At 42.3% G+C, this 72,089-nt stretch overlaps 2 protein-coding genes across 2 annotated transcripts; one reads left to right on the forward strand and one right to left on the reverse strand.

The window, feature by feature from the left end:
* Window positions 1–1,454: 1,454 nt before the first annotated feature.
* LOC310835435 (uncharacterized protein) lies at window positions 1,455–7,854 on the forward strand (the record flags this gene model as incomplete). Its single annotated transcript, XM_083720067.1, has 3 exons — window positions 1,455–1,472; window positions 2,176–4,021; window positions 7,780–7,854. Exons 2-3 carry the CDS (start codon window positions 2,435–2,437, stop codon window positions 7,852–7,854), a joined length of 1,662 nt encoding a protein of 553 aa, XP_083576193.1. The 5' UTR covers window positions 1,455–1,472; window positions 2,176–2,434.
* An 11,721-nt stretch (window positions 7,855–19,575) lies between these two features.
* UGCG (UDP-glucose ceramide glucosyltransferase) lies at window positions 19,576–51,027 on the reverse strand. The gene is made up of 9 exons (XM_083719475.1): window positions 50,508–51,027; window positions 37,586–37,727; window positions 34,870–34,972; window positions 33,230–33,331; window positions 31,110–31,222; window positions 29,606–29,784; window positions 27,466–27,552; window positions 24,146–24,335; window positions 19,576–22,149 (listed from the first exon to the last, which is right to left on the reverse strand). The coding sequence occupies exons 1-9, from the start codon at window positions 50,603–50,605 to the stop codon at window positions 21,979–21,981; spliced, it is 1,185 nt and encodes a 394-aa protein (XP_083575601.1). The 5' UTR covers window positions 50,606–51,027; the 3' UTR covers window positions 19,576–21,978.
* Window positions 51,028–72,089: the final 21,062 nt, after the last annotated feature.

Consider the following 72,089-nt stretch of genomic DNA (forward strand, 5'->3'; position numbering starts at 1 on the left):
GTTGCACTTATTTTATGTAAAGTGAACCCCAAGAATTCATAATGAACAAATCCACTTCATTGGAACTGGTGGTTGACAAATCTTTGGCATGATAACTTCAGGACTGACATCCACTTACAACATGGGATGGGGGAGAAATATGATTTGGTGCTTTCTTAAAGGCAATTCTACCTAATTTGTACTTTCCAAAACAGTACGTTAACTGAAACGCTGTTATCCCTCAAAATTTGTACTTCCGTACACTAAGTTAAAGTATGAATAGAAATGGGTGTGTTAGCGACGTTAACATGCAGAAATGCAATATATTGTGGGAAATATAAATATTAGAGAACTATGCTTTGTAAAGTATGTATTTATGTATATACATTTTGTATGTGTGTATGTGTGTGTGTGTGTGTGTGTGTGTGTGTGTGTGTGTGTGTGTATATATATGCTTTCGTAGATTTTCACGGGTACAGGAATGCAGGTTTTGGTGTCCTCGGGTGTCTTCCCGTGTAAAAGTTGGGGTGTCTAGGCGACGTTTCGACGAGGTCTCAGCACCAGCCTGAAGATGACGAGTGAGACCTCGTCGAAACGTCGCCTAGACACCCCAACTTTTACACGGGAAGACACCCGAGGACACCAAAACCTGCATATATATATATATATATATAGACACCACACCCCCTCTACAGTATTTATAGGAACTCAAACATTGAGATCCCGCTCTGTTCCAGTAACAAGAAGCCGAAAGCACCAGCCTGAAGATGACGAGTGAGACCTCGTCGAAACGTCGCCTAGACACCCCAACTTTTACACGGGAAGACACCCGAGGACACCAAAACCTGCATATATATATATATATATATATATATATATATGCAGGTTTTGGTGTCCTCGGGTGTCTTCCCGTGTAAAAGTTGGGGTGTCTAGGCGACGTTTCGACGAGGTCTCACTCGTCATCTTCAGGCTGGTGCTTTCGGCTTCTTGTTACTGGAACAGAGCGGGATCTCAATGTTTGAGTTCCTATAAATACTGTAGAGGGGGTGTGGTGTCTAGCCTCCAATGTTCTGGGCAGAGAGGAAGTTCCCAGGCTAGTGTGCCTTTTCTTCTTTTGTTCCTTAATTACTTGAGAGATACCTTGAGTGATTTCTTGAGTGATATCCTGAGTACCACTTAGGTGGGTCATTAGGTGTGGATTAGTTGCTAAAGTCTTTGTGTCTTGACCTCTTGAACTTTGTGAAGAGTTTTCCTGAGAAGATGGCTGTATTGCACTTAGTTGTGCTTTGGCTTGGCTTCGTGTATAGGGGCGAGCTGTGGTTTTGTGGCTTGTGTCAGCCAGATCTGTGTAGGGATTGCAGGGGGGTGCAGCATCCGGAGGTGCCACCATGGATTGGCTACTGGATGGTGTCAGTAATTCATCTGTGGAGAGGGTCTGGGTTTGGGTCTGGTGTGGTTGATTGGTGTTGGCGTTCTGTGTGCCTCTGGATCTGGTGTCAGTTTTTGTGGGGAGGGCTAATTTCCAGATGTCTGGCAAGCGGGATGTGTCGTCACGCTTGTTCATGTTGTGAGGGTGTTTCTCTATCTCGATGGCTTCCATGATTATTCTCTTGTGGTGATGTTCCGTGTTAAAGAGCAATTTGGAATCTGCAAAATTAATTTCGTGTCCTGTTTCTTTCATGTGTTGGAAAAGAGAGGAAGTTTTTTCTTCTTTTTTGACGGCATTCTTGTGTTCTGCGATACGTGCATTTATTCGTCTGTTTGTTTGTCCAATGTACGTGGCTGGGCAGACTTTGCAGGGTATTTCATAGATCCCTTGGTTTTCCAACTGGATTTTATCCTTGGGGTTTCTGAGGATATTGGCTATTTTTTGGTTGGTGCAAAAGGCTGTTTTGATATTGTGTTTATGGAGGATTTTGCTAATTTTATCTGTAGTGCCCTTGATATAAGGAAGGAGGGCCATGCCATTGTTTTCTTCTGTGTCTTGGTTTTTGGGGGGTGTTTCCTTTTGGATTAGCTTCGTAATCCTGTTTTGCTGGTATCCATTGGCAATTAACACATTTGAGAGATTCTGTAACTCAGTTGTCAAGTGGTCTTTGTCAGCCAGGCGTTTGGTTCTGGAGATGAGAGTCTTGGCTACGGAGTTTATTTGTGCTTCCAACTTAAATTCCATTCTAAAACCCCAGCCACCGAAAGGATCCTGAAACGAACTGAACTATCCCTAATCAGAAACGAACTACACAAGAAAAGATACCTACTAGACCAAACCAACAAAGATCTACTCACTCTTCACCTCAAACTCTGTAACAAAATCCACCCTGCACTCTGGGACAAATGCAAACAACTAGCCGTCTGGAGAGCTGAAACGGAGACCTCACATAAGACAGACACACACACCAACAAACTCCACAAACTAGAGAAACGCCAGAAGCCCGGCCACCCTCCACAGCAACCCATGAAACAAACAGTACATAACATATCAGACAGGATCCTCACCACAACTGAAACCAAAGTACTCTCCAAAGGTTTCAACTTTGCAGTCGCCCCGAGACGCATCCCCACGGAAAACATCATATGCGGAGTCGAAGCTAGCCTAACCAAATTCAACCCAGATGAAGCCAATAAAATCAGACTTGAAGTCACCAACATCCTCTGCTCCAGCAAACCACCCAGAAGCAATTTACACAAAGAAGAACAGAAAGCACTCACCAACCTGAGGAAAGACAACAACATAATCATTCTCCCAGCAGACAAAGGTAATGCCACAGTGGTGATGAACACATCGGACTACCAAGCAAAACTATCAAAGCTACTCCAAGATCCTGCCTACAAACCTATAAAAACAGATCCCACCACCTATCTGGAAAAAACCACCAAATCCAAAATAAAAGCCTCTCCTATCAGTGAAGAAATCCAGCTAAGAATCATCCCCAGAGAAAAATCATCCAGATGCCCCAAACTCTACGGCCTCCCCAAGATACACAAAGAAGGAACACCACTCAGACCAATAGTCAGCTCCATAGGCTCACCTCTACAAAATCTCGCTAAATTTCTCGCCAAGCAACTTCAGCCCTATGCAGAATCCATCTCTTCACACGTACCAAACTCCTTCCAGTTCATAGAAACAATAAAGAAGCAAAACCTACATCCTAATGACCTACTTGTGAGCTTCGATGTTGTATCTCTCTTCACACAAGTGCCCATTAATGAAGCCTTGACAGCTATTCAAAACAAATACAATCCCCCCGAATACATCTTGGACCTGACCAACCACTGCCTAACCAACACGTACTTCATCCACAATGGACAAAGATACAAACAGATAGAAGGAGCACCTATGGGATCACCCCTCTCACCGGTCATCGCAAACCTGTACATGGAACACTTTGAAACCAATGCTTTAGACAAGTCAGAACACAAACCCAAACTTTGGCTCAGATATGTTGACGACACCTTTGTAATTTGGCCACACGGGAAGGAAAAACTGGATAGCTTCCTCACACATCTCAACAACTTACACCCCAAAATACAATTCACTATGGAAATAGAAGCCAACAACCAACTTCCCTTCCTTGACGTCCTAATCTACAAAAAACCTGATGGCTCCCTAGGACACACTATCTACCAGAAAAAAACACACACCAACCGCTACTTACATGCACAATCACACCACCACCCTGCACAAATAAACTCCGTAGCCAAGACTCTCATCTCCAGAACCAAACGCCTGGCTGACAAAGACCACTTGACAACTGAGTTACAGAATCTCTCAAATGTGTTAATTGCCAATGGATACCAGCAAAACAGGATTACGAAGCTAATCCAAAAGGAAACACCCCCCAAAAACCAAGACACAGAAGAAAACAATGGCATGGCCCTCCTTCCTTATATCAAGGGCACTACAGATAAAATTAGCAAAATCCTCCATAAACACAATATCAAAACAGCCTTTTGCACCAACCAAAAAATAGCCAATATCCTCAGAAACCCCAAGGATAAAATCCAGTTGGAAAACCAAGGGATCTATGAAATACCCTGCAAAGTCTGCCCAGCCACGTACATTGGACAAACAAACAGACGAATAAATGCACGTATCGCAGAACACAAGAATGCCGTCAAAAAAGAAGAAAAAACTTCCTCTCTTTTCCAACACATGAAAGAAACAGGACACGAAATTAATTTTGCAGATTCCAAATTGCTCTTTAACACGGAACATCACCACAAGAGAATAATCATGGAAGCCATCGAGATAGAGAAACACCCTCACAACATGAACAAGCGTGACGACACATCCCGCTTGCCAGACATCTGGAAATTAGCCCTCCCCACAAAAACTGACACCAGATCCAGAGGCACACAGAACGCCAACACCAATCAACCACACCAGACCCAAACCCAGACCCTCTCCACAGATGAATTACTGACACCATCCAGTAGCCAATCCATGGTGGCACCTCCGGATGCTGCACCCCCCTGCAATCCCTACACAGATCTGGCTGACACAAGCCACAAAACCACAGCTCGCCCCTATACACGAAGCCAAGCCAAAGCACAACTAAGTGCAATACAGCCATCTTCTCAGGAAAACTCTTCACAAAGTTCAAGAGGTCAAGACACAAAGACTTTAGCAACTAATCCACACCTAATGACCCACCTAAGTGGTACTCAGGATATCACTCAAGAAATCACTCAAGGTATCTCTCAAGTAATTAAGGAACAAAAGAAGAAAAGGCACACTAGCCTGGGAACTTCCTCTCTGCCCAGAACATTGGAGGCTAGACACCACACCCCCTCTACAGTATTTATAGGAACTCAAACATTGAGATCCCGCTCTGTTCCAGTAACAAGAAGCCGAAAGCACCAGCCTGAAGATGACGAGTGAGACCTCGTCGAAACGTCGCCTAGACACCCCAACTTTTACACGGGAAGACACCCGAGGACACCAAAACCTGCATTCCTGTACCCGTGAAAATCTACGAAAGCATATATATATATATATATATATATAAACGACAAAGGAAATGTGCATACTAGAATAAATCTGCACTAAAATGCTGGTGAATTTTGCTAAGGACTTTTATATAAGGCCCTCATCTGGAAGTATCTATTCTGACTGTGGCTACTTTTCAAGGGTGCTATCCAGCTAGCTCATTCCATCAGTGCAAAGATTTTCACTTGGGCAGCAGAAAATCCCCCCACTCCTTCTCTTTCCCTGTGCACATCCTTTCCAGTCCCCTAATCTGCTCCAGGGGTGTGTGGAATCCAGAACAAATTTAGGGGGCATTGGATGCAGGAGGGAGAGGGGAGTTTCTGTTGCACAAGCAGAAATCCTTACGCTGGTGGAGCAAGTTAGTTGGCTTCCACCCCATGACTTGAGATGCAGGTCTTCTCAGCCCTTCTTCTACTTGTGATTTGCCTGACATGACATGAATTGAACCTGAGGCTTTCTAAAAGCAAAGCATGCATGATGCTACTGACCTATGACACCTCTGCTGGCAATTAAAGGATCCTTCCATTGCATTTATCTCTTTTTTATGCTGTCATTGAGGAACACAATTTTGTTCTTTACGTCGTTTCCTATGCCAGCCTACCACGTATTGCATGCTTAGCTCGCTGGAGGTATTTCGTGAGACTTTGACGGCCTCCGTGCATAATGAAAGCAGGTCCCATTAGCATATCAATGTTCCCATGCTGCACACTGGAAATAGTGGCTGGGGAAAGCATTGCACTCATGTTCAAAACCAGTGGCGCAAGCAGTTTCACTCATTGCAGTCGTGGATAATAAATGTCAACTGCAATTGCCCAGCTGAGCAATTTGTTGATTTATGGCTCCTGAGATAAAGACAGAGAATTAAAATTCAAAGGACATGCCGCTAGAAAGCTGCACAAATCTGCCAGTGTAGCCAAGCTAACTTTGTTGCGTAAACAAAAAGGCCAGCCTTATATTCTCCTTGCATCCTCCTCCCAGTTTCTTTTCCTACTCAAAGGATAATTTGACTTGGAAGTCAGTTTAGCATATTGTCCTCTGTTCTCCCCTTCTCCTTTTGTCCTCCATCTTTCCCAACATTGGGGTCTTTTCCAGGGAGTCTTCTCTTCTCATGAGGTGGCCAAAGTATTGGAGCCTCAGCTTCAGGATCTGTCCTTACAGTGAGCACTCAGGGCTGATTTCCTTCAGAATGGAGGGGTTTGATCTTCTTGCAATCCATGGGACTCTCAAGAGTCTCCTCCAGCACCATAATGCAAAAGCATCAATTCTTTGGCGATCAACCTTCCAATCTTATCTTTCTTCTGCTTTTGCCAGGCACTGCTTGTTTTAAAGCTCCATCTCTGAGCGCCCTTTTCTTGGCTCTGGAGCTTTCTCCAATATAGGAGTTTTTCAGACAGTAGAAAACAAGACAAACAAATTTGGTCTAACAGAATGCTTCCAGGAGGGCAAAGCAATCAACCCAAATAATAAATCTATTTCCATTCTTAATTCACACTTGAGAATCTTATGTTACCCATACTAAGTAAAATGATTATATGGGGAGTGGCGAGGAAAGGCCTGTAAAGGTCCAATTTTTGAACTGATGGTGTTGCTTTGGCACATTATTATTATTATTATTATTATTAATTTAGATTTTGGCATCCTCGCAAGAAACTATTCATGCACACAATTCTTGACATCAACTGTTTTAGAGACAGTTTTGATCCAACAGCCACCCTTGAAAGAGACAACAGAGCACTGAATTTTCATCTGAGGCAAGGAGTTCATAACATTGTTTCCTAACCTGGAAGTGAGTGTGATGTTTCTCCCCGATTTCAAACCGGAGGCTTGCATCACTCTTCAGACCAAACTCCACTCAGTACGGGAAATCTAATCAGTTGGGTCACTTGACTTGTTTTGAAACTCAAAAGCAGTCACAGACTCCCCACTTTGTATGGCAAGGAGATGTAGCACTGCAGGATAGGCACTTAATCTTTCCCCTTTGCATTGTTTTCCTGGTTGAATTTGCCCCAGAAGCTGCAATTTAGCTCTGCGGGGGTGATGTGTGGGGAGATGCATGCATGGTGCTCAGCTTTGTAGCCCAATGCACAAGGTATCATTTTTATCACTAAGAGCATGCAGGAAAGGGGAAGACCCAGCCTCAATCTGATTCAGGGTTTGGTGTTGTTGTTTTTAATGATAGGAGATTCAAGCCTGGCTCTCACATCTTAAGTTTATTATTATTATTATTATTATTATTATTATTATTATTATTATTTACTATTTATGCCCCTCCCATTCTGCTGGGTTTCCATAGCCACTCTAGGCGGCTCCCAACAGAATATTAAAAACACGCTAAAACATCAAACATTAAAATCTTCCCTAAACAGGGTTGCCTTCAGATGTTTTCTAAAAGTTAGGTGGTTGTTCATTTCCTTGACATCTGCTGGGAGGGCATTCCACAGGGAGGGAGCCACTGCTGAGAAGGCCCTCTGCCTAGTTCCCTGTAACCTCACCTCTCACAGTGTGAATGGGTGAACCTGTCATTTTGTCTTTTCCTTTGCTCACATACAAGTCCCCCAGGTCAAATGCTGGGTCAACCTTGCCCCTTCTTCTATGAGTGATCGCCAAAGAGAGAGATTCTTTCCTCCCTGGGCTTCATACAGAATGTCTGCCCTTTAACACACACACACACACACAGTGGCAGATGCGCATTTGTTCATTTATATGCAAATTCCTCATTATTTCTAAAAAAAAAAGAAGACACAAGGTGCACTTCCAAGACAGTTGCAAAATTGTTCCCGTTATTGCAGGGCTTGTTTGTGACATTTCAGGTGCTTCTCAATGGGCACACGCCACGGTTGCCTTCCAATAAGCTGGAAATGTACAGAACTGTGTTGTCCCTCTAGAAGGCAGCAGATGTACCTCAAAATGGCATTGCTGTCATCATCCACTGCTAAACCAGTTTAAGTCTGTTTATCACACCCTCCAACCAGGATACATGTTTGCTCCACACAGTGACAAAAACAGATAATTGGACATGTAAATGCATGCCTAAATTGTTCCTGGAACTTCTACATCATGTAATGCAAGTAAACTGAGAAGTTATCAAATAACATCATCTAGCAAGCACTTACACCCGAAAGCTGGATAGCCTAAATTTGCATCTCCCCAATGGAAAAAAAAGAGTTATATCCTAACTGCATGCTGTGATTAGCCCAGAGACTTCTTGCAACCTCCTTGACACTCTCCGTTGCATGATAACACACAGCAGCTCACTACCAGTGAGAGCCAGTGTGGTGTAGTGGTTAAGAGCGGTGGACTTGTAATCTGGTGAACTGGGTTCGCATCCCCGCTCCTCCACATGCAGCTCCTCCACATGGGTGACCTTGGGCTAGTCACATTTCTCTGAAGTCTCTTAGCCCCACTCACCTCACAGAGTGTTTATTGTGGGGGAGGAAGGGAAAGGAGAATGTTAGCTGCTTTGAGACTCATTTTTTGACAGAATTACAAGCCTGCTGGATGAAGGGAACGCAGTGGATGTAGCCTACCTTGATTTCAGCAAGGAATTTGACAAGGTGCCCCATGATATTCTTGTAAAGAAGCTGGTAAAATGCGCTCTTGACTATGCTACCACTCAGTGGATTTGTAACTGGCTGACTGACCGAACCCAAAGGGTTCTCATGTGACCGAACCCAAAGGGTTCTCATTCTGACCGAACCCAAAGGGTGCTCATCAATGGTTCCTCTTCATCCTGGAGAAGAGTGACTAGTGGGGTGCCACAGGGTTCTGTCTTGGGCCCGGTCTTATTCAACATCTTTATCAACGACTTGGATGATGGACTCAAGGGCATCCTGATCAAATTTGCAGATGACACCAAACTGGGACGGGTGGCTAACACCCCAGAGGACAGGATCACACTTCAAAACAACCTTGACAGATTGGAGAACTGGGCCAAAACAAACAAGATGAATTTTAACAGGAGAAATGTAAAGTATTGCACTTGGGCAAAAAAAATGAGAGGCACAAATACAAGATGGGTGACACCTGGCTTGAGAGCAGATCCAGGAGTCTTGGTTGACCACAAACTTGACATGAGCCAACAGTGTGACGCGGCAGCTAAAAAAGCCAATGCAATTCTGGGCTGCATCAATAGGAGTATAGCATCTAGATCAAGGGAAGTAATAGTGCCACTGTATTCTGCTCTGGTCAGACCTCACCTGGAGTACTGTGTCCAGTTCTGGGCACCACAGTTCAAGAAGGACACTGACAAACTGGAACATGTCCAGAGGAGGGCAACCAAAATGGTCAATGGCCTGGAAACGATGCCTTATGAAGAACGGCTAAGGGAGCTGGGCATGTTTAGCCTGGAGAAGAGGAGGTTAAGGGGTGATATGATAGCCATGTTCAAATATATAAAAGGATGTCACATAGAGGAGGGAGAAAGGTTGTTTTCTGCTGCTCCAGAGAAGCGGACACGGAGCAATGGATCCAAACTACAAGAAAGAAGATTCCACCTAAACATTAGGAAGAACTTCCTGACAGTAAGAGCTGTTCGACAGTGGAATTTGCTGCCAAGGAGTGTGGTGGAGTCTCCTTATTTGGAGGTCTTTAAGCAGAGGCTTGACAACCATATGTCAGGAGTGCTCTGATGGTGTTTCCTGCTTGGCAGGGGGTTGGACTCAATGGCCCTTGTGGTCTCTTCCAACTCTATGATTCTATGATTCTATTCTATGACTCCTTTGGGTAGTGATAAAGCGGGATATCAAATCCAAACTCTTCTTCTTCTGCCTGCCTTTTATCACTATGACCCTTCTACCCATCCTGAACCAGATCACCCCATTGTTTCTGAGCCCACACTGTTCAAGAACTTGCTCTTCTTTAACTAGAAATTTCACAACCCCTCCATTGCTCAGCTATTTCACCACCAAGGCTGTTCCCACCCAGTCCCTCAAGACTTCTGCCCAGGAGATTGCTCCACACACCTCTTTTCCAAGATGCTTCACAGCCAAAGACAGTTGTGGGAGCTATTCTTGCCCCTCTTCCCTGTCCCTCTACCTCTAAATCATGCCTGTTGTTTACTATTTCTCAGAATCTTTGTGGGAAGCGCAAGCCAGTCTAACTAGAGAATATCACCCCCAACTTAGTCCTAACCGTATTAGGAGGGTGTTTAGAAACCCAAGGAAATTAGGCTTGGCTTGTATAACCCTAAGTGAGCAAGCGAAGTCTGAAGGCTGCCTGGATGTTCTGAGCAGTAAGCAGAGAGATATTAAGCCATCTCTGCTTCAGTGTCAGGAATACCACCTCCCAAAGAAACAGCCAGCCAGCAACCCAACAGTGACAATGCACCTTTAGGTCACGGTGGACACCTAAACTTAACTTCTTGTCTCTGTTCCTCCTTCCTCAGGCCAGATAAAGAGAGAACGCCACCCTCCTCACTTCTGTCTGCCTTACTTCATGAATCTCACCCAACTAGAGCGATCCTGACAACTGCAACTCTGCTATTTGTATCTGAACTTGTTTATGTTATTTCCATTAATAAGTGTGTTTTCTGTTCACTTTCCCCTAATAGGCACATTCCTTGGCAGGAGAAGTGTGCTGCGAAAATCAGAAAAGTGTGAATTTCAAAGCATAACTGTGTTGGGGTGTCTTTTTTTACTCAGTGGTTCTGGAGAACAGATTCTGCTTGTCCATTTCCCTTTCTATCTCTATGGGAGAAAATTTACAAAATGAGACTGAAGTGTCACTGAAGTCGCCTGTCTTGTCCTAGCTATGGCAGCAGCTTTATTTCTGCACATGGCCAGCTAAGCAAAGTTCCACAAAAAGGTAACAACATCTGGCCTATGAGATTGCCAGTGAACTTTTCCGAGAGTCTTTCTTCAAAGCGGACAGCTCCATTTGGTCCTGTGGTCTCCCAGAGGAAATAAGACATTAATAATGCTCCAGCCTACCGATTAAATCCCTTAACTTGCCAGGAGCCTTCACACTTCCGCCTCCAAGAATAAGTAGAGCAGCAGCGGCTGCTGCCGCCGCCACAGGATCCAAAGTTAAATTGTTACAACTCCAGATCTGAAGGGCATCGCCAGAGGCATCAGCTGCAAAGGGGAACGGTGGCATTGGCTCTGCTGCCTGCCTTTTCCCAGCTGCCTCCCCCAGGCAACACAGATTTCACAGCAAAAGCAGATTTCTGCTTCAGCTGCTAGCTCAGCTGTGGAAACCAGGAAAGGAAGGAAATGCAGAATGAGGAGTCAGAATGGGCAAGGCGGGTAAGTGTCTGGAGAAACAAAGAACACGGCAGGGAAAAGGGCTAACACGATGGGTTGGAGTCTTTCAAACCTATGGATGGGCTCACGTATGCCCATCACTTGACTGCAGGTGCATGCACATCTACATGTAATTGTTATAATTAACAAAAGGGATGCGGGTGGCGCTGTGGTCTAAACCACAGAGCCTCTTGGGCTTGCCGATCAGAAGGTCGGCAGTTTGAATCTCCACAACGGGGTGAGCTCCCGTTGCTCTGTCCCAGCTCCTGCCAACCTAGCAGTTTGAAAGCACGCCAGTGCAAGTGGATAAACAGGTACCACTGTGGCAGGAAGGTAATCGGCATTTCCATGTGCTTTTGGTTTCTGTCACAGTGTCCCGTTGGACCAGAAGCGGTTTAGTCATGCTGGCCACATGACCCGGAAAGCTGTCCGTGGACAAACGCCGGCTCCCTCGGCCTCAGATGAGCATTGCAACCCCATAGTTACCTTTGACTGGACTTAACCATCCAGGGGTCCTTTACCTTTTTTACCTATAATTAATATTTGGATCACTAACCTCTGCATGTGTGGACAGATGCAACTGGAAAACCATGCACAATGTGTTTTATTTACTTACTTATTGAGATGTTTCTGGATTGCCTTTCAGGATCACCCCCTCTCAAGGCAGCTCGCATATTTAAACACAGTCTATAACAAACTTTAGATCATAAAAAAAAGCACAGACTTTAAAATATGCACTTATACGGTCCTTTAAAAAAAAAAAAGAAAGCAAAAAGGTGCCCATATTCACTATGAAGTTGTTATGGTAAGTGCCACACTTTTAACATTGGGGGGTGGGGAAGGTGACAATACTACGTACTCTTGAGTACCCCCAGAAAAAAAGCACTGCACTTCTAAAAATGTATATAGTCATAGCAGCAGATTTAAAAAAAAAAAAAGAGTGAGAAGAGTATCAGCAGAATCAAATAGTACCATTAAGAGAACATGAAAGATCTGCTTGCGATGTTATATGGGTGACGGCCTACCCACACATGAGTTTGTCAGGAAATAAAAGAGTGTGCGTGTTTATGGGTCAGGTGATGCTACTAAATTTGGGGCGCAGGCTTCCACACCACACAAATCATCAAGGTATGAGGCAGAAGCCATTTCAGTATTTACATTATAGGAGAGAACATTAGGGGGCTCTTAATGAAAGCCACGGGACGCGGATGGTGCTGTGGTCTAAACCACAGAGCCTAGGACTTACCGATCAGAAGGTCGGCGGTTCGAATCCCCGCGATGGGGTGAGCTCCCATTGCTCGGTCTCTGCTTCTGCCAACCTAGCAGTTCGAAAGCACATCAAAGTGCAAGTTGATAAATAGCTAACGCTCCGGCGGGAAGGTAAACAGCGTTTCTGTGCACTGCTCTGGTTCGCCAGAAGTGGCTTAGTCATGACCCGGAAGCTGTATGCTGGCTCCCTTGGCCAATAAAGCAAGATGAGTGCCGCAACCCCAGAGTCGGCCATGACTGGACCTAATGGTCAGGGGCCTTTTTACCTTTAATGAAAGCCACAAGCCCTACTTACCCAACTCCCCCTCTCCAATTTCAGTCAAATCATACCTTCCCTTGTAGTGTTCTAAAAATGCTGGCTAAGTTGGCCATCCCTGTAGTATCCCGTGGGAATTTCTTACTTTGTGAGGAAAACCTTACAATGGATTTGCCCTAATCTCGGGAAGTTGTATTTATTTATGAACAACGGAAAAGCAACTGAGCCTAGCAGCTACAACTTGCTAACCAGGCAAGACTAAGGTTCCCAGCAGTTCCCCCCTGAGGTATGAAGGGAACCACACTCAAGAGAAGAGAGGGGAGTAATAAATGTATTAACAACAACACATCAGGTATGTCTCCTAAAGAGACTGCAATCACAAAAGTTAAGTCCCCTCTGCTCCACTTGTCTACAGTGGATCTTCCCAGGGAACTCTGACAATTGTAGCTTTGTGAGGGGATGCAAAAAACACGGAATTAGGGGAAGGGATAGGGCCAACCCAGACTTCTTTGCTGCACAGCAAAGGGGCATTTCCCCCTACCTGCCCCCTTAATCTTCTGCACTTGGGTTACAGATGCAGTGCTGGGTGTGCTGCTCTGTCAAGTCTCCCTGCTGCTGGCCAGAGGTTATTATTGCAGCATTAGACTTTTTACAGGGCAAACTGCTGGCAATAAGGCAACCTGCACATCTGTCATCACCACTCAGAAGCCAGTCCCACTCTGTTCAATTGGGCTTTTGCCCAGAAAAGCATGTGCAGGACTCTATAACCTAGGTATGTCATCTAACAGTTAAAACGAACACTCAACATTTTCCCAGGAATGTCAAGCTTTCTAGCTCCATCCTCCCTGCAGCTCAGGCTCCCTTTAGTCAAAGAGCCTATTGTGGCTTGCCATTATGAGCGAGCTCTTTCAGATAGCATCGTTTCTGAAGTCTGTGTTCTCAGTTACCTAAGATTCTTTTTGTGGCTACAACAAAGGCATATTGGAAGTGAACGATTAATATTCAGGCTCTCAATTCCTTTCCGTTTCATGTACTGAAAGCTGGAGCCTTAAGGTGCAGGAGCTGTAAATGCAACTGCTGGTAACCCTTCCCATGGATCACTTTGCTTCACATACTGTACTTGCTAGTTATCAGTCATCTCTAAGGCCTGGCTAGCAGGATTACCTGTATCACAAGGAGAAATGATAAAAAAGGTACATGGAAAAATGATGTGGGGGGGGGATAATGGTGCACATACGATCGTCGTGCTTTTGTAGTTCAATTTGTTCTTTTCTGGCTACAATCAATATACATGTTCTTCACCTTTGGTCCTGCCTCTTCTGTAAAGAAACAGGCATGGAAAGACTGTATAAATGGCCCTTCAGGCATCACAGGTTTAAGAAGATTCTCATCTAACTGGAATGGGTTCAGAGGAGGGCAACAGAGATGGCCAGCAATATGGAAAACAAGGAAAGGCTGGAGGAACTGGGCATGTTCAGCTTTGAGAAGACTGGGCAAGGAGAGGATAGCATTCTTTCAAATACCTGAGAGCCGCCATGTAACAGAGGGCAAAGACTAGCTTGCTGCTGCCTCAAAAGTATGGGGTTAGCTCTCCATGGGTTTAAGTCACTGGAGGTTAGATTCCAGTTAAATAGGAGATGTTTGTGTTTCGCAATGGAACCAATTGCCTAGATGGTTGGTTGCTCTCTTTCACTGGAGACGAAAGAAAGGGGAGCCTATACCCCTCCAGCATCATAGCTAGCATGATCAGAAGCAAGAGTGCACTGGAGAGCCAGTGTGGTGTAGTGGTTAAGAGCGGTAGTCCCGTAATCTGGGGAACCGGGTTCACGTCTCCGCTCCTCCACATGCAGCTGTTGGGTGACCTTGGGCTAGTCACACTTCTTTGAAGTCTCTCAGCCCCACTCACCTCACAGAGTGTTTGTTGTGAGGGAGGGAGGGAAAGGAGAATGTTAGCCGCTTTGAGACTCCCTAGGGTAGTGATAAAACGGGATATCAAATCCAAACTCCTCCTCCTCCTCTTCTTCTTCTTCTTCTTCTGGCTTCCCATAGGCCAGCCACTGTGGACTAGACGAGCCTTTGGTCTGATCAAGCAGAGTTCTTTTAATGGTCTGCATCTTCTGAGGGGTTTTCTCTCTTGATTTATAGCATTAAAAAGAGGCAACGTCGGGGGAAACAACTGTGCAAAGCCAGGAACTTTTAAACAAAATTTTGTTTACACAGTGGTTACTCTCCCTTACAGGGCCCTGCTCACCCAATAGTTTATAGCTTCCTTAGCTCGGGGCAGGGTGGACGGGGAGAGAATGTCACTGAAAGCTTTCAGAGAAAGAAAATAATGCTTCTCAACAGCTAGCAGTCATAAGAGCCAGATGTGATGCATAAACTCACATTCTCTAGAAAGAGGAAAAACCAGGAAGGGTTAAACTTTCCCCAGAAGTCATTTAAGTCCCCTCAGAATTCATTATCATTTAAAAGCCATTAAGAAGAATATTTTAAACACAACTGAAAGCTTCCAGTATCCAGAACAGTATCTTGTTTCCCTTTAAAACTTGAAGGAAAAAATTATCCCGGCAGCTCTTACTGCATGTTTCCAATAAAGCGTAGCTGGCTTGCTGAATGCCCAAAATAATGACAGTCCGACTTCTATAATGCAGCCGTTCACTAGCTAGATCTAAGAACAGACACAAAAGGCCTCATTGTTATAGGCAGAATGTAACTTGGACAGATGTTAGGAGGGGTATTGTGTAAACGAAAAGCCCTACAGTACTTTAAGAGACTAGCAAATTGTATTATGGACTAGAGTCATGAAAAAGCAAGTAAGGTGGGGCAAAGCTTTTAGCAGGGGAATTTTGCAAAGAGACAGACAGCCAATATCCAGAAGAGCTTAAGATTTCTCTTTTTCATGGCACCAGTCATATGATAATAGGTGCACAGGTTCCCTGTTTTTCTTTCACTAACAGGTGCAATGATTTTTGTATGCTTTCAGGCCATAGATGTGGATTTCTCCAAGTTGCTTCCTGCTTTATGGCCATGGTTCTGGTCAGTATTCACCCCATTTCAAATTTAAAGGAAATACCAAAGATATGGCATTTTCTTTACCTATTCCATAAGCCCTCCCAAACAACTATTGTCCTATGTCGGTTTGAATTTTGTTACAGTTCCCTATTGTTTGTAATTTGTTTTATCGCTTTTATACATTATCTGGTTTCATCACTGGTCACCAGCTTTAAGTTGCAAAGCCATCTATGTGCTTCATAGAGATATTGGGCTCAGATCCAAACCGAGAGTGTTCTGCTCTCAGCCTTGACCTGCCAATTTACATTCAAGGCCAGCCAACCCTCTGGAGCAGCCCTGCAAGACGCAAAAAGGACCTCATGAGGAAGCACTTTCCACTCAGGCACATCAAGGTTGCATCCCAACTACCGTATTTTTCGCTCTATAAGACGCACCTAGTTTTTGGAGGAGGAAAACAAGAAAAAAAATATTCTGAATCTCAGAAGCCAGAACAGCAAGAGGGATCGCTGCGCAGTGAAAGCAGCAATCCCTCTTGCTGTTCTGTCTTCTGGGATAGCTGCGCAGCCCCATTCACTCCATAAGATGCACACACATTTCCCCTTACTTTTTAGGAGGGAAAAAGTGAGTCTTATAGAGCAAAAAATATGGTATATTATTGGATCCCAACATTGCCTCTCCTTGGCATCCTTCCAGAAATAAGTGCAAACTTTTAATTAGGTGGGCTTTTGATGCTGGGATAGCATAAAGTTGTCCCAATTGCAGCATGGTTTTTTATGGTGGCAGATTGAAGACAAGGGTCCTTGATGTACCTGGCTTTACAATATATATATACGCAATTCTCCTTTGCAGAGCCTACCAAGAATGAATTATAACCAACTTGACTACTAAATGCATCTCTAAAGACACCTCTCCCCCCCCCCAAAGCATACTGGCTGTTTGAATGTCTGCTTCTAAAATCTCTGTATTAGCAGGAGAAATGCAGACAGTGGGTCTTCTCCAGCACTGTTGCTCATTTAGTAGAGATTTCCACTTACAATGGAGCTTCCCTCTTAAGGTCTTCTGGTGGTTCCCTCACTGCGAGAAGTGAAGCTACAGGGAACCAGGCAGAGGGCCTTCTTGGCAGTGGCGCCCTCCCTCTGGAACGCTCTCCCATCAGATGGCAAGGAGATAAAGAATTACCGTGGAACCTCAGGTTGCAAACATGATCTGTGCAGGAGGCACGTTCACAACCCGCAGCGTTCGCAACCTGCAGTGCCACTTCTGTGCACGTGCGGGTCACGATTCAGCACTTCTGCGCATGCGCAAAGTGCAATTTAGTGCTTCTGCACATGTGTGAGCGCCGAAACCCGGAAGTAACCCATTCCGGTACTTCTGGGTTCAGTGCAGTGCGCAACCCGAAAACCTGAAGTGTTTGTAACCCAAGGTACCACTGTACACAACTTTTGGAAGACATCTGAAGTCAGCCCTGTATGGGGAAGTTTTTAACGTCTGATGTTTTATTATGTTTTTATATGTGCTGAATGAGACCCATAGTGGCTGGGGAAATCCAGCCAGGTGGGAGGGATATTCTTATTCTTATAATCATCATCACCTTTCCCTCTCTTCCTCCCCGGTACTCTCAATTTGCTCCAAAGGGTTAGAGGACTCCAACAGAACAGATTTTGAGGGTGCACAGGGAAGAGAGAGAAAGGGGAAGTCCAGTTGCTTGGGTGCAACTCTTATGACTGCAGTGCTGGGTATAATGCACTTTAATAGATTTGCTTTGCTGCCATGAGTTGCAGCAGGCAAGTTGCAACACCATTTCCAGCATCTGCACCAGAAGCATGTCTATCCAATATGCTGCAACGCGGCATTTGATGTCTTTCACAAACACAATGCTGACTAGTCAGCATGAAGCAGTTGTTAAGGAAGACAAGCCACTTAGCTGAAGGAAAATCCATCCTCTGGGATGTGCGAATGTAAGTCCAGGCTGATGGAACAGAGCATGCCTTTTGTTAAAACTGTGTGTGCCCTTTCAACACGGATCAGGCCTTCTAGGCTCAGCCCCATCAGCCTCTATGAGGAGTTTTAAAATAAACAACCCTGCTCAACTGCAATAGCAATTTCAAATGTTAAAATACAATGGTGTGACTAAAGCCAAAATTGATCTGAGAGTGAAAAGCTACTGAATTATATTTCATTTCTTTTTCAAAAGCTAGTGAACTGTCGTTCATTTTATATCTTTCCCAGTCACCTTTCTCCCTAGCATAGCTCCATAAAAGGAAGATGACTGGATATTCAAATACCAATTCAACCACAGCAGTTATTGAGTGGCTTTAAGCAAGGTGTCATCGTACTTTATTTAGAAATTACCTAACAGGCCTCTAGGTGCTGTGTACAACCAAAAATTAACAAAAACTACAGGACCCTGCCGGCAGGCTTACACTCTTCTCTTTGTGGCAAACCTTAGTAGAATGTTTTGCACCCTCCTCAAACCACCATCCCCCTTTAAAGATAACCATATGTTCTTCAGCCCTTATCTCTGCATCATGGGCTTGTAAAGATAATACATGTTTGCTCCTTTGAAACCTCAGTTATGCTGCTACTTCCTTGAGATGCAACAACATAAAACCCCACAGCATTTCACCTGATGCTTAAATCAGAACGTAGATAAATGCCAAACTATGGAAGGGCACAGAATTAGAACAGGAGCTCACACGAACGCACACAAGCAATTGAAAAAGGTACAATCGTGAAAAATATCTACTATGAATCCCAATTAAGTGCAGATATATATATTTAAATATAACAAATTAAATTAAATAATTGAAGGTGTGCCAATTGAAATACATCTCCCAGACAAGGTATTCAAGTGTTAATATGAAAAAAAAATTCTTCCAGTAGCACCTTAAAGACCAACTAAGTCAGTTCTTGGTATGAGCTTTCGTGTGCATGCACACTTCTTCAGATACCTGGTATCTGAAGAAGTGTGCATGCACACAAAAGCTCATACCAAGAACTGACTTAGTTGGTCTTTAAGGTGCTACTGGAAGGAATTTTTTTTTTTTTGTTTTGACTATGGCAGACCAACACGGCTACCTATCTGTAAGTGTTAATATGGTGTAAGATGATCAAACCTATCCATTCTTAAGGAAATCAGCCCTGAGTGCTCACTGGAAGGACAGATCCTGAAGCTGAGGCTCCAATACTTTGGCCACCTCATGAGAAGAGAAGACTCCCTGGAAAAGACCCTGATGTTGGGAAAGATGGAGGGCACAAGGAGAAGGGGACAACAGAGGACGAGATGGTTGGACAGTGTTCTCAAAACTACCAGCATGAGTTTGACCAAGCTGCGGGAGGCAGTGGAAGACAGGAGTGCCTGGTGTGCTCTGGTCCATGGGGTCACGAAGAGTCGGACACGACTAAACGACTGAACAACATGGTGTAAGAACAATAAATCATGTTTCTGTAGCAAAGCTATAGGGGTCCAACCCATTCTGCAGCTGAGATGGGAAACAAGTGTATTCAGTGAAACTCCCAGAGTGCAAGACGCTTGTAGTGACGTATTTACAGGTTTCCAGCTTGTTGGGCTTCTAAGGAACTTTGAAGTTTTAGAGACAAACTCCTTGTGAATGGATATTAAAAACCCTAATTTGATCAGAAAATGTAATTATCCGGAGTGCATTTTACAGAACAATGTAAATGATACAAGATTGGCGGGGGGGGGGGGGAGAGAGACTAGGTTTTGGTCTTCTAATGAAACAGTCACACACATGTTGTATATGAAATGCATTTAAAAGGATGTAATGGAGAGAGAGAAAGGCGATAAATAGATTTACTTTCTCAAAACATTTGATTGTATTCAAAATTTATTTTTAAACAAAAAACAAGACAATGATTTTAAATAAACATGGTATTCTTAACATGTTGACAGACAGTTTAAATTAGCCATTGTGAACCGTTGCTCTGTTCTGTCACAGTGCCGTACTACAATATTTTCAAAGTATTTCCATTTCATAATCAACCCGGATTTCTTATATAAGAAATCAAGTTGTTCATCTGAGTGAAGCATCAGTTTCCTTTAATTATAAAGGTTTCACTAATGCAAACACACATATACACACACACACCTATTTGACACAATTCTTCATAGTGACAACACACACGCACGCACACACACTGAAGTCTGTCAGGCCTTTTTGGTTTTTCTGTTACACTGCTGACATGGTGATTAGCATCAAGCTAGACCAGCTAAGCTTCACTTTAGCAGTATAATGGATGGCATCAACCAAACTTCACACAAAATAACCCCACACAAACATTATAAGCAAAATTAATCAAGACAACAGTGATAAAACAATGAAGATGACAAAAACGCAACTTGAGTGGGTCATAACCAGACTAGTTTGCTGCGTGCAGCCTTCCTCGGGAATTTCTTCCCAATTCACATGTAAATAATGGAACACACATTAAAAAGCCTCTGTTTGTGGAAATAAGATGCCCTTCAAAACATATTCTGTAATGTCATAAGGCAAATAAAGAGAATGCAGGATGAAAGGTTTTGGTCTAGGGAATGTTTCATAGGATCTGTCTACACACAAACATGTGCGTTCACACACGCACATTATTGTATTACACGGTGTGTGTACAGGACAATTAAATGGATTGGCTCAGTAAACTGGAAAAAATGTACTTCTATAAATGCTCAGAGTTATTGCTAATATGCTACAGAGTAAGCTCTTTGTCACAGAAGTACCAAAACTTAGGATTTAAAGCTGCCATATTGGAATACACATACTTTTATGGTGACAGCATGCCATGCCCATTTGGAGGAAAAAGCAACATAAATACGGTTATAAAAAGAAAACAAAGGCTTATGTTGTGCCCCTCTCCATTTTGCTTTGCAACCAGAGTCTGTTTTAAACAAGTCCAGTTCACCACATTAACAGCTACCCCACAGTGAAAAACAAGCCAACAGGAGGAAACAGGGTAAGAGACAGCATGCATTTACAACTTGCTTATAACCTAGTCTTTTCAGTTGTTACAACTTGAATATAAAAAACCCAATTGAGAGACCAGATTAACTAAAGGAAGAAAAAAAGCCTAGAGCGGACCTAGTTTGATAGTTAAAGCTTACCATTCCATATCAGTAACAGCAAACTCATCTTGCATTTTAATATACTGACAAGTATCTATTGCAATCAGAGATTTAAGGATGACTAGTGTAAGAGAGAGACCTATGCCCACTTAAAAAAAGATACTAAATACCTGCATCATGAAATTACATTCTTAAGAAGACACAGTGTGTAAGAAAATAGCTCGTATGTGAAATGTTTCTGAAATGCATTCCCCCTCTCCCCATAACTATCAAACGTTCACTCACAAAAAAACACAAAAACCCCACCCTTTTAAAAAAGTCAAAATGGGAATGAAGGAGATTAGCTTGGCTAATTACAGCACAGTGATTTAAAATGGTTCAAGACAGAACCGATTAGAGTTGGCCAAAAAATGCCCTCTAGGCATAGCTAACCATTAATTCATCCCACCCACAACATCAAACTCTGTCCACTTTTGGCTCATTGCGGCGAGACCAAAGTTGTTTAATATATATATCTATATACATACACACACATAGATACAAATTTCCAGCTTCAACTTGTAAGGCCTAGTTACCTATTTATACTTGCTCCGCAGCAACTACAAGAGGTAGGCATAGATCATCTAAAAGGCTTCTCTCCTTGTGCCCCGCCACTTGTGCTTCCCAAAGCTAACTGCACTTAAATAAAAATGCTGCTAGCCTTTCAGTGGATAAAATCCAGTGGCCAGAAGGCCCTTGGGGACAGAGTCATAGCTGCGCTCTTGCACAACTCCCTTTCATTTCCAGGGGACTAGTGTAGAACTTATTCCCAGTGGATTATGTCCTTTGATTAACAAAGAGTAGCTTTTACTATACTGAAGGATACTGTCTTTAGAACTTGCTGCAGAACATTCCCAAGAAAAATGAATCCTGAAACCAATTCTCTTGATTTGATTTTGTACATAAAAACAAGATACCATTTGGCCAAGACTACAGATGTACTTTTTCACAGATGCAAGTGCCATGCAAAATAAATTAAAGAACAGATATGAAAACATACAGGTAATAAAACTATTGAAGGTAGATTTTTTAAAAGCATTTTATATAAACATAATTTATAATACTTTCTTTTTTTCTCCTTTTTCTTTTCTCGAAATACACAGTCACAAAGCTGTGGCTATACATCCAGAATTTCCTCTGCTGTGCCCCCACAGCGTAATCTGTAGCGTCCTGTCCTCCAGCTAATAGTAGGATCCCACAAGGCCGATAGGAAAATGTATATCGTCATAGACTCTCTGATGAACCATGCCACTGCATAGTCAAGTTTTGAAAAACACAGAGCACCGCCCTGGGGAATAGACAAAACAGATGTTCACATTTAGTGATGATACCAACAACTAAAATAAATAATTATTTAATGAACATAATTTAATCAAAAATAACATTACTTTAACATAGAAAAACTTAAGCAATTGCCCTTTAGCTCTGCAACACTATGGTGCCCCTATTCCATGCAAAACCCAATCTAACACTTGAGAAACATAGGCTAGTTCACACATCACACTAAGCCAAACCACGGCACCGTGTGAACACATGGGCTCTGGAAGAGGAGACTACAATAATAGAATCACAGAACTGTAGAGTTGGAAGGGACCCAGAGGGTCATCTAGTGCAATGTAAGAATATCAACTAAAGCGTCCATGACAGATGGGCACCCAACCTCTGCTTAAAAATCAGAGACCACCACCTCCCGAGGGAGACCATTCCGCTGTCAAATAGCTATTACTATGAGAAGGTTCTTCCTGATGTTTAGTCAGAATCTCCTTTCTTTTAATTGGAATCCATTGGATCGGGTCCTAGTCTCCAGGGTGGAGAAAACAAGTTTGCTCCATCTTCCATGTGACAGCCCTTGAGATATCGGAAGATGCTATCATCTCTCTTCTCAGATTCCACTTTCCCAAACTCCCTCAACCATTCCTCATAAGGTTTCCAGACCCTTGATTATCTTGCTTGTCCTCCTCTGCACACATTCCAGCTTGTCAATATCCTTCTTAAATTGTGGTGCCCAAAATTGGACACAGTGCTCCAGGTGTGGTCTGACCAAGTGAAAATAGAGTGGTACTATTAATTCCCTTAACACCACACTAGACACTAGACTTCTGTTGATGAAGCCTAGCATAGCAGTAGCTTTTTTCTGCATTATACCGTTGACTCGTGTTAAGCCTGCTAGATTCTTTTCACATTTACTACTAGCAAGCCAGGTGTCCCCCCCCCCCCCAATCCTATATTGGACACACTGTCTTCCCTGGCCATTCTACTGCCACACGGTTATGGCATGGCTTATTATGCTGTCTGAACTTGTCTGCCAGACAAACTATATGTCATAACCCATACGATAAATTTTGGCTACATATCATAGTTACTCTGGAGAATAGCTTAAATTTGGATGACAACTAAGACAATCCATGGCTGCACAGCAACACAACGGCAGCGGAGGATAGCAGCCACAATCTTCTCTCCCAGATCCCACACACTGACATGTTTGCAGTAAGCTATGGTTTGACTGAGCATGACATGCAAATCAGGCTAAACTCAATTTGATAAGGAATCTTTCCAAGGGCATACATGCATTTCATAATTGATGCTTACTGATTCTCCTTAGGAATAAACTATTGGTTTTTCTAGTTCAGAACTGTTCACTCTGAGTTGAGAAGGTCTTCAAAATGCTAAATACTAGTCTTTCAATCCTGCTACCAGAGATTCCTCTCAATTGGTGATAAAAGAAACTGATTTTGGGACCTTCTGCATGTACTCAGAAGGACTATGGCTGCTCAGAGCAGCTAATCCTTCTATTGTTAGCTGAAGGTGAAGACAATAGGTGTCTGTGCAGTTTTTCTAGTCAAGTAATAGTTAATAAAGCAGAGAGAAATTAGCTGAAGACATGAAACTTCACAAAATTGTGTCAGAACTAACATCCCAGAGGGGTATTGGCATAGTTGAAGCAGGTATTATGCTTTCAACATTGTTTCACTGAGGCCTGCCAACAAATTAATTTATCACTCTTGAAGTTTAAATATAATCTTGCCTGTCTAATGAGCATACCGTTTGGTCAGCCAGCCAATTCATTCAGTGAAAGCATTAATTACATAAGAGGCTGTCAGCGCAGTTTCCTCCAAGTGATGTCAGACTACAGCTCTCATTACCTCTATACACAGCTATTTACAATATGTCTTCTAACCAGGATGAAAAAGTTCTAACACATTTTTAAAAAGTTACGCCAATGATTTCAGTTAATTTAGAACAGTACACATGTTAAATATAATGCTCTGATCAATACAACCTACCTGGACACCCCTGAGTTGAATGTAGTCAAATATAAACCATGCCAAACAGTGACACATAAAAAACACCATTATATCCCATCTGAACACATGGTGAACTGCCCATCCAATTATCAAGCTTGCAACAAAGCACTCCGATATCGGCTCACAGATTATTGTGGCTGGAACCATGTTGATCCGTAGCTTGGCCCATCTATAATTAAAAAGGGGGAAATGTATTTTAAACCTGACAATACTTGTCAAGTTATACTAACAAGATGCTATTTTATTTAAGATCATTTATAGAATGTGTTTCCATTGCAAATACCAAGGTTGTTAACAAAATAAAATCAACACACTGCAGCGATATACAAACATATCCAAAGTTCAGTAGTGTTGGTATGAATGATCAGTGCCCGGAAATGTCTGCGTGAGGAGTTAGGTTTTTTACCAGCCAGCAGAACACCTGCACCTTATTTCCCCATTGCATTTCTGTGTTTGGGGACTGAAGGCAATAGCTAACCTAGTATTTGGCATGCACAACACAAAAAATATCTGGGATGTCGAGACAAGCCAGGGAAAATGCTGGTACAGACTGCTACACAAGTGAAGGAAAAACAGCTGGAATTCTACCACTTTGAGCATACAAAGGAATCAATATGGAAGGAGAGCTACTCAAAAAGAATGAACATTATCTTTTTGAATGCCAATGTTACCTAGGAGGAAGTGAGAATAATAATTGAAGAACCAACAGGAGACAAATGCCCTAGCTTTGTTTGATTTAATAACTGTTAAAAAGGACTTAGGCTGCAATTATGCACACACTTTCTTGAGAAAAATTCCCACTGAACTCAGTGGGACTTGCTTTCAAGTTTATTTATTCTATTTAGAAGACTTCTCATAAAATAATTTATCCAGGAGGAGCATAAAACCCCACTATAATAAAAGCACAGTCAACATAAATACCCGAATGTAAAACTGGCACAATAAAGCCAGCAAACAATACTATATAGAAAGTACAAAGATAAAACGGCTCTCAAATACCTATGTACACTAAAATCACCAACAGTAGCACAGGATTTAACACAGCATCAAAAAGACGTTAATGCGGGTACCAGCCAAGCTTCTCTAGAGAGAGCATTTCAGAGTTGTAAGGCCATCATCAAAATGCCTTCTTTTTTGTGTCCATCCTCTGAGCTTCAGATTGAGAGAGGATACAGAAGGGTCTTTGCACTACAGGTAGGTACATACAGGAAGTACTAAGTTCCCACACAGTGCAGGGCTTTATAGGTCCAAACCGGCACATAAACTAGGCCCAGAAATGAATCTGAAGCAAGAGCAGGCAAGAAAGGACCAGTGAGTTGCATTCATCGTGCCTGCTCACAGGTAACATGCTCACTGCCATATTTTGCACCAGCCGAAGTTTCATATAATACATTACAGCAATCCAAGCCATTACCAAATCATGCATGGTGACAGGTATCCATCCCTAAATAGGCTTCAAGCCAGGATACTAGCCTAAAATGAGGATACTTGAGCCTCTAATGACAATGATGGATATTTCAGAGAGGGTGCGACTCCTCCAGAAGAGGTTGAATCCCACTCATGCTGAGTAGGAAGCCCTTAATGTATCATGGGTGAAAGCATCATTATTGATGAAGATGTGTTTCACTCCTAAGTAGCTGCATGACCCAAACACTTTCTCAAGGTAGACATTTATAAAACAGATGCTTTCCCCATTTTGTCTTTGAAAAGCCTCATCTCTTTTGAAAAAATAAGATGACTGAGAAGAGTGTCCTTTAACTTATTTCTCTCTCACTGGTTTAATCTGATTCATTTCTATACAGTGACATTTTGCAAGATGGCATAGGTATATATCTACGTTTTTTAAGTGAAAATACCATTCTGGTTATATAAGGACTGGCACTGTCTCTAAATCAGTGGTAAAAGAGGAAATGGTCATTATGATACAGCATAACTATCTACAAATCAGGTTAAAATGGATTAAGATAGATTCATTAGTGTTACATTAGGAAATAAAGTGGGAAAGAGGCGGGGGGGAATGGTGAGTGGGGGTGGGGTTGGGTGGCGGTGTTTCTATTTTACTTAATGTATGTGTGGGGTTTTGTGTCAGCGTCGCTTGTGCAGGTCTCTTTACTATTTACCTGTGTTCCTTTGAACAAGACATCAAATGTATTTACCCAAGATCTAGTAAACTAAGAAAACTGATCACTTTGACAATGTCATTATTAAGAGTGTGGAACAAAAGCAAGGTTACTACCACTCTGTGAATCATTGTAATAGATCAGGCAGGATAAACTATTTAGAATAGATGACACCACCATCTATCAATGCACTTAGTTGAAGAAGGCAGTTACCTCATCAAGAAATAAGTGATTTCCTCTGTTCTAATTCTTGAGAATTGTTTACAAAATAAACTAAACAAGGGCTCATTAATGAAACTGAATTGATTTATCATTAGTTTAATGACTGCTACAATTTTAATCACACTATATTGGAAAAGGTAGAAAAACCAGCAGGTTGGCAGTCAGAAATTGAAAACTGATCGTATTTATATGCCAATACCAAGCCTTCCCATACTCATGTAGCCATACCACCACTAATACATAATAGAAAAGTACTAACAGACTCAAGGTAACTCTGACCTATGCCCAAGTACAGAAAAATCTGCCAGGAAAAAGCTGAGGGGAATCTCAAAGACTAGCACCATGCCCCAATATAAGTTGTTGGGAATCACAAGTGTAGAGAGCACTGTTGCACTCAGATCCTGTTTGTGGGCCTTCCCATAGCCATCTGGGGGACCACTGTGAGAAAAGGATTATGTCAGGCTTTTGACCTGAACCAGCAGAGTTCTTATGTGTGTGGTTTTTTTGGTGGGGTGACAACTGGGTGGCTGGGAGGGGCATCAATGGAAGAATTAAATAAACATAACCAAGATCAGACACAAGTCTTTCCACACAAACACACATCCAAAATGGATTTTAAAAATGATGACTCAACGATGACTGAGATTGCTCAGGGAGCACAGAATGATACCTTGTTTAGAGGAGAAGCAGGAATGTGGGGCGGGGACAAGGAAGGGGCTACAACCTCGAAGAGAAGCACTCCATGCTGCAACAGTTGCTGCAGGGCCCAGTTTGTAATTACTTTGCATTAATGTTTCAAACAATCTCTTGTTCTATATTGCTTTTAATGCTAATTCCTGCATAGAACGTCGTGTGAAATAGTAAACTGGTATTTAGCACTGTTGCAGATTGGATCAAAACTATGATCTACAATTGAAGATACCAGAAAACAAAATAATAAAAAGTTCAAATTTTTACCTGATCATTCTGGATTGAAACTGGGAAATTGAATAGGAACCAGAGTTCTGCATTGCAACTTGTGTGGCCATTCCAAATTTCCAGCCCCTGAAAATGAATGCACACCAAGAATGTAACCAAGATAACAGGCAACAGTTCTTGTGACAATTTTATTTCTGTACACTTGTCAAGGACAAACACTAAATTTGTTTCTGAATACGTCTCTTAAATGTTTATTACAGCTGTTAACAGTGCTTTTGAATGTAGCTTACTACTCTGCTACTAGGGGTATGTAAAGATCAGAAGATTCTACTTGTGTCTCTAGTTTGGAGAAGCTGTCCAATTGTTTTGCAGTTACTCTCTGTCTTTTCAATTCAACATTATCTGGGACAGAATTAGATCTGTTAAAAATTAATTTGTTCTCCTTCCCATTCACTATAATGGAGAATTTATAAAGCAGCTATAACTTTTCTTTTCACAGAAGCAGATATCGTTTGCAAGTGTAGCAGCCTCTCCAAAGCAGATTTAATCTGCAAAGTTATAAGCAGATACGCCCAGGAGTTTTCTGGTGAGCTCAGTTCAATGTGCTGGTGATGGAATTGGGCTTGGCCAGGGAACCAGGTGATTCTCTTCCCCCACCCTGTGGGCCAAACTTGATAGGTGGGTGAAGCCACTCACTTGCCAGTCACCTGACTATTTTGAAATCAAAGTGTTGGTAAATGCACAGCCTCACAAACTGCTTTTCAAAGCACTCTGCAAGTTTGCAATCGTCTCCACAAGACCCAATAATTAGCTGATTGCAGTGGGTTTCGCAAGACCCAGCAAAGTGCTCTGCAAGACTCCATTGTGGAACGCTTTATCAAGATGTGATATTCAGCTGATTGTTGAATGTTGTGAAACTAGTTTCAAAGCATTCTACAAAACCAATCATCTGATTATAGCACCTTTCACATGGGCACTTTGCACATGGCCTGGTGGGCCAAATAAGGCCTGCAGGCCAGAGGTTTCCCATCTCTACTTTAAAGACATACAGTCATACCGTGGAAATCAAACAGAATCCATTCCAGAAGTCCATTCAACTTCCAAAACGTTCAGAAACCAAAGTGCGGCTTCTGATTGGCTGCAGGAAGCTCCTGCAGCCAATCAGAAGCCCCGTAAGCCCCGTTGGATGTTTGGTTTCCAAAAGAACATTAGCAAACCAGAACAATCACATCCAGGTTTGCAGCGTTCAGGATCGAAAATGTCCAAGTCCCAGGGTGTTTGGGATCCAAGGTATGACTATATATTTTAAACTAAGTTAGAAGAAAGAGCACCTTCACCTGTGTAAACTAGCCCATATGTTAATATTAGCTTTGGAGGCTCCGATTATAGGGCTGACAGCAACATCAATTTAAGCTGGCAGGCAGAAGAGAGAAAGTCTTTCCAGCTCTTGTTCCTTGGTTACAGAACTCCCTCCCTGCCAAATTATGTGGCCTCTTCTATACAACTGTTTAAATGGGCTTTAAAACGCATTTGCTTGTTTGTCTTGAAGGTCTTAATTGCTGCTGGTTTTGAAACTGTTGATATGTTTAAATTATTTTTATATGAACCAACCAGACCATTTGCTACACTAGTCAAGAAGTTCATAGAATTATAGAATCGTAGAGCTGGAAGAGACCCAAGGGTTGTCTAGACCAATGCAGGAAACTCAGCTAAAACATCCATGACAGATGGCCAGAGGGTGAACTCTTTCTTATAAATAGGTTTAGAGGAATGGTTCACTAGCTTCACTGAACATAGAATCTTTATTTAAATAGCTTACAGATTAGTTTAATCAGTTTAGCATTATATTGATGTGAGTCAATTATTACTCGTTCACTCCCTTTAACACTGGTAACTGTGCTCCATTGTACTACTTAGGCTTCAGAGGTCACTGGGTTGTATTCAAACAAATCATATTCAACAGTAGACCTGCTGAAATCAATGGCCAAGTTAATCACAGCTATTCATTTTAATGGGTCTACTCTTGAGAATGGATACAATCCAATAGGCATGAACCAATAACATGAAGGCTGTGGGTTATGGCTGGGCTTGACTACGTATGCAAAGAAATTTAAGCAAAGCATGCAGTCAGCTTGAAATAATGTACTCCAAGGAGAACTTTATCTGAATATCATCTTACCTGTCAGCTATCGCTTTGGCCATAAAGTAATCCTCAGCAATGTACTGTGCAAAAGCTATGAGTCCTCCAGCCTGGTCCAAGATATCTTTTCTCATCAAGCAAGACATTCCTGTTACACATTTGAAACCAGTTATATGGGCAGAAATATATGTCCTTGGATGGGAAGTGCCAAAATATACCTGTTAAAAGAAAAAGGCAGGGCTAAGTAATCATCTATGGTTCTCTCCTATCATGGCAGTTTTCTTTAAGACTTGCATTCTTTGCTTACCAATCATTATGAATTCTAATCAGTGCAGTGACAGATGCATAATTAGTCATCTTGAAATTCTGCAACTGTTTGTAAAGTTTTGCTCTGAAAAGAAACATCTTACCCTTATGCAACCATTTATAGCTATAGTAACATCTGCTGCAAGCACTGCAGGAATCCCAAATGCAACTTTCCTTACTCAGGAAATTTCCTTCTACGATCCATAAAGCTAGAGCATCAAAGATCTATCACGTGCTAAAATGGCAGGTATAGATCTATGAAGGTCAACATTATTCAGACAGGATAGAAGCTGTAGCACCTGCTACAGTAGCCTGAGCAAAATTTCTATAACAAGAGTTTTCTAGTAGAAAAAATGGAGAAGGATGACAAGGGATAAGATGAGGAAAAGAGGTAAGACAGATAAGAGTTGGATGCAGACAAGGAAAAAATGCCTCAAAATGTTTATTTTCACTTAGTAACATTCATCTGAAATTACACCAAACAATACATTGTTTGACATAAAGTGTCAGGTCCGAAACAGGCTTTCCATGGCAAAAAGTGTTGAGACATAAAAATTAGAACAGCAACACAAAAAGCAATGAAACATCAAATCAAGCAAGCAACAAATGCCCTGTGATTAGACCAGCAGCTGCTAAAGAAACTTTTGTTCCTTTACTGCTCCATGCCACTGCACATAAATTAAGTCTAGTATATTTGCCCCTGAGCAAAATCTCAGTCATGTCCGCAAATATAACAATTCACCTAAAGGAAATGTTACAGGCTTTGTTGTACTAACTACCAGTAGATCAGAATTCAAGAGTGTAGACTAATGGTCTCTCACCCCATATATTGTTTACACAAAAATACAGGGCGCAGAAGAACAAAACAAACGACATGTGGACAAGAGGAAAAAGACAAATTCTAATGGATTTCTCACTTAAATGTCATTTGAAAGCCCAGATGAAAGGGCTGCTGCTATTATCCTTTTTCTATATGGAATTGTAAGCAATAAAACATTTCAATGTGTTTATTCTTCAACGATAACAAGTAATCTGGAATTTGTTGGAATTTGGATTACGATAGAAGTGAAAGACCAAAAACCTGTTATTAGTCATGCACATTTTTCCTACTCAAATAGCAGTGCTTCTTCTATACTTTTTGAGCTTGAAAATGTGACTAACTCATGGAAATTAAGTATATAAAATAGGAGGAGTGGAACAATTTGGAAAGAAATGAAGAGGACAAAAAGAAACTCACCTGTTCTAGAGTGGCAGCAAAGCCCTGTCTATCTGCAACATAGGGCAGGCCATGGACCAGTCCAACTTTTTCAGTCATTTGATTGGCCATATCAGTTAGTGTATCTGGCGTTACTAAAAATGAAATGTGACTGTGGTTTACATCCATGGATTAATGTTTTTAAAAGCTTATGGATTTACATCCCAATTGTGTCTCTTAACTGGCAGAAAGCTTCTGTCCACAGAATGGTAAAGGAAGCCATTTTCAGCTACTCCCCATCCCTAAATTTGCTCTGAAGGGCATCCAACCCTCTGCAGAAGATTTATGGGGGTGGGGAGCTCAGGGGAGAAGGGAATTGCTTAAAGTGGCTTCCCTCCCATTCTGCTGATGGAAGATTTAACATCCATTGAGCAACACCACTAGATACAATCCTTATATGTTTGGTAAAATATTGGTCTTCTCAATAATATCCAAGTTTTCAAACAGCAGTAGATTATTACATATTGTTTGCAAAATAGTAGCAGAAAAGAGTGATAATTCCAAGAAATCCTTTACTCTTTGTTTATAGTTGGTGACAATATTCTGAATATGAGTATTAGGTTGAAATCACGGGGTGGGGGGGAATACTAGAATCAGGGTTGGGACCTGGATCCTTACCTCCCCCACCCACCTGTCAATCACCTGACATAATAAGTCAGGCAACAGCTTCAAAAGGGATCACTCTTGGCATCAACTACTGATCAGTGCTGACAGCATGCTGCTTCACAGGTATGCTGTCAGCACCAATCAGCTGACTGACAGTGCACACTTAAAGGCCCTCTTTGAAGTCCATCCTCAGGCACAGTTTGGATTCAAACTGCATCTGCAGACAGACATTTTCCTCTGTTTGCAGGCATGGTTTGAATCCAAATTACAGTTGCAAATGGACTTTAAGGCAAGCACTGATGATGAACTGATCTGTGGAACTTACAAAACCCTGCTCTGCTTTTTGTAAGCACTGCCAATCACTGATCAGCACCGCTTTAGCCCATGTTTCCATGTCTCTATCTGCCCACACCTCAAATCCAATATGACATCAGGTGCAGGGCAGGTGAGGAGGCATGTGGGCTGGAGGTCTGTCCCCCACTGCAGTAGAAGATAAAGACAACCATTACAGACACTTCAATTTTAAGAGTAAGAGGCAAACTCTAAAATTCAAATTCAACTGCTTAAAGTGTTGCTCAGGCCTGGAAGTGTTGGATCTAGAGGACTTTGTCAGATAGTTGGTTAAGTAATGTGTCTTCCAAAGCTCTGGCCAGCCTGCTGACACCTACCATAATGAGATCTTGATTGAAACAGCAATAGTAAGAAAGGAGGAAGCTTGCTGTTTATTTCTGAGGTGGATTTCAGTATCCCAGTAGTTACAGCAAAACACTGGGCCATAAAAAACATTTCACAAGATGCATCCGCTACACTAGATACAGCAAGCAAAAGGTGCAAGATGTTCTACTCTAATGCTGATTCAAGATAATATAGTTTAATTACTCAAGCTTCATCCAAGTGTAATACATAGAGCAAAGCTGGCAGCAGAACTAATCCGTGCTGTGAATTGAGAGAACTTATTTTCCATTTACATGCCATTCCTTATAATACCAGTTGCGGACGACTCTTCTGGCGAACCAGAGCAGTGCATGGAAACGCCGTTTACCTTCCTGCCAGATCGGTACTATTTATCTACTTGCACTTGACATGCTTTTGAACTGCTAGGTGGGCAGGAGCTGGGACCTAACAACGGGAGCTCACTCCATCGCGGGAATTCGAACTGCCGACCTTCTGATCAGCAAGCCCTAGGCTCTGTGGTTTAGACCACAATGCCACCCACATCCCTAAAGTCAAAATACTCTAAAGTTAACACAACTTCACTTGTTCACATTGGAACCACGCTATTCTTGCTTTTCCCTACCCCTTTCTGTCTATGCCCTACTATTGACCAGTTACTCTGAAATCTGAATTCTAAATTCTGCTGTCTTTTTTACCTGTCTTACTTTACTCTGTCAAATGCTATGTACATGGATAGTGTTCAAACAGCAGCAAGATCTTTAAGAGCATGTAATTAGGAAACATTTTTAAAAAACCTACTACTGCTGATGGTACACACTTACCTCTTATACCACTATCACAGATCCATATGAGATCATACTTGGCAACTTCATACGCAGGCATTAAATTGTTGATCTTTGGGTTTATTCCAACCTTCTTCCCACCTGAAAAAAACAAAATTTTAGTTATTTGCACAAATCATGCATATGTTTTCAGAATATACTGCTCAGTAGTGCAGTGAGGGCTGAAAACTACGGCTCAGGTTGGGAGCACTCCTAAATTACCACCAGTTTGGCATGTGGGGACAGCAACAAACAGGCCCTGTATCAGCAGATCCTGCATCAGCAGCTCAGCTGACACTAGGGCCCACCAGGACTACAGGGTGAGAACAGAAATGCTAAAATTGTGCTTCACAAGCAAACTAATTAATATGTACGGCTATCTAAACCACCACCACTCACCCAACAAAGCCATTAAGTCTTGGTTTAAAATTCCCCAGTTGCACCAGTGATACTACTTTGCAAACAAAAATGGAGATGAAAGGATACTTCTCAGCTCAACGTTAATATGCTCTGCTATCTGACCAGGTTCTCAACCTTAATGTTGATCTAGCTGAGGAGACAATAGTAGGCCAATTCCAATATCAGCGTAAAGATGGGTTGAGTAAGACTGGGATTGGGAATCAGTGATAGAGCTCTAGGATGTTTCTGCATAATCTGCAGATGTCTATGGATGCCTGCAGCAAGCAACACAGGGACATAAGCATGGATAAGATGGCATCTCACTAAGTGCATCCACATCTCTTAAATGGTGCTGCTGTACAAATCAAGCCCATCATCTTCTATTTACTAAACAGCTCAGCTGATACTACAATAAGCAATAAGGGGCATGGTCAACTTCTCTATTTTGCCACTAAGTGTATTTTGTTGGAAAGCTGAGAATAATATCATCCTTTACAGCAAACATGCTTGCAAACACCTTTGCTGCATTTCCACAGCTGATTTCCACATATACTTGCAAGACATTTTACAAAAGGAGTGGTTAGAGAAGAGAAACTGCAGATCAGGTTCCCTTCCTTTCCCTTTACAACAGAGAACTTGCTGTTACAAAACTTAAAGAAAATTTAAAATTTAAAGAAAGCAGCCATTGTCAACACAGATCCAGAATTGTTACTGCTACATGGATGCTTTCCTGAAAACTCAATTTCTTTTAAAAATTGTTTTGTACTATTTTAATTATATAATTGTACTTTATTGTTAAATATCACTGTGAAATGTCCTGGGATATATTGAAGGAAGGGCAGTATACACATACAAGAATGAATGGATGGATGGATGGATGGATGGATGGATGGATAGATAGATAGATAGATAGATAGATAAATAAATAAATAAATAAATAGGGCATTCAAGCTATTTCCATTTGGAACAGTGTATGACAGAGATACATTTCAAAATGGTAGGAATCTTTTAATTCTAGATTTATATTTAAGGAGTCACCTGCACAGAAAAGTTATTTTCAGCGCTGTTTGAATTTGATTTACTGATCTTCAACTCTGCAGCAAGAATGCTTTACAAACTTCTTGACCAACAGTACTTGCATATTAACATATTAAGCTTTTTTAAAAAATCTTTTGGGTTCTGTGCCAACTGGTCCAATCTATTCAAAGGCAACAGCATGACAGAACTCTTTCCTCACTCACCTATAAATAGCCTCGCATCAACATTTGGATATTTGCCAAGGAGCTTTTTACACACATCAATGGCAGGATCATCATGATCTTGTACACAAAGAAGCACTTCAAACTGTGAAAAGAGATACAGTGCAAATTGAGATATATATATATATGAGAAAACAGTTTAATGTTTAATGACAAGAATAAAAAAGGAGAAGGGTGTAAGATGTGAGATATTAGATATTACACTATCTTGTTTGTGAAAGCAATATTCTTAAGCTTTCCCCATGAGAAGATAACGTTTCCTCTAGAAAACCTTAGACATGAGCTTTTCTATAAACAGAAATGAACTTCACAGAAGGTTTACATTTCTGACAGGAGTTCTATGTGCGCTGCTGCCATAATTTGCCCAACAGTTTCCCTAGTTGAATAAAAAATAAATAAATCTGTTTTCCATGAGTCCTATGCCACAGAAATCCTAGAGCAGCAGCATTCAGATAAATTGATATAAAACAGAATGTCCCAGTGGTTCCCTTTTCTTCTTGATAATCTTTTATTTGATGGTTTCACAAATTCAGCCACTAATAATGCAGCCATCAAGCCCTTTCCCCTTGCCCTCCAGAAACCAATGACATGCATTCATTCATTTCAGGATGTGACTATATCTTTTGTTCCAATTAGGAAAAATAATCAAGAGACATGGAGTAATAGTGCAGACTTAATTTTACTCAGGATATAATTCAACTACTTTCCCAGAAGAGAGCTCAGGTGAGTAAGATTTTAACATAAATATCACTATACAGTTCCTGCTTACCCAAAATGCTGCTGAAAAAATAATAATCATACCTAAGATGGGTAAGCTAACGAGGCTAGATATATTCTACATAAAGTATATATTGCAAATTATCCTTAAGTATTGATTTTGCATAAATGTGAATGGGGATGGGGAAGGTTGATCTTAACATTCTGAATCAGCATTTTTGATAGCAGACAATAATGTTTAACTGACACACCTTTCTAAAATTCTACCATTACAATAAATGTCACCATCACTTGGATTTGAACTTAGGTCCAAAATACCATAAAGACTGCTTGGGCCCTTCTATCTTAGCTCAGTCACTGAGATTATTTGGAGGAGTGCTGTTAGTCCCCCCCCCCCCCAATGTTACAAAGGCCCAATTAGCCTCAGCCAGAAGCCAGGAATTTAAAGTCAACAGTCCCATACTGTGGAATATTTTCCCAGGAGATTTAGGAGAAACCGTGCATTTGACTTTCAAGCTAGAAGACTTTATGCTAACAGGCAAATATAGCTGTTTTGAGTAGCCAATCGTTTTAATTACTGTTTTCCATTGCTTTTAGTGTTCTTTTTTTATATAGAGGGCATTATATAAATACTTCCATTTAAAAAACAACAACCCTGAAGAATGTTGTTCTAAGAATGTTGATTCATACATTGAGGGGGCTGGAGTAGATGACCCCTGGGGTTATCTACAATGAAACTTGTGATGTTATACAAAGCTGAAATAAATAAAAGTTTTAGATATTGTATTATATTTGGCCTAGATTCTAAAAGAAATAAAGTATGGCTCTTCTCATACTGCACTTATTCAAATTAGCTCTTCATGATATTGGGACTTTCCCCCTTCTCTTAGGAAACAAGCCAATCACCGCTACCGCAATTTTAAGCACTAGAGAAAACCAAGAAAAATAAAATTGCAGTGAAAGGGAAAAGACAGATGAAATTAAGAACAAGACATCTGTATCCCAGAAAATGAATTGAGGGATTGTCAGATATTGCCAAGATTCCGGGTAGCACATTGTAACTTTATATGCTACAGTGCTTAGCTCATCCAGGGGAATTCCTTCAGTTCATATAGGTCAGTATCAGCTAAGACAGATGTGAGTAAGAGCACTTGGCCAGCAAATTACAGTTCAAAGCATATAGTAGGCAGGTCTGAACAAGTTTTATGTAGTAAGGGAAACAACTGACCCCACACTCACATCACAAGTTCTGGGAAGACACTGTCAACATCTGTGAGCTTGCATAATACTGTACTTATATAGAATTTATTCATCTACAACATTAGCTATCTTATCAAGCACAAATAAAAGTAAAACATGGATTACTGGTGCATAAAGTCATTAAAATTCAGTGATCACTTTTGCCAGACCCACTGAAATGAACTGGAGCTGGGCTGGCAAAAACTCTATTCCAAGTGCTTCTGCAAAAGATCTTTCTGAGAAACACAGTATTCTGTACTGGAGGAGAATACTGAAATGAAAGTAGCTCAAGTCCAACAAACCATGCAGGAACAAGTGTAAGCTTGTTATGCACTCTGACTCCAAAGGCCTGTTACCCAGCGGGGGCATAGAAAACCAATCGTTCAGTCCATTTATCGGTATGGAATTAGATGCGTGCTACAACCTATTTTGGTTATCGTTACAGATGCAAAACGTCTGACAGTAATCCGCAAGGGTTACAGGACACACAAACACACACAATCTCTGAAGCAGCCATCCCTACCTAGTGTGGTGCCCTCTAGATGTTGCTGGTCTACAGTTTGCACCAGCCCAGCCCATTGGCCACACTGTTTGGGGCTGATGGGAGCTGGAGACCAACAACCATTGGAGGGCACCAGGTTGGAGAAGGCTGCTTTGAAGTATTATGCATTTTAATATTCCATTAGGCAAGAGAGAAGACCAAGAGGATAGCTTTTTAAAAAAGAAGACTGTTGATACATACTTTGGGATAATCCAATTCAAAGAAGGTTTCCAAATTGTTGATAAGGTTTGGATCAACACCCTTTAAAGGCTTCAGAAGTGAAACACCAGGAAGCTTGCTATATGGCTGTTTGTCTGTCGCTTTCTTGTTTAGGTGTAAGTGCCTAAAAAAAGAAAAATGCTGGTTAGGAATACTGATTATTTAAACATTCGTATTTTGCTGTTCATTTACAGTTTGATATAAGGCTAATTACAGTTGAGTTTCTGTAGTAGAGTGCATAAATAGCTTTCTGCATGCTGGTGCGCTCTAAATAACAGGTTAGGACGCAAGGGAAACACCACATCCAACAATTCTACAAGTTTATGTACAGCACAGACACCTGACTGCACTTATCTGAATAGGACCCCAAAGGGCAGAATGGATGCACAGGACCAGTCGAGGTCTCTCTTTTTTCAGTGCCCACCAAGCTATAGAGTCAATCAGTGCTATGGGACCATTGCTCTTTGTTCCCAACAGCTGAAACAGGAACTGTTTGCAGAAATAAGAACTGTGTTTGCAGATCACAATTGTTGTCCAAGGAGGTAAGAATTTTAAACCAATTAGATTGCTCCCATGTTGAATCCCTCTTCTGAGTTTTTTACAGCAATAGATATTTCCTCTCTATACAGTGACAAATTTCCCCAAAAATAATTTCTACTGGTTTCAGAAAAGGTTTTTCCCTCAAGTCTTTAAGTATTGAAGAAAAGTGTTAAATTTCCTCTCCACACCTGCTCTGATAATTAATTATCAGCCATCTCCAGCTGACAGGTTTTTTTTTTAAAAAAATGCACACTTGGCATTTTATGTCGCATCTAGTTTGGTACAAAATCATCCTAGTGATTATATTAATCATGAGTTATTAATCCATATCTATACTGTACTTTAAACAGGCTCACACTAAAAAAAGGAGATGTTTGTAAGTCCTGTGTTTTTAAGTTGCATGCACAGAGGCTGGTAACTTTCTAGAACAGAGCACAAAAACATTTGGGGAGTTGCCATAAATTAGATGTCTGTACAGTTTATACTGCAAAATAACTGTTGAGGTTTCCTTATAATGTAGCAGAAGTTTAACTATGAAAGGACCCGCAAACCTAACCATTAATTTACCCCCACCCCTTTTACACACTCTCCCTGAAGTTATCTCTACAGCTAAGTCAGCTTTCCAATAATATTTTCCAGCTGCTTATAGAAACTCATAAAAAATGGCTTCATCACAATAATGTACACATTTATTAATGTATTTTGGCTTTTAGAACAGCTGAAATGTGGAAAACAGAATCTGAAACTGAGATACGAGTGCCATTTCCCCCCTCGTGGTCAAAAGAAGGTAATTCTGTGCCAGATTCATGAGATGGTCTGTTTTTAAAAGTATTTTATGGTGTTTCTGATACTGTTTTATGATTTTTATGATATTTTATATTATGTTATTTTTGTTTTGTTTTTTATAATAATTTTTATTAAGGTTTTCCAAATTAGAACAAATCAAAGCAAATTAAATCCAATCTATTGCCAGTAACTAGGACTTCCCCTCCCTACCCCCTCTTGTGTTCCAAATCTTCCAAATAAGCAATTAAATTCAACAAATTCTTATCCCCAAATTACACTCTTCGTCAATAACCCAATTTATCCAAATTCTCGTCCCCTAAGATCGATCTATACCCTTCCACGGGTTTCCCCCTTTCGAACATAGTACAGATGAAAATAAGATAAATGTAAATAATAATTTTACAGCCTTTGGATTCCAATTTTCCCTCCCCTCTTTCCCCTTTGCGTTTCACCTATCCCTCCACTTCTAATATCTTCCTGGAGTTCCCACATTACCCTATATCCCTCCGGTTCTTTGCCAGTCTTTAATTACGGATGTCCAATCGTAGAAGGAGTCTATCAAATAAGGGCCCATTTCTTCTATCCAGGTTTTTATATCCAGGAGTAAAAACTCCAATTTTGTATCCATAAGCTTGTCAAACCTGAATATCCCAAATGTTCCCCCAGTTCTGTCCAGTTCTTGTTGTTTCCTTGTTCTTATCAATCATTCTCCTCCTTTTTATTTCTCTGTTCTCCCACAGAAATGTTCTTTTTCCTATATTATGTTATTTTTGAATACCACTTACAGATTTTTAAATAAGTGATTTAGAAATGCCTTTAAATAAGTAAATTTGAGGCAAAACTGTTCCAGCAGTTTGGGATGCAGAGAGTTGATAGAGCTTAATTAGTAGACTTGCAAGTAGGTTCACAAATAAGCTTAGGTTACAAACATTTTTAGCAGCCCTCCCACATATTTCTGCCTTAAAGGATTTGTGTGCTCTAAAAGAAAAGAACCAAGTTTCATAAAGCTTCCATCACAAATCACGAAACCCAGCAAGCCCAACATTTAAAAACCTTCCATACAGTGATTGGAATATCAACCCTCTTTCATGCACCCTTTGTAGCAACGTCCCTGCCAGGAGTGTCTCTTTCCACAAGGCTATCCAAGATGAAAAGAGTAGCCACATCCTCATCCATTTAAGTCAGCATTAAGTGGCTGGTCATTTATTCAATGTGCTCAATATGTTTTGGAGTGGAATTGTAGATCAGAAGTGTTTAATTAAGAAAAAAAGGTTGCTAAAATATTGGTGACAAGAAATGAAGCATTTGTCCCTTTTGCCAATCTCAAACACACATTAACACACTTTTCCTTAAGGTCTATTGCAAGGGCCAGGAGAGAGATTAATGCCAGAAAAGAGTTTTAGAATTAACTAAAACTCCCTCATTACTAGGTTTGCCATGTCTTAATTCTATGAATGAGGTGCCTTATTTAAACTATCTACTCCTAAATACAGGGTGGCCCAAAAGTAGATATGCTGCTTTAGGATCCACTTTCTTTGTTCTTGACTCAAGTTCGCTGTCATCATTCACAATATCAGTTACGAAAAATAATCATTTTATCTGACTCTACCATTCTTTGCAACTGCCAGCCTGAAATTTAACTGCCACTTTGTCGTGCGTCAGTTATGTGTACATCTTTTTAAATGCAGTTTATACTGAAGAATCTGTTTATCTTTTCTTATACAGTACAGTGGTACCTCTAGATGCGAACGGGATCCGTTCCAGAGCCCCGTTCGCATCTAGAAGCAAATGTAACCCGTGTCTGCGCATCTGCTTGTCACGTTTCAGCGGTTCTGCGCATGTGTGTGACGTCATTTTGAGTGTCTGCGCATGCGCAAGTGGTGAAACCCAAAAGTAACGCGCTCCGTTATTTCCGGGTTGTCACGGAGCGCAACTCAAACGCGCTCATCCCGAAGCACATTCAACCCGAGGTATGACTGTACTGGAGGGCTCTTCAGTCAAAGGGCAAGTTGCAAAATTCCTAAATGCAGCTATTTCACTTGGATAAACAAATATTCCCTTTTGATTTTGCCTTTTGATCTCCATCCCCTGCCTTACAACTTTATTTTATTGGTGGTCAGCTGACCATAAAGAAATTATTTTTAGATTGAAAATAAATATGGTCCTCAAATGGCCCATCACAAAGTTTAGCGTGCAGGCATGTTAAGGTGCTAGAGGTTCACCTTCCTGATACATTATATAAATGGAAAGCACACCTTATGGTAAGGCAGAAAATAGCAATAAAAATCACTTACACCTATGCAGTTTGCATTACTGTTCCAATTCTCCAAATAAGTCAGATTTGTACACACTGAGAAATGATGGAAGAAACTGAGAGAAAGCACAGGAAGACTGGCTAATACTTGGATGATGTAATGTGGATGCCTAATAAACATGAGGTGCAGCAGTTCCACACAAAACACTAATAGAAGCATAGCTACTAATGAAGTTTTGTTTAGACAGGCTATTCTAACAACAGAACATCTCATATTTCTCTAAGGCTTGGCACATTGTTTGCACAACCATATTATCCATGCAAAGAGGGCAGTATTTCAACCAAGTTTAGTTCAAGCAAATTTACTAAAATGAATGTACATGGCCAAGCTGTGTCCACTAATTCCAACAGGTCTACTCTGAGTAAAACATATATGAAAACCATTCATGGTTTGTAACCTCGAGATTCTGCATTTTAAGCATCATCTAAATTTCCAAACATCAGCAGTTCAGCCATGTTCTGAAGAAGACAATTTTCCATTACGTGATGCATGCAGACTCCTCAACACAAAAGTTAATAGGGCAATTCTTCCCTTGTGTCCATACTGTACATGTCATTGCATTGGGGGTGAGTGACCAACGGACCAAACCTAACTACAGGAAGCAGCACTTAGTTACTGCTGTTCCAAACTCTGCTCAGGAGGAATTTGAAATATACCACCACTGGTGTTTGCTAAGTTCCACTGCATTGCTAAGTCATGTCACAGAGCTGAAAGGGTTTAAAAACAGGTGTAAGCCGCTCCTGGCCCTACCCACAGAATGCCCTTTCAGGAATCAAGGCCATGTTCTGCCAGTGCTCAGTTCCATTGAATGAGCTAAGTTGAGGGATTTATGCTATTTTAGCCCCAGTTTAGCCAGGCAAGTCCAAGACCCAAATACAAATTCACTCATCCTGGCAGATCTTGGGTTTGGATTGCACTGAAAGACTCAAAAATAAAGGAATGTTCAAGTCACCACCCTATACCCTATTATGGTATATTCAGAACAGCTTAATTCTGCATATTGTGATAACCACAGTCCAAAGTCAAGTGATTTTGTGAGTGTGTGCACACCTTTATGATAAGCAGGTCAGCCCACAATTAAAATTATTTTAGCAAACAATACCAGGGCCTTTTCTGCGATAGGCTTTGGATTTGAGATGGGCTCCAAGATAAAGTGCAGGGATGCACTTTTCTCATTGAAAGATATGCAAGACTTAGCTGGCCAGCTTTTCCAAGATTTGTATGGTTTGTAATGTTTAATTTTAAGCATTATGTTTGTGATTGCTTTTTATTATGTTACTGTTAATGATTTAACAAGATGCACCGAGCAGATGGAGAAGGCATTTATGATCTCATCTCACTTGCACCATATTTCACCCACTACAGAGATATAAACAATTTTAATCCAGCTTATTTTTCTTGCTAGCAACTTTGGTTTTGCATTACTAAACTGAAATCCTGTGTATTAAGATGATGTTGCAAAGTGTACAAAGGAGGTGACTATCACATCTTTTCACCCACACAAACTTAAAACAAATCCTGTCTGGATGACAATACATACAAAAAAGACCTATATTTTGAAAGGTTTTTTAATTAAAAAAATAACCCTGTTTCCAACTAACTTTACCTAAGGGTCAGCTGGAAGAGTCAGTGGGAAATGACCCATTCCTGTAAGTAACCTCTTGAGTAGCAAGGAGAGGTGGAACCAAAAAATGTTCTATATCGGGGTGGGAAAACTATATCCTTCCAGATTATATTAACCCCATTTCCCATCAGTCTACGCCACTGTGACCAATTGTCAGGGATGATAAGAGTTATAATTCAATAACATCTGGAGGACCACAAACTCCCCACCCCTGCTCTGTAGCTTGACTAAGAACCTTTGCATGAGGGACTAAGGTTGTAATCAAATGCTTATTAGTAGTAACAGTATTTCTTGGCCACCCCCTCACCTGAAAAATCCCAAGGCAGGTTACAGTTTATAAAAGTACAATATAATCAGAACAGCAGCAACCACCCCCCTCAAATGTAATTCCATACAACACATTAAAGGGAGGACACCAAAATCAATGTTTAATTCTATTCAGAGGTAAGGCCCATTAAATCATAGAGGAAGGGCTGTGATTCAATAGTAAAGCACAAACTTTGCATTTTTCAAAAAACTGGCATTTTTTCCACCCTACAGTTAGCCTGGACTAGGAGTGAGGACAAAGGGAAGCAAACATTTTAGGCTTAGCTGAAAAGGGATTCTCTTTTAAGACACCTGTCAAATGCTCCCCAAAGCTTTCTAAACTGTAAAGGACCAATCCCCTTCAAAGGTTAAGAGCATTATTGGAGATAAAGTTTTGCCATAGAGGATCAGTCCATCATAATCTGTAAACTACAGCAGGGCGTGCCCCTTTAACCAACAGGTGAGGTGGATAGCATTGATCAAAGGTGAATTTCGTTCAAGGGCAATTTCTCCCTTAACCAATGCTGTTTTCCCAAGGATCCTCACTGTGTACTCAAAGCTGCCAGATATTTATAAATAGCAAAACAGACACAAGTGTACACAGGTGCATTTTTCTTAACCGCACCTATATTGGAAAAGAGAGACATGTTCAAAAGAGCCCAGGAGAGTTTCAGAAACAATTTGTGTTACAGCCTGAGGACACAGCATTCCAAAAAGGGAATAAGTGCCTATGGGGTCATGTTAGCCCTTGATGTGATCTAATGCAACTCTCCAGTTGGTATTTAAAGACAACAGCTATTTCATGCAACTTTGGTGCATATATAAGATATAAAAGGAATGGCATAGATATAAAACACGACAAGTGGTAGAGTAATAGAATCTGGAATCTCAACACACTGTCAGCCAAACTGAGCCCCCTGAAATTTTTACACTTGCATAACACCAATAGCCTAGGATGGTATTACAGAGGCTTGCAAACTCCAAAATATTGTTCTAAAGCCCCTATGCTGCTTCTTGATATTCTGGTAAGTAGATCATACTTAGGGTACATGTGTATGAAATATGCAAGCATAATTCCATTTTAAAAAACTTCCTAAGCAGCGGGTTTCTGTAGAAAACAAGCTCATCTTCACTATAATAATTTTCCATAGAGCTGGTGCATGCAAATGAGGAAGTCCCTAGTGAAATCACTAGGGAGCTTAGGCAAGCCACTATTCTCAACCTCCTTTCCCGATTTGCAGCATGTGGGATAGTAACAGTAATGTATCTTATGGGATTTTAGTAATCCATGTGAAGCTATTCTGAACGTCTGAAAGCACTATATAAATTATATTGTTATTGTATAAGTTGTTTTCAAAAGGTCTGCCAGGTTTTGAATAAATTTATATTTGAAGCTGCACATGCTAAATTATACCCACATGGAAAATTACAGCATAAAACTAATGCAGTTAGGACTGGAATCTTTTTAATTATCTCAAGAGAGAGAAAATGTTACAGAATGTGGAAAGAATGGTACAATACTGGGATTTATCTAGTGGGAAAATATCTTCCCAAAAAGTATTACACTACCCAAAGGCCAAAGTTTAAAAATAGTGTTTAAAAATATGTGTTTAAAGTGTTTAGAAATATGCTAGAAACAAAGGAAGAGACTAGAGAATATACTGGATGGTTAGGTGAACTGTAGGGAGCTGAAATGCTGAAAAGAATGAACAGCGGACTCTCACCTACTTTGGTTCATCCTTTACAAAAGAACACTAAGAGAGAAGCAGATGATCATGAAATGATAAGGACATTTGCATCAGGAAAATCTGAATTCATTTAAATTGGAATCACTATTATGTATATATGATACCTTAAAGGGTCTCAGGAAAAGGGTTTTAAAAAGAGAAAAGACATAAATTACAGACTTAGTAATTTTATTTTACTTAGAAGATACCAGGGAAATATTAATATTCAAACACTGGATGAAACTGAATACTAGTAATCAATACCATTTGATGTTGCAGTATTGTAGGTTTGCAAATAACTGCCTAGCCCTCTGAGCAGCATTAGAAAAGATGGGATATAAATGCAATAAATAAGCTCTTCTGCTTACCTGCTTAAGAAAGCTGGAGAGGCCAGCCAGATGGAGATGTCAGTTATCAACCTGGCATCCAGAGATCTCCACATGGTTGCAACTGGACCCACACTAGTCACAAAGCACACCTGGCTAATTTCTAATGCTGCTCAGAGGGCTAGGCAGTTATTTGCAAACCTACAATACTGCTTACTCAACACAAGTAAGATTGTTACTGAATTCAGCTCAAGGAGAGTTTATCAATGGTGGCCAAAACTGTTCAGCAATACTTTTTTAGGGCGATGGGCAGGGCTGCTCCTCTCAGCCCTTAGGATGCTATTCTGAGACACTATCCACCTTCTACCTCCTCTACACCAAATAAAGCCTCTTGCATAGTATGTGTGCAATAAATGTAACTTTGGGGTGTTAGCAGCAACACATGCTGCTACAGAGGAATAGATCAGCTCAAAGGATAGCAGCAAGGCACCCCCAGCATTGCAAGGTAGGCAACCAAACTCTGCTACCTTATTCATTCACTTCCATTCACTCCATTCTCACCCTCCCTTTCTCCAACACTCAGAGCAACAACTAAAAATCAGATGCTTTAAGCCTCTAGACTGAACATAAATACCTTTGGGGGGCCATTTGCTATAGAAAAAAATCAGAGGGCTGTTCACAAGTCCCACCTTAGCAAGATGTTATGCTCAGAAATATAGTTGTTTTATTAAACTAGTGATGTTGCAGTATATTACAGAAATCAACGTATTTTATGTAGGGAAGCACATTTTCCTTTCTTACAATATATTAGACATTCATTTAATGTTTCAAGAGCTTTACTGTTCAGAAGCATCTCCTGTCTATATTAACAGCCAGTAGAGTCTGATAAATTAATATAAGTACCATTCTGGGTTTTTAAAAAATATATTCTTCCTTAAAAACTATTCTCAAGCATTATTAATGCTAGCAGAGTTACCATTTTTATTCGGATTTCCTCCTAGATTTATATCAGCATTCACTTATTTGCCATCAGTAATTCTCTCATAATGATAGAGAAATATTAACTGTAAAAGAAAACTGCAAGAGCAATCCATGTGCTTTTTGACCAAATGCATATAGTGAAGCATAAACCCTCCACTTTTCTTAAATGAGAAGCTGATGCAGGAGAATACAATCCTGAACAGAGTACCTTTGGGCTAGGGGCTCTTTCTCTCCAGGTGATTTTTTTCCTGCATAAATTGCATGCCTTTCAAGCTGCTTATCTCCAGTCCCCACAGGGCAAAATACACTAAGATCTGTTATCTTTCTCCTACAGGGAAAAGCAACTGAGGGATAATACTGAGCATTTAAATGGCCTTAAGAGAAAGGATTAAGTAAACCACCTTCCCTTAACACTATTCTGCTGTAAACAGTAATCACTACTAGCCACTTTTCATTGTTATTTTTTAAAGGGGGGGTGTGCTCATTTGGAACTAGAGCTACTATCACCCCAATGTATAGTCAGCTCTGACATCAATGAAGGGGGATAAGTGGGATGCTCCTCATATCCCAAACAGATCAGTACTGCAAGCGCTTCTGATCAGCATGCATGTAGAGACCCAGAGCAAAGGAGTGTATCCATTCCTACAGAGAGACTACAGATGAGTGTTCTAATATTCAATTGTCTTTTTAGTATCCCTGTCCCATATTTTGTTTTAATTCAAGCACTTCCCCAATCTGTTATCAGTGAATCATAGTGTTAAATGGAAGGAATTCTGTATAAAGACAACCCTATTTTTACTTGCACACATCCTGTAGCTTAAAGTGCACAAAACTGTATGATGGTGGTTTTAAATGAAGCTTATAGGGCTGTGTTTATGTCGTCTGCAAGCATGGTCTCCCAATTACCGGTATGCTGTTTAATGACAACACAATCCATGCACTATTAATATCAAATTAAAAGGATTCCAAAATGGGGTGACATTTAGAAAATGCAGGATCAAAAGGGTAGATAATACATCTAAATACATACAGTATAGAAAGAGTCACAATTTCGAATACACCCACTATATAACTTAATATGTGAACAGCAATTAAAACAAGTGTTAGAAGCCAATATTTTTATTCCCTGAGCATTACATACCCATTTTAGGCCATTGTCTTACACCTGAACAACAAATTTATCCATTTTATAATAGAACCATTAGCTATTATAGTATGAGAGTGCTATGCTACAAATTATCTTAAAGGTGTTCAAATAAGATACAGTTTTTGCTACAGTACTTGGCTGTATTATTGCAACAACCATTATTTCTGGAAACATTGTGCATATGTTTCTTCCTTGTAGACTTAAAGAAAATTCAGCAGAAGCAGTAGCAGATTTGTTTTTAACTTTTAAACTGATTGATAAACTGCTGAAGAAGTCACTGTCAGGACTTTAGAACTAATAATCCTTGAAAGCAAATCATTTAACAGTAAAAGGTCAGTACTAATACTCAGACATACAGGGACATATGCATTTTCATGCACAAGTTTATTTTTGTGCATTACACAAACCTAGTATGCTAGCAGCTACCTGCCCTCATATGACCACCACGCATAGGTTGCTATATACATGCTGCTCAAGGAAATTTCAAGCATGTTAAAGAGGGAGTAACAAACCCACTGGAATAGTTGTTTGTATGGCAATTCCTCAACTGCTTTCTGCAGCTGTACTCATATATACACTGCATGATAATTGGAGACATCCAAGATGTTTGATGATTATGGATATTTTTGTTGACAGTGCATTAACTTTTATTAGTGTGTCATACACACCAAATGAAAAGGAACATTTCCTTCCTATGAACACCACACCAAATGAAAGTTCATAATTAGCAGATCTGTTTAATGGCACCCTGTTGTAATTTTGCAGCTTAAGTCCTATTGCCTTTCACAGCAGTTTTTAGCAAACCAAAAGGGAAAAAAGAGAGAAAGCTTTGGCAGCACTTTTAAGGCAATAGCCAACAACATACCATAGGCTGCAACAGCCTCCCTAACCCTGCAAAACAAATTTGGGAGGCACAGGAGGCTGCAGAAGAAATTTTATTGCACAGGCAGAATTCTGTTGCACAAGAAGGATGACACTCCTTACGCTAAAGTTTATGACAGAGTACAAAGGAGTGTGGTGTATTACATTTACATCTGGAGGCTTCCTGGGAAAACCAGAGAGATCTGTCACAAACACAGTATTAAGGCTCATAAATAGGCTTACAGTTCCAAACTAATTATTGCTTTATTATCAAATCATTACTACTTCAGTCTTGAAAACACACACATACAGCCATATAATTTTTCAACAGAGTCCCCAAAAAGGTCAAACAAGAGAACTTTAGTGACACTGGATTCATTATAATACATCATGTATAAGTCAGGAATCCATCTGTAATAATTAGTGGCAGGCATGAGAAATCCAGTGCTTCATTCAAGTAAGAATCAACACTAACAAATAGTAATCTCTCAATATTTTTTCCTATATGCTATTTTCTTCCTCAAACACACCACCAAATCAGTTTCTCAAGAACAAAACATATTTTACCTCATAAAATATTCTAGCCACTTTTTCTCTCAATACGAAATTAATTCCATAATGTATCAATATTCCAACATTTGCTTACACCTCCACTGAAACATAGCTAAGAGTAGCAATCTCTTAGCTATGTTTCAAACACTGCACTGTCACATCTTTTTGGCTCCTCACTGAGAAGCAGAACATGTCCTACTTTGAAATCATTTGTTCTATTTCACACTTTGCTTGTGCAAGCTGAAGTAAGCATGAACACCTGTCTTCACAGAATACCCTTAAACGTATGTATGCACAATGAATCCATGCAAGGTTGCAGTGAACATTAAGAGCATTATATGACTATAATGAAGAGTGAAGAACACACACATGCCTGCAATACTAGCACTAACACGGAAACCAGAAACAAATTGTCAGCTATAGCAAGGGGGGGGATGAATACAGGCACTGCCTTGAGCATCTAGGAGGAAAGACAGGCTACCGATACAATGACAACATAAAATTCCACTGAACAGCATAGGTATTTTGAAATGGGAATTAAGAGGTAGGCTTGCAGTTGAGCACCGATCATCAAAGTCTGCCATGGTGGCTCCATAGCCATTGCCTCTAAATAGGTAAGACAGGTGAACAACAACAAAGCACAGTATCATAAAATTGTCTGTTAAGAATTCATATGCCTAGAGCACCTACGCTGCAATAAAGGCAACTATGTAGGTGGCCATCTGGACAGACGCCATAAGGAACAGGTTCAAATAACTATGTACACTGCGATACGGGCATGAGCTGAGCTGGCAAACAAGACAATTGAAAGGGACTATGATTATGACTATCACCATCAACTCTGTAGCTGGCACTCCACTTGTTCCTCTGCTCTTGCTTAGCACAGGCTACGTTAATCCAAAGGGACAGCGCGACTACAGATACACTGAGCACAAGCGAGGTTCATTGGTGTGTGCAAAGCATGCGTGTGAAGGTGGGAGGAGAAAGCCAGCTTGAGGTATGTGGCACTTTAGGGGGACAGCTATAGGACCCAACTCCTAGGGCCCCAAGGTCCTTTTGGCCCACCTCCCAATAAAACTGTTGATGGGTGTTGTCGTTCAAAAGGTGTGCATGCGCCACATCAGTTATGCAGGCTGAGCTTACCTCCCCACAATATTTCATTCACCCTGCACCCCAGGACCCACATGAAAGTGATGCCCAAAAACACATGAAAACCCACATGAAAGTGATGTCCTTTCGGTGATGGCCAAAAACAGGAAAGACTGGCAAGGCAAGAGGACACGCCTATGGTTACAGGGCAACATTCATGCCCTTATCAGTATTATGGGCTGGGCAGGGCAGGGCGAAGCAGGTGCCTCAGCTATGTAACCAGGGAGGGAGGAAGAATGCATGGAGGTTTCTGAAGAGGGAGGGGGAGAGGGGGGGCCAAGCACACCGAGATCCAGAAACCTCAATGCCCCCCATAGGAGCCTGGGGGCAGAGTTCCACCTTCGCCCACCCCCCAAATAAAATATTTGAAGGAGCAAGAGAGCCCTCCCCGCCACACACACACACAAGGGGATGACCATTGCCATTCAAATGGTGTGTGGCTTTGTGATCGATTATGCAGGGCGGGACTTACCTGGGCGACCCCCCCCTCAATATTTTGGCACCACCCCAAATTCTCCCCTTCCTTCCTTTCCCACCTTTTGTGGAAACGGAGGAGAGACCCTCACACCGGGGAGGGAGGCCTCACTTACGTGTAGATGATGGACATGAAGTGCATGAGCCACAGCACCAGGAAGAGGATGAGCCCGAAGATGGCGAGTCCCTCCAGGGCCAGATCCAGCACCGCCATCCCCGCCGTGGGCCACACGCGGGAGGAGGAGGAGGAAGAAGAGGGAGTCGGTCCTCCTCAACACGAGCAGCGGAAGAATCGGCAGCGAGGAGGCCCCTCCCACTCGCCGGCTGCCCTCACGTAGCCCCTCAGGCGGACGCCCACCCGCCTCCTTCCCCCTCTGCCTCGCTCCTTTTCCCCGCTCCTCCTCCTCCTGCTGCTGCTTCTTCGCCTGCCAGGCCGCTTCCTCCCCTGACGGCGGCCGCTTCTCCCTTCCTCTCTCCCCCTCCCTTCGGGCTCGCTCGCTCGCTCTCGCCCCGCCGCCGCCGCCTCCCGCTACTCCTGCTCCTGCTGCAGCCCGCTCGCTCCCGCGCGCAACTGACTGCCTCCCCGCTGAGCCAAACGGACTTGCCTCGCGCCCTTCGCCCCGCCCCGATGCTGTCAGCCTCCGAAGCCACGCCCCTCCCCTCCTCTCTCCGTTTAAGTTTCTCTTCCCCAGGCGATGCTGACGTCTTCGCCGTCCGCTTCAAGGGAAGCCCCGCCCTCCGCCGCGTCACAGGGAGGGGCGGGGAACGGCCACAGTGAGAGAGTGAGTGAGAGAGGGTGAGTCACCGTGGGCGGGAAAGGGGGCGGTGATGTCATCCGCCGCCGGACTGGGCGGCATTCAGCCCCGCTGGCGTGGGGAGGAGAGAGGGGGGCGCGCGGGACGGGAAGGACAAGCAGGAAGGACTTTGGTGTGTTGTGTTTTTTTTGTCCTTTCCGTCCGTCACAGTGCCAGGTCTCCACCGCCCCACCTTTCCCAGATTTTACACACATGCACACACATTTTAATATATCTATACACAAACACGTACATGCACACGTGTGTGTGTGTGTAGACACACGCACACATATAGTCATGGGAGTAGCCAGGGGTCGGGAGGGGTCAGCTGCGCCCCTGAGTCAAGTAGATAAATAAAAATACTTGTGGAAAGATTTGGGCAGATTTTTCTGGGCACTTGGGGTCAAAAGCGTATGGAAGGAAGCACTTGTGTTTTTTTTTTCTGTCCGTCACAGCGTCATGTCTCCGCGCCCAACCTTTCCCTGATTGTACACACATAGACACATACATGGGCATAACGGGGGGCGGAGGTGCTGACCCCCCCCTAAATCAATACAAATCTGAGGTTCTCCCCCCCCCCACACACACACAGAAAGCCTGGCCCTCCCTAATAAAAATCCTGGCTATGCCCATACACACACACGTATTTTATATATACCCACACAGACACATTCTCTTGATGGCTGTAGTAACACAACCCTCTCTGTTGTAGCAAGAGAGCAAAGAGCAAAAGGAAGCACCTGTGCCGTTCCAGAAATTAACAGAAACCCCACAAATCAATTAAAGGAGAAACCTCATATAGCACTGTAAAAAGTCTTGAAGGGGGCAGACAGAAAGGTGAGTTGGTGGGTAGTTTTTACAGCAAGAAACCCCACACCACACATGCAAATCCCTCATTATATCCTCTGTAAGGGAACCCTTTCCAGCACAGAGCCTCCGACAAAGAAAAAGTGGATTTTTTGCTGCGGCAAAACTCATGGTGTTGCAATGGCACATTTAAGCTTAGTGATTAATATGGGTGAGATGCTTTTCTGGAACTCCTCCTCCTTCAAAAGATGTGGCAAATGGGATAGGATGGTAGATAAACCTGGTGAACTTAAGACAAGCCTGCTGGCTTTGGTCAATGGCTTGTCTGGTTCAGTTCCCCCATACATCAGGCTGTGAGGGGTGTATGTGGATTAGGTGTCCTTTCATCCAATTTAGCCAATCTCCTGCTGGCTGCCAGAAGGCCCACTGGTGCAGTGATTGCTTCTAGATAGGGTTTGACCCTACTGCCATCTTGCCTTTTTTGCCATGGCTGCCATGAGCAGCAGGCAAGTGGATGGAGAAGTGTTTTTTCCAGCAAGAATGGGAGTTAGAATCACTTCCTTGGTCATGCTTAGCAACAGACCCACTGAAATCAATGGAACTTAAGACTGAAACCCTAAGCCCACTCACCAGAGAGAAAGTTCCACAGAAGACATGCCTAGGATCGTGCTATAAATTGGTCATTCTAAGCATAACGATAAGTCTAGATTCAACCTGCTGAACCCAAGCTGTTTCCTTATCATTGCGTTTCAAAATCAAAATTTGTCTGAAATATCCTTTGTGGTTGAAATAGACAGGAAGACAGTCATCAGTTTCAGACTCCCACGTTAGGCAATAGCTTGCTTCTAAAAGGACAGAAGAGAAGAAAACCACACAAGTTGCATTCAATAGCAGCCAGCTTCTGGAACACACTGAGTTAGTAGAGTAAGACTGAAAGTCCTTATCCCGTTCTTGTTGCATCCTCTAAAAGGATTGCTCCAAAGGAGTCAGGAGCCTTTATGTATATGCTTCCACCACCACTACTATGGCTGTTGTTAACAATATACTGTAGTAAGAAGCGGGAAGTTTCCTAGTACAAAGCAGTTATATATCTCCAGTTTCAAACTGTAACCCCTTCTCTGAACTCCAGTGCTGCTTTTTTCCATTTGCTTCCCACTTTCAGCTCAAGAAGTTTAGACAGCAGCTTTGGAATTTTGCAGAGACAATTTCTAAAAAGGAAATGGCATCGTCAGAAAGATGGGAGAAGGAGAGGCCAGAGAATTGTGAGTTGTGGGTTCTGAGGATTGAGTCTGATGACTGTGGAAGAGCAGGAAGAATGGTGGTAGGATGGTTCATAAAACACCTTATCAAGACAATAATTTTGAGGAAGAACTTGAAAAGGGAGAGGAGGTATGAAAGATAAGAAATTGGCTGTTGCAAGCAGAAGGAGCACCAGAACAGAAAAAGGAGTTGGCGTAGAAAGAGGAGGCAAAGTTCCAATTATAGATGGGGGGGGGGGGGGAGAGCAAAACAAAGGCAAATTAGAAAAGGTGTCCAGTACTACAAGCCAAGAGAAAGTTCAGAAAACGGGCAACCAAAATGATTAACAGGCTGGAGCAACTCACCTATCAGGAAAGGTTGCAAATAGGAATGGGCAACTCTGTCATTTTTAGTTTCTCTCAGTTTCTTGTTTCTCCTATCTTAAAAGTTCAGTTCTCCACACTACCACAGCAGTATGATTCTTTTAAAGTCCTTATAAAAATGAACCAGGATTTCAGTGTAAGTGTCTCCTAAGGTACACATTGTTGTATGCATTTTTGCCCAATATACACATTTTTGCACAGCATATTTTTCCTAATATTTACATTTCCCATAGTAAAATGCATTTCTGCATGTGATTTTCACTAACATATATGCATTCTATGCACACTTTACCTTAGTATGTTTTGGTACATATTGGCTGGAGAACTGTATTGCAGAATTTGGAAAACTACTAATTTTGAACGATGGTTGTTTTGGTTTGCATTTGTTTCAGAAGGTGTGAATTGGGTAGACTGACCTTTAGTTGTGAACTGAATCAAATCTCTCCCCCCCCCCGCCCGTCCCCCCGCAATCCATAGCTGCAACATGTGGGACTTTTTGTTTAGAGAAAAGGGAAGAAAGAGGGGACATGGAAGTGGTATATAAAACTATGCACTGTGTAGAGAAAACAGATAGGGAGAGCTTTCTCTCCTTCTCCCATAATACTCAAAATTAGGGACATCCAGTGTTGGAAAATTCAGGACAAACAAAACAAAGCAGTTTTTCACACAGTGCACAGTTGGACAATTCACTCCTACAAGACATAGTAATGACCACCAACATGGATGGCTTTAAAAGAAGATTAGACGTATTCGTGAAGCCACAATGGCTATGTTCTACTTCCACTGTCTGATGCAGCAAGCACAATAAAGCACGAGACTCTTAATCTCAGGGTTATGGGTTCGAGACCCAGGCTGGGCAAAAAGATTCCTGCATTTCAGGGGGCTGGACTAGAGGATCCTTGTGACCCCTTTCACCTCTACAATGCTATGATTCTATGCTGGAAACGGCAAGTGGGGAGGGTGCTGTTGCACTCAGGTCATGCTTTTGGGCTTCCCATAGGGATCTGGTTGGCTATCTAACATCATTTATACTCCCGATACTGAAATCAATTATAAAACTTTAAAGAAAGAAATTAAAAATGACTTCCAGTTAATCTCACTGTATTTTATATATAGTCATACTAATTTTGTTGTTTCTTATATTGTGGTTGTTTGTTTGACTTCATTATTTGTTTGTTTTTGTTTGTTTGTTTGTTTGCTTGCTTGCTTGTCAGTTTTCCCATAAATGTATTTATTTTAAATCAATAAAGATATACTCTAAAAAGGGGGGGGGGGATCTGGTTGGCTATCATGAGAACACGATGCTGGCTCGATCCAGCAGGGCTCTTTTTATGTTTTTAAGAGAGGAGAAACAGTTCTGGGCTGGGGAACTTTGTTCACTCTTGATGGGAAATCTAAAGCCAGTGTCACAGATATATCAGGAATAGCCACCGACTTACTGATATATCCGAATTGCATGTCCAACTGCATACCATTTTTGTGACTGTGACAGATGCCAATCTGTAGCTGGTAGAGACGTCTTAAAATAGAACACTCTTTGAGCCTCATGTTGTTACCAAGCTGACGTACTGCTTCATAAAATAGCCGTCTTCTAGGCCTGTCCTGCTGCATGGCTCAAGGAAGGGTCACCTGACCACCAACCCTTATGGATGAATCCATGCAATCCAGTTCTCAGGTGGGGGGGGGGGGACGAGAAGGCATTATGTTCTTGCCAACTCAAGCAAGCCAGCAAGCCAATGTATTTCACTACGCAAAGCACACCCCTCTGCCTATCTAGGATGAATTAATTCGCAAATCATCTAGAATGCAATTCTTTCCATCAATGAATACCAGCATCACTTTATTTGTATGCTACCTTTTCCACACACACAAAAATTCGGCTCAAGTGGCTTACAATACTGAGACCGATACATCACAAAATCTACCGCGAATAATTTCATAGTAACAGCAGTAATAAGCAGCAATATATTCAAAATGTAACAGCATACAACAACATTTCAAGACTAAAATGTAGCAACGTTATACCTCCTGGCAGTAACAAAAATAATAAGGGAGGTTCAGCAGTTGTACCTGAGTCCTAAACATCCTAGTCTATACAGTCTACAAGCCTTCTGAGCACAGTCAAAATCCATCAAGCCTTTTCTTCTTCTTCTTCTTCTTCTTCTTCTTCTTCTTCTTCTTCTTCATTTAGTATATTTGCATCTTATCTAAAATGGTTTCAAAAATGAAAAGGGAGGCAAAGTATCCTTAAAAGCAGATAGCTCACTATAATTTATTCACAAACTAGTTCAAGAGTGCTTTTGGTCTTCTTAGCTAATTTTGTTTTAGTTCAAAAGAGGAGAGAGGGAGATAAAAATCCCCAACCCCCCCTTTCACTATCTGTGTCCTCCTGGCACTAGGGGCACTCATACTTCCCATTTCTACTGGGTGCTAATTCCCCCATCCCCTTTATTTTTATATGGAAGATGCAACAATGAGGGTGGGAAACACTAAAGGCATCTTCTGGGTAAATACATAAATAAAAAGAAAAATAGCAGTAGCAGCTAACATGATTGCCATCATAGTACATGGATGCAAACGCTTCGCCCCTGTTCGCGTTCACACATGAAACATTGTCTGTTAGTGGTAACCGTGTGGTGAAGTGTGTGTTTGTGGCAGGCGGAGGTTGACAGCAGTTTTTAAAAGGCAGGGTGACCTTCCCTGCTTTGAAAGGCCCCAGAGAGAGGCATTTGCCAACAATCAAAGCTGTTCACATTAAGAGAAAAGTTTAAATGCCAGGAAACATAATGTGCAGAAGTAATTCCACTATATTTTGTGTTGCACTTGCAGAGCACTTAGATCAGTGAAGATTCAGAGACTGGAAAGCAGGAAAGAGCCTGAGAACTAGAGTATTTGTTTTCAGGTCCATATACAAATTTAAAATATGAATGCAGTACAGTACATTCATATTTGCAAACACAATGCACTCTTCAGAGATCCAGAATTAATTGCAGTTCTCTGTAAAAATTGCTGCTATATCATGTAGGAAACTGCCCTCGTTTGTTCAAACTTTGGGGCTTTCCAAACAAAGATAATTTTCTATAGAGATCATTATATTTTCTTAGTTTACTGGTAGCACCATATAATGGAATTCTTTTGTCCCTACATAACAGAGGAGGATGAATATTTTAGACGAGAGCCTCATGTTTTACAAGATTGTAGATGGCATCAGGTTATGGTGAGCATAAGACAGGGTTAGGCAATATGGTGCCCTCCATACATGGTTGGACTACAACTTCCATCAGCCCCAATCAGCATAGCAAATGGTCAGGAATGATAGGAATTGTAGTCCATTGACATGTGGAAGGCACAAGCTTGGCTGTGCCAGGCATAAGATCTATGGGGAAAAGTGGGGAAAGGAAGCACAAAAGAGCTTATCATTTCAGAACCATTCACATTAGTGTGGGGTGGGCAAGGGTTATTTTTTACCTTGCTTCCCTCTGTTCAAAATGCCTTGCAAATGGATAAAAAGCCAAGATAGGTATGCAAGTTAGCAACAAAAAATGGCAGTGCATGGTGTTGATTGGCTGGCTCCTGCTTCTTCATCAATACACCCCTACCCAATCCGTAACAGCATAGGCTCCAACTGCCCCTTGCAGGACCAGGTATCAGACTTCCCATAGCCCAACCCAAATAGTCATACCTCAAGTTACGTCTACTTCATGTTACGTTCTTTCAGGTTATGTCCCGTGGCGACCCGGAAGTACCGGAAAGGGTCACGCATGCACAGACGCACAAAATGATGTCATGCGCAGAAGCGGAGAATCGCAACCCGCGCATGCGCAGACGTGCCATTGTGGGTTGTGTTCTTTTCATGTTGCGAATGGGCCTCTGGAACGGATCCCATTTGCAACCAGAGGTACCACTGTAGCAAGAGACCAATGAGACTGGTTTTGGGTCAAAACAGGCCACAACTTTATTGAATACAGATGAAAGAGGTTTGGCTTGGGCATGGGGCAATCCCGCCCAAGGGAAGTGATGCGTGGTCAATCCAGGCAGGGGTTCCTAAGACCCAATAGGGTGACCCCCGTGGGGACTGCCGTCTGGGGGAGTGCCTTTGGTCCTGGCCCCCCTGGGCACGTGGACATGGCCACTCCCCCAGGATCCCTTTAATGGGACACCCAGTGTTTGGAGGGGTAGGCGGAGATCAGAACCTCCCCTCTGTCCAAAACAAAACATTGCCCCAATGCCCAGCCGCCAACCAAGCAAATGCTCGACAGGCTGGGCCCCAGGTGCTGGCTGCTTAAATGGGCAAGGGGCGAATCTAAGGGAAGCCCACCGTCGGCTCCACTCCGGCACAGCCCAAGCCCCAGCCTGCACCCCCATTTGCCAAAGCAGGGAGCAGGCCAGGATATGGTTCCTGATAGGCCAATCAGGAAGGGCACAGCCCAGGGTGGATCAAAATCAATGATTTTAAAAATAAAATATTGGACTTTAAAAAATTTAAATCGGATTTTAAAAACATTTAAATCGGATTTTTAAAATAAAATGCTTTTGGAGGAAAAATCTTTCTAAAGATTGTTTTCTATTTTGGTTACAGTATAGTCCAAAGGCTATATTCATCAGGAAATAAGGGTTTGTTTTAAGTTTTTCATGTGTGCTAAAACTCAATCTAAGGTTGTTGGGTTTTTTTTTTTTTAAAAAAAAACCTGTTTAACCACATCAGTTAACAAACATGGATAGATGTTATTGTTTTAGTTAAATAAATTGTTTAAATTATTATTAAGGAAATGATTATTTTTTCTCCTTTCAATAAGGTACAGCAGAAAAGTTGTGCAAATACAAACAGTAAACTTATTAAACACCGCAATAATTTCATAATTATCTGTCAATGTATTTCTAATTGTATAATCAAATCAGTAATTTTTATATAACTGTAAAAACTACTCTGAAAATTTATTATTCCAAAAATGAAACCTTCATCTGGTTCTAAATATTAAGATTATACCAGCAAGAATGAGTGCTTCTGTAAAAAAAAAAATGATTTAAATCAAGTCTTACTGACTAGTGATTTAAGTCTTACTGACTAGTGATTTAAATTGATTTGACTTAAATCTAATCCACCCTGGCACAGCCAGTTTGAATTCCCTCATCAGGGCCCCGGTGAAGCCTCCTCCGTCCTGCAATGCCGCCCGCATGAAAAAGGTGAGCTGCCTTCTTGCATCTCCTGATCCTTCATTCCTGGCTAAACCACTGTCCTTGTTTTACCCCTATTTTGTCTCTTTGGAGAAGACTTAGGGGGAAAGATGTATGGCCACTACACTAGAGCAGTGTTTCCCAAACTTAAGTCTCCAGCTATTTTGGACTTCAGCACCCATTGGCCAGGGATGATGGGAATTGTAGTCCAAAAACAGCTGGAGACCCAAGTTTAGGAAGCACTGCTCTGGAGCTCACTTGCTTCCCTTTCATCATCATCCCATAACCACCTATCAAGAAAGGAAACATTGCTGAGCTTGCAGTGGCGTAGCGTGGGTTGTTAGCACCCGGGACAAGGCAAGTAATTTGCGCCCCCTAACCTGTGGATTTGCGCCCCCTAACCCTAACCCCCAGATGTTGCGCCCGGTGCGGCCGGCCCCCCCTGCACCCCCCCCACACACTACGCCACTGTGAGCTTGTGAGCTATAGCTATTCTTTAATAGCACAGGTTCAGTCTCTAGCCTAGCATCTTCAGTTAAAAGTAGCAGCCGATGGGAAACTGTGGCTCAGACCCTGGACAATAACTGCCGGAGTTGACAGAGCTGGACTAGATGGGCATCGTTTTACCTGGTTTAAGTCAGCTTCCTATGCTCCCTTTGCATCGTTGGTGGTGGGGCAATGACATTACTTCACACAGTGTTTATGTCTAAGGGAGGGAACACAGAGAGAACATATATGGCGCAACAGCAGCTTTCTGCTTCTGATAGGAACTAGTTTAGCTCTGAGTTAGCAGCCTGAGTAAACTTGCAGGGTGATGTCATCTTAATGGTTCAGTGGCAGCTAAGCAATCTGTCCAAGGAAAATACAGTTTCTGGAAAGGCCCTTAGACCTTCCCCCCAACCTTATTTTTGAATTAACTGGGTACTAGAGATTGGAAAGGGACGCGGGTGGCGCTGTGGGTTAAACCACAGAGCTAGGACTTGCCGATCAGAAGGTCGGCGGTTCAAATCCCCACGACGGGGTGAGCTCCCGTTGCTCGGTCCCAGCTCCTGCCAAACTAGCAGTTCGAAAGCACGTTTTATAACAAGCTCTGGAGGGCAACAGTTTTCCTGCCCATAAGATAAAGTGTGTCCCACAAAGCTACTCATTGGTCTCTAAGATAATGTTACCTAAGATAAGGTTACCTTTGGACCAACCACATGACATCATACTTCATAGCAGAGGCATTATCTAAGTATTTTTGTTCTAAGAATCTCCTCTGATTTGTGCTTTTCCGTACCTCTGCCATGATACCTCTGGATGGCATTTCCACACGCACTCACATGGGTATGCTAACTCTAGAAGCTGTGCACTAAAACAAAAGCTCTGGAAAGAAAGTGGGCATTGGGGCTCAGAGCATCATTTTTTGTGTTGTTGTGGCAGTTATTTTTTCCTGAGGTGATCTCACAGTTCCTCCTAACTGTGCTGTTAATGAGTAGAAACCGTTGGAAGAGCAGCACCAGAAATATGTGTGATGTGAGAGGGTTAGGTGGAAACTGAGCGAGCGTTTGTTGCCTTTTAGAACTGCTAGGCAAGACTTTGAGAAAGGAAAGGCATTAAGAGTTTGTGGTTTAGATTTTTTCCACTGGAAACTCAATATATTCATATGAATTTGATTCTCGAAAGGCCGTAACAAAAAGCATTTCAAAAAATCAGAAAGGGTGAAAACAAGAGTAGAGTCAGATTTTGAAATCAAATGTACTGGATGTACTGCATTTGGTTTTTAGAAAGACTATACATTTGCTTTGATATTATCACGGTCCTGTACAACTATTACAGGTGGGGGTTGAAGAGGAGGAAGGAGGGTCTTGCATACACCTGTGTTTAATATTTATTTTTCCCCTGCATGCACAATTTTGATGAATGAGAACCTTCATTCCCCTTAGCATGCTTTTTAAGGAAAAGGTAATCTCAAAACTTACCTAAATCGTTCTTTGATTTCACCCTCCCCCATTAATTTCAAACGTTTAGTTATTCCAACTAGAAGCAAAAACGGAGTTCTTTTTAATAAGACCAAGGTGTTTATAAATAATCAAAGTCTGGGTTTTGCATAATCTGCGACTAGTTTGTGAACTATTCAAACACATTCAGAATGAAAAATGCTTTCCAATCTCTAGGTAAGGTAAAGGGACCCCTGACCACGAGGTCTAGTCGTGACCGACTCTGGGGTTGCGGCGCTCATCTCGCTTTATTGGCCGAGGGAGCTGGCGTACAGCTTCTGGGTCATGTGGCCAGCATGACTAAGCCGCTTCTGGCGAACCAGAGCAGCGCACGGAAACGCCGTTTACCTTCTCTCTGGAGTGGTACCTATTTATCTACTTGTACTGGCGTGCTTTTGAACTGCTAGGTTGGCAGGAGCTGGGACAGAGCAACGGAAGCTCACCTAGTTGCAGGGATTTGAACTACCAACTTTCTGATTGGCATGCCCAAGGGGCTCCGTGGTTTAGACCACAGCGCCACCCACCTTGTTATATTACAATTCCCATCACCCTTGACTATTGGTCATGCTGGCTGAGTCTGACAGTGTGGAAAGGGAGGGCTTCTGCTAGAAATCAGAGAGAGAGAGAGAGAGAGAGAGAGAGAGAGAGAGAGAGAGAGAGAACACTTGATCCTTTCAATAGATTTGCATATCAACACCTGTGGTCCGGAGAACTGAAATTTCAGAAAGTTTTGAGTATGTGGTAACTTTCCACTGTGTATCTGTGACGCAAAGGAAATGTTACTTCACTTTATATATAAAAAAGACACAACTTGATGATGCTAATTTCATCACATCCATTAGAATGTCAAATCTGATGTGTGAACCTGAGACCTGCTCTCAGTCACCAGTGTGACTCACAACTAAGATGGCGCTATTTCTTCATCAGGGTGACTGTATTGCACACCTGTCTCTCTCTCTTTTTAATTTCTGCTCGTGTGTTGAGTAACATAGATTTCTCCTTGGATATATACATGCCTTTCTGACTTTGAGATTATCATAGAAACGTATTGTAACTGTACAATCACAGCACGTAGGTGACAAACCAAGGCTGCATCCACATTAAGCTGATAGTGTGTACGTGGGTCAATTTTTCACGTGCACCTTTGTGCGCTAATTTTATGCCTCCGAAATCTATTTCAATGTTTTCTGTCTGTGCTAGTGTTCGCACTGTGTCTTACTGTCCCCTCTCGTCAGTTAGTACTTCTTCATCGTCTGAAAGTTCTAGAAAACCAGTCTCCTTCATGAGCCTGTACAGAGATATTTGTTTACCTGTGCACGTGCACCCTTTTAAAAAAAATGTCAATGGATTTGCACAACAGTGAACTTCAAACAAAGCAAACATTTCAAGAATGTTTCAAGGTGTACAAAACAGTGGATTTTCTCTCTTTTTTTTAACAAACATGTTTTTCAGTTTGCTGGTTCCATACAAAACAACAGTTTCAAAAGTAAAACGCTGTGTTACAGCTGGCTGAACAGCAACAGAGAGGCAAAGAACAGCCAGTCAAGAGTAGGCATGACTCCAATTTCTACACACTCACCCAGCACCAACAGCTTAGAGAAGAAAATCAAAAGTACATTTCTGTCAGGGACTGGGTAGAGGAGGAATGGTGGAGACCACCTCCACATCCTGACGGTTCCAGGGAGGAGGAGGAGGAAGACAGGACAGTGGTACCTCGGGTTAAGTACTTAATTCGTTCTGGAGGTCCATTCTTAACCTGAAACTGTTCTTAACCTGAAGCACCACTTTAGCTAATGGGGCCTTCCGCTGCTGCTGCGCCGATTTCTGTTCTTATCCTGAAGCAAAGTTCTTAACCTGAATCACTATTTCTGGGTTAGCGGAGTCTGTAACCTGAAGCGTATGTAACCCGAGGTACCACTCTATATATTTACAACAGGGGTTTGTGGGAGGTCATAGCTCAGGGGCAGATGAGGGGGAATGTTGGGAAATAATGGGAGAGGAGGAGAAGGAGGGGTGACAGCTGACAGATATGGTGTCTTTAGATAGCATTCCAGACCTTCCTCCCCCAGAACCTGGCAAGCCTTGGAAGTAGGAAAGCAAAGAGCTCAAAGACAGAGGGCATGTAGCTGAACCCATAGAAGTGACGATTGAGGAAGTGGGAGAGACGGAGGGGGTGGAGATTCACTTGGGACAAGGCCATTATTCCAAGAGGCTGTATCCCCAAGCCTCTCTCTGTAAAGAATGAAATAAAAAGAGGACAGTAAGAAACCTTTCCTTGTCTTTATACTTTCCTGGGCAACCAGCCGGGAGCCACTGACAGCATCCTGACAATTTCTCACATAGCACGCATGTCCAAGGCAGGGCAGGGAGAGCAAATGAGATGGGGGACAGGGGGGTGAGGGAGAGTTTCTTTTCCCACCTCCTATACCAGCTGATTCGTCCTGAAGTGTCAGTTTTATTTCCCGACTAATTGAAACGGAAAGCAGGGGGCTTGGTGATAGACAGTACCCAATGAAAGATTGCCACATGTAAAAAAAAAAGACGGCCCACACAATGTGCTTCAGTGATACGAGATTTGAAAGGGGCTCTCTGTAGCTACCGATCAGGTGATCGGTAGTCACAGGGGTCCTTCTTGACGGTGTGCCCCCAGTGCCAACCAGCTTATTGGTGCTGAAAGCATATCTGCAAAGAAGGTTGCTGTAACCTCGGCAGAACTTTGCCAGGTATCAGTCACTTGGTGTGATTGACGGGCCAGGGGTCCCACCCAGTGGCATCACAACGGGGAGGCAGTGCGCCCTGGGTGCCATGCCTGGGGGGTGACAAGAAGGCACTCTGCGGTGGCTTGCTGTGGCAATCGGGCTGCCGCAGCTGCATGTGGAGGATCCTCTGTTCGCAGCTGTAGCCGTGAGCAGAGGATCTTGGCACTGGCAGCAAACCACTATGTACAGCACATGTGCAGCATCACACACATGCACTGTACATAACAATGCAGCATATGCGCTGTACATAGCGGTTTGCCGCCAGCGCCACTCGAGTGCCGAACAGACAGTGGTGGGATCCCTCCGTCGTCGCTATAGCCACATGTAGAGGATCCTCTGTTTGCAGCTGTAACGGCGACCGAGGGATCCTGGCACCGTCCGTACGGCTCTGGAGCATCGCCACTGGCAAACCGTTATGTACAGCGCATGTACAGCGTCACTATGTACGGTGCATGCGGTGTACGTAGCGCCACAGCACATGCGCCCTACGTAGCGACGCCCTGCCCCGGGTGTCATGATGCCTTTGTTCACCCCTGGTCTCACCCATCTGTCAACTGTGGGAGGTAGAGAAGATAAGTTTCGCACTGCTGGATTAGGCATAATGAGGCAGCTGACTTAGGCGGCAGATGCCAGAGGAAGTGCAAGCGTAAGCTGAAGTGCAGAGCTGTCCAGTCTGTGGCATGTCTCCAAAGCTTGACACCTGCTCTCAGATTTTGTGGAAGACACTGTTCTCTCCCCATTGTTTAATTCAGAATTAATTCCAGTCTAATGAAGGACATGGAACATGAGAAAGTGATATCCTGTACTTTGCCTTGGGCAGCAGAGTGCCGAGCTACCTAAGTCGTGGAACAACTCGATAGTGGTACCGATCTTCAAAAAAGGTGATAGGAATTGCCAAGAGAATTACAGGCCTATAAGTTTGTTACCATGCATAAGCAAAATCTATGCCAAATCTCTGCTTATTAAATTGGAAGAATGGCTGCTGACAAAAGGCCTACCTGGTAAGGAGCAGGCTGGTTTTAAGGCAGGCTCGTCAACTCTTGACCAGTGTCTAGTGTTAAGTCATCTTGTGGATAAATATGTCATGAGAAATAAACGGGAACTCTTTGTGGCATTTGTGGATTTAAAAAGTGCCTTTGATTCGGTCGATCGCAACAAACTATGGACTAAACTAGAACACCTTGGTATTGACCCATATTTACTTACACTGATTCAAAGTTTACATTCTAATAACCAAATATATGTTAAAGTATCAAAAGATGGTAGACTTGCAGGTCCTATTCTGAGCAATCGAGGAGTTAGGCAAGGCTGTATCTTGGCCCCCACCCTATTTAATCTTTTTTTTATCTGACCTACCATTATTCCTTCAAAACGCAACCACTCATACTCCTTATTTAAACAATTGCCCACTCTCTTTACTGCTTTATGCAGATGATGCTGTAATTATTTCACTCTCTGTTTTGGGTTTAAAAAAATTATTCAAGAGTTTTTCAAGCTACTGCTCTCTTAATAACCTCAAAATTAATTATGATAAGACAAAGATTATGCAATTCAGAAAGAGAGGGAACCCAAAAGGCTGTATAATTAATGGACATCTAATACAGGAAGTTAAGCACTTCAATTATCTGGGAATTACATTTAAAAATAATATGAATTGGAATACACATATATGTGCTGCTATAGCTAAGGCCAAAATGACTGCCCACCATATAAAATCCAATTTTTCCCCCCAGTAGGAAACAGATTCATCCCTGCTGTATTGCAAGTGATTGATATGAAACTTTGTGCCCAACTTCTATACGGCACACCAGTGTGGATTTCAGGCGACCTCAAGAGGTTGGATAAATTTCACGCTTCCCTTTTGAGGTCATTATTAGAACTTGCAAACTCAGTAAAATATGAAACAATATGTTGTGAGCTGGGAATATTGCCTTTATCAGTAAGAGCATGGCTGAGGACCTTGAAATATTGGATCTTCCTCCATTATAGAGCCCTATCCCCTAATTCTCTACGATCTTTTAAGTGATAATGCAATCTACAATCTATCATTGATATGTAAGAGAAAACTGGATTCTATAGGGCTCAATCTAACTGATTTTGAAATCTCTGATCCCAAAGATAAATGGGAAATTATTAGGAAGACTCTCACAGAAAAAAGTGTTCTCGCCATGCTTGAGGTTGCAAAGCATAGCACCTGCTCTCCTATCCACTTAAATCTCCCTTTGTGTAGAGATTTCCAAAAGGGATACATGGCAAATCTGAAGAAACATGAATCGTGTAGGCTGTTTATGTTGGCCAGATTTAACATGTTTCCCTCGGCGGTAGTGAGAGGAAGATATTTAGCTATCCCAGAATCAGAGCGTCTCTGCAAATGCAGTAAAAAGGAACTAGATACTCTAGAACATATATTCTTCTCCTGTGATTTTGGCAGTTATGCCAGAATACAATTGTATGAGGCCCTAAAATTCAATAAACAGACTTTTACTCAACCAACTGTTCAGGACATGCTGGCGGACAGCGATGATCAAATTACTTTAATAGTGGCCGAATTTTTAAGAGCTGTCCATGAAGAAAGAATGGGCCATGATAAGGAAACTTAGTGGTTGTTAATGGTAGGTGATGATGTTGCGTTGTATTATTATTTTATATTATATTGTATTATGTTATTTATTTATGTGGTGTGCTATGCCTAATAAAGGATTTTGAATTGAATTGATAAGTTTCGCACTGCTGGATTAGGCATAATGAGGCAGCTGCCTTAGGCGGCAGATGCCAGAGGAAGTGCAAGCGTAAGCTGAAGTGCAGAGCTGCCCAGTCTGTGGCGTGTCTCCAAAGCTTGACACCTGCTCTCAGATTTTGTGGAAAACACTGTTCTCTCCCCATTGTTTAATTCAGAATTAATTCCAGTCTAATTAAGGACATGGAACGTGAGAAAGTGATATCCTGTACTTTGCCTCGGGCAGCAGAGTGCCGAGCTGGCTGGCCCTTTCTCAGAGCGTAAGGAAAGCCATGGTGGATCAAACCAAAGGCCCGCCATGGTCCAACATTCTGTTCTCATTAGGTGCCTATAGGAAGCCTCTAAGCAGACCTGAGTGCAACAGAATCTGGTATTCAGAGACATACCACCTCCAACTGTGAAGCTAGAGCAAAGCCAGCAAGGTTGTGTGCATGTGCAAGAGACTGCACACTGGCCATGCCCCCGAGCTGAAAATGGTTTCGTTTAGCTTCCTTAATTTCCCTTGTGGAGCTTTCCTGCTTCACTGAAATAACTCCACAGCTTCATTCTTGGTTCTTTTGGAGTTTCTCACTATCCCTTTTTGTTTTAACTGTCCTGAACAATTCAGTATCCGGAACACACTTAGCCAGCTCACTGCTCAGCCCTAACTCTAGGCCATTTATGAATCACACCCCAAAATAGCAATAGTTTGGAAGTGCCCCGAAAGCCAATAAAAGGTTCTTTTGTCCTCCTTATTCCCTGGAGCCAATGCTACACAGGCTATTCAAACACATGGAAAAGGTCACTCGACTTATTGCTTTTTGCTGCTCTTTTCCGGGAGCAAACTGCAATGAACACCTTGATTAAAGTGTCTTGACTGATGGCTCCTTAATTAAGCTGCTATATTAAGACTTAATTGTATAGGTAGGTAACTCACAATTTCAGAAAGTTCTCTATGCCTGGCAGTATGCATAACTTTGAATGCAACATTAATGTTACATGGCGTGAAACGTTAATTGAAATCCAGTGTTCTTTATAGTACATTCCAGTGTACATATCATGCAATCAGGTCTTTATATATGCATACAACTGATGCACATATTGGAGTGGCCCTGTTCCATGTGCCAGCTAGCCAGCCAGCGGCCAGCCAGCCAAGCCTTCTTTCAAGATACTCCATTGCATTCCTTTTCTCCCCGTAGTTTTCCAGGCCCCCCCCCCCATTGAAGACTCAGCGTTCTTTGGCCACTGAACAAATTCAGCTCTTATTAGACTGCTTTTTGGGGGCTGGAGTTGCTCCCTTGGGGTTTTTTTTTTTTTTACTCAAACTTTTCAACTTCTGCAGGTAGAATGGCTTTGACTCGTCCCCCAGGACAGAATGTAGCAGTTGTAGGTGGGAGAAACAGCAGTCTGTCCCACCCTTGCAACCAGAGCTTGACACTGCAAACAATGGACCGTCTCATTCTCACGCAGGGATAGGGAACCTGTGGCCCTATGGAAGCGCTTGGACTCCAATTCCCATCCTCTCTGGCCAGCATGGCTAATGGTTAGGGATGATGGGAGTTGGAGTCAAACAGCATCTAGGGCCACAGGTTCTTCTAAGATGAGGTGGGCAACCTTTTCTCGGCACATAGCCAGGCTATTTCAATTCTCAGTCACAAATCAAATTTAAGAAGCCTAACTGGAATCAAGATTCTAGCCAAATAATGTACAGTGGTACCTCAGGTTACATATGCTTCAGGTTACATACGCTTCAGGTTACAGACTCTGCTAACCCAGAAATAGTACTTTAGGTTAAGAACTTTGCTTCAGGATGAGAACAGAAATCATGCTCCGGCAGCGCGGCAGCAGCTGGAGGCCCCATTAGCTAAAGTGGTGCTTCAGGTTAAGAACAGTTTCAGGCTAAGAACGGACCTCCGGAACGAATTAAGTACTTAACCCGAGGTACCACTGTACAGAAATTATGGAAATATACCAGGAAGGATGCTTGACAATCATGTGATTTGCATAACACGCTGATCTGAAGCCTATTTGCTCAGAAGTGTCTCATTGTTTTCAGTAGAATTTCCACATGAGTGCTCTTGGAGTCACTGTGTTTCATTGCTGGCATAAGCAATGAATAAGTCTCCATGGGACATAAGCAACACACATCGAGTGCATCATCTTAGACGAGAGCCAAGTATTTCAGACTGTATCTGTTAGTGTCAAAGATTGGAAGCAATCACAGGCACATGTTACAACAGCGATGGATAACACACAATTGATTCCCATCACGAGGACATGCAAAAGCATCGCGAGGAGGAGAAATTAAAAACTGACTATGCTAAAACACAGACTTGGATGCATCAGGCAAACAGGGATGCCTGTAAGGGTTTGGGCTGGTTGCTCTTGTATCTTTTAATCTATCACAACAGCAATCTAGTTCACTCCCTGCCCAAGGCAGAACTGTGTTGCCCACAGGCTCCTCCCAACATCAGCTGCTTGCCATCCAAACCACAGCATCCCATAAGGGAAGAGCAGGAGCTTTGCAGAAGGATCTCTCCCAGAGCAAATGGCTCAGGGTATTTAAAGTACCGTATTTTTTGCACCATAACACTCACTTTTTTCCTCCTAGAAAGTAAGGGGAAATGTCTGTGTGTGTTATGGAGCGAATGCCTACGGATGGCGGGGGGATCTGCTGCAGTCGTGTGAGCATAGGATCCATGGTTCCCCTTCCTTCCCTCCTCCGTGGCTTGCTTTGAAACAGCAAAGCGGGAGAAGAGCCGCTGAGTGGGGAGGAGAGAGGGACAGGGAGCCTGCTTGCTTTGAAGGAGCAAAGCGGGAGAGGAGAGGAGCCGCTTACACGAGTGTAAGCGGCTCCTGTCCGGTTGGCTCCTTTAAAGCAAGCAGGCTCTCTTTCCCTCTCTCCTCCCCACTCAGTTTGCTAAATAGCAGCAAAGTTTTTCAGCTTGCTAAGCCGGGGAGGTGGGAGAGAAGCAGAGCCTGCTTGCTTCAAAGGAGCAAAGCGGGAGAGGAGAGGAGCCTTCTCCTCTTATACCCCTCGCCTGCATTATTAGCAGCATCCTTCTCCACCCACCCCACCTGTGTTCCTTCTCCCCTTAAACCCCTCGCCTGCATTATTAGCAGCTTTTCCTTCCCTCCCCACCTAAAACGTGGTTACAAAGCACAGATCCACATGGATCCTCAGGATTTTTGCACTGGGTCACCCCAAATTCACCATCAGATCACATAGCATGTTCATGGCTATAGCTTGCACCAAAAAAATCACGCACCCACTGTTGCCTGGGCCTGCAGTGGTGCAAAAATGTGGTTACAAAGCATGGATCTACATGGACCCTCAGGATTTTTGCATTGGGCTACCCCAAACTCACCGTCAGATCACATGTCTGTGGCCACAGCATGAACCACAAAAATCATACACCCACTGTTTCATTTAGAATATTTTTTTTCTTGTTTTCCTCCTCTAAAAACTATGTGCGTGTTATAGAGCGAAAAATACGGGTAACTGCTTTTCCTTATTGAGATGTCCCCATATGCCACCATCCGCTTTCAGGCATGATAGCGCCCCCCCCCCCCCATCTAGCTGCACGACTCTGAATTTTTTTCTTGGCTTGCGCTTGTTTCAGCTACCTTCTCCAGTGCTCAAACATGAGTCCCCATAGTTTTAAGTGAAGTTCTGGTCTTTTTCAGCCTTGAATACAGTTCAGAACTAGGAATTGATTCCAGTTGTCTCCTGTACTGTTCTGTTCAGCAGGTGATACTGCCCAGCTGATTTGTTGCAGGGTAGCAGTAGTTGTCTGCTGCAAATTTGTACATGTAACTCACAGTATATATGGTACATAAAACTATTGCAAGGGGGCTGGGGTGGATAGAGGAATATTGGCAGCAAACAGAAAATAAAGACAAGAGGACCTTCATTCACACCCAGAGGTACCATTCAGCCAGGGCAGGATTTGTTAATTATTTAGTCATACTATTGAAATCAACAGACTTATCTATCAGTATTAGTGGGTGTACTCTGAGCATGACTGCCTGTAGTACCACAGAGGTTTGGGGGGGGCGTAATCTCCAAGCCTGATGCAGCAACAGGCTATTTCCACAATGGCTAGGGCCACTCGGGAGAGGTCATGTTTCCTGCCTTGGACATCCTGCCTTCCTCACACCCCGTTCCAGATGTTTGCGGAGGTAGGTGTCGCTCAGCCTGTGAAGGAAGGACACTTTGCATATCCTGAGATCCTCATTCTCAAAACACATTCCAGTCACATTCTGTTGGGAGCCGCACAAAGTGGCTGGGGAAACCCAGCCAGATGGGTGAGGTATGTATAAACAAACAAACAAACAAATTTGTTGTTGTTGTTGTTTAGTCGTTTAGTCATGTCTGACTCTTCGTGACCCCATGGACCAGAGCACACCAGGCACTCCTGTCTTCCACTGCCTCCCGCAGTTTAGTCAAACTCATGCTGGTAGCTTCGAGAACACTGTCCAACCATCTCATCCTCGGTCATCCCCTTCTCCTTGTGCCCTCCATCTTTCCCAACATCAGGGTCTTTTCCAGGGAGTCTTCTCTTCTCATGAGGTGGCCAAAGTATTGGAGTCTCAGCTTCAGGATCTGTCCTTCCAGTGAGCACTCAGGGCTGATCTCCTTAAGAATGGAGAGGTATGTATAAACAAACAAACAAACAAATACTAGAACCAAATTCCAGTGAGGACCCCACAAGGTGCCATAGGAAGGCACTGGACATAGTAAAAGATCCATCACATCCTGGTCACTGTCTCTTCGAGCTCCTGCCGTCGGGACGGAGATACAGGACGATGAAGACAAGAACGAGCTTCTTCTCCAGAGCGATCTCAGCCCTAAATGGGAAGCCTGGACTTTGAAAGTCATCTAATCTTCCTTGCTGTATTATACTGTATTGTTTTAATTAGTGTTTTTATGGAGCAGTCAAGTAATTTCGTTGTCCCCGAGAGGGGACAATGACAATAAAGATATTATTATTATTATTATTATTATTATTATTATTATTAACTCCAGAACAAAGTAATTAAGCCCTTCTTCCTGTCTCTTTTCGATTCATCCCTTGCTGCACCTTGCAACATCAGCTTCTGAAATAATAGTCTGCTTTGGAAAGCAAACCCTGTGTTAAATGAGCACATGAAACAGGAATGATTGCAACTCTCTTGCTAACAGTTGCACAAGGGAGGGGAGTTTTGCAGCATCCTTCCCGTTCGTGATACTTCATACCCTGATGCACCAGAAGGCTTTTGAAAACAGTTGTTGCAAGAGTCTTAAGTCACTTTGTGTATCTAAGAGTGAGTTGTACAGACTTGTTCAAAATACCAGAGATGACAATTACGATTGTCCTGTCTCTGGAAGCAGCACAAACGCAAACATTGATTCAGCACCAGGATGTGTCTAATCTAATGAAACATGAGTGCTCCTCCGCATGGTGCAAGGAAGCTTGTTGTCTTGATCCCTGCTGCCGCATGAAGAACTTGGACTCCTGTACTCCCCCCCACCCCCCAAAAAAAAACAACTCCAGAGAACTTTCTGTTGGGGATAATTCAGATGGAAATTCCCAGGTGTCAAAAAAGGTTATTTATGCATGCCACTACTGCAGCCCATGTTTCATTAGCCTCAAAATGGAAAACGAGTGAGGTCCCAACTAAAGAAGAATGGCAACTTAAGTTGATGGAATATGTGCAGTCTGCAGACTTACCATATAGAATAAGGGGGGGGGGGGGACACACATTCATTTAAAGGAGATTGGAAAATGTTTATTGTATATATGGGGGGGGGACTGTGTACACTTGAAAACGTTGGCAGAATTGAGTTAAATTCAACAGTGTAA

Source organism: Podarcis gaigeae (assembly GCF_964106915.1).
Source record: "Podarcis gaigeae genome assembly, chromosome: 17".
In the NCBI taxonomy this organism is placed as follows: Eukaryota; Metazoa; Chordata; class Lepidosauria; order Squamata; family Lacertidae; genus Podarcis; species Podarcis gaigeae.

Bases quoted from the DNA above. Each gene is read 5' to 3' on its own strand.
- UGCG (XM_083719475.1), bottom strand. From the start codon at position 50,605: ATGGCGGTGCTGGATCTGGCCCTGGAGGGACTCGCCATCTTCGGGCTC. The intron at 37,728-50,507 runs GTAAGTGAGGCC...TTCTTTTTTTAG, and splicing joins TTCATGTCCATCATCTACAC to GCACTTACACCTAAACAAGA. The intron at 22,150-24,145 runs GTAGGTTGTATT...TCTATTCCCCAG, and splicing joins TTCAACTCAGGGGTGTCCAG to GGCGGTGCTCTGTGTTTTTC.